The following is a 60,948-nucleotide window of genomic DNA, read 5'->3' on the forward strand; positions in this document are numbered from 1 at the left end:
AATTGACAGTAAATGGAACCAAAATGTCCCAACATACTAAAATGTGTCTTTTTGGGTAATGCTTGTTGCCATGGAATTATTAACCCAGATATCAGTTATGAGGTGCAGTCAAGGGTCACATAATTAATAAATGACTTATAAAAAAAAAAAAGAGATTGACTATCTCAGAGTCTTAACAAAAAAGTACCATAATATTACCATGCATGATACCATGGTAATTATACCATAGTTTTTTTCTCTCAACATCCCAGTTCCTTGGATTGCAAGGTAAATTCCTAAGGGGTTTTCAAACTTTCATGAGCCGCCTCTAATATGAGCTTGTGCCACCCTCATCTCACTCAACTCAAATGCGTGCTAACACCACTGACAAACTACTTGACATAATATCTCTATAATATAACTAAACTTCTGCACGCTTTACGCCAGAGGTGGGAGCCAGTCACACATGTTCAAGTCACAAGCAAGTCTCAAGTCTTAACCATCAAGTCTCGAGTCAAGTCTCAAGTGCAGTGCAGACAAATCAAGCAAGTCAAGTCAGTGACTCACCTCAAGCAAGTGAAGTCGAGTCCTGATGAGTTTTAAGTCAAGTCGAGTCAAGCCACAGTACTAAAATAAATAGAGGTTAATTTTTGAAATAAATATTTATTTTTGTACTAACAACCCTCTAACATTTGAACCGTAATTTTACATATTAATCTTTCTGGATAATGAAATGATTTACTTACCTTTCCTTGTGGTTTTTGAAATGTCTGATGAAATTCGATTTTGTGGTGGTTGTATCGGATATTTTTGCATTTCATATTGTGCATCTGGCAAATATTTTTTTATTCATACGGTCCAATTCGAAATCTTTTTATCCAAAGGAGATTATTTTGGGAACTCGACAATCATCTGTCATTTTGGCACGTTGTGAGTGCAGAGTTAACTGCGCAGATGCAGATCAGTGGTGCTGGCCTGCTTACAATTTTGCATATGAATTAACTGATGTCGCAATATTATTTTAAACACATTTCATTACTGTTTATAATAAGTTATTGAAAATAATAATAATAAAAAACATTCAAGTCATTGTCGAGTCATGCAGTTCAAGTCAAGTCAAGTCTCGAGTCGCTGGTTCTCAAGTCAAAGTCAAATCAAGTCATTTTCTTCATTTAGTCAAGCAAGTCACAAGTCCTTAAATTTGCGACTCCAGTCAGACTCGAGTCAAGTCATGTAACTCGAGCCCCCCACCTCTGCTTTACGCATACAATACATAAAATATATAGATCTCTTACCGTATTCAGTGTGACGGTTGAGTCTGTTTCTGAGAGCACATCATATCAATCCATGGATCAATAACCATAACAGCTAGTCTTAAATCATCCTCTACTGTCAATTATCGTTAGCGGTACTTGTTTTTGAATCGAGTATGAAAAACGTGGCTTAGCACTGTGGTTTGGATAGTTATTGTTAGTTTGTGTTTTGGCAATGTCAGCCTTGTGTCTTTACAGCAGAAAAAGTCTAAATGGTTTATTTTTTAACTCAGGTGTTTGGTTTGTAAGTATCTCATTAGTTTTACAGGTATTAAACTGTCATTTACATCATTCTCATTCACATCCATTGTTGAATCAGAGTTGAATCACTGATTCAAAGACTCACTCCCAAACCACCAAAAAGATGTTCATTTGTGCAACCAAGGAGTTCTGTACTGGATGAATCAGTGAATGACTCTTTGGTGAACGGATCCAAAGACTTGAGTGTTTTGCATTTGAAAAAAAATGTATTTAATTTGTTTTTTGTTTTTTTGTCATTACATTTTTGTGAACTTTGAGTAACTATTGTGTAAAATAAGTATTTATTTTATTTCAACAATTTTGTACATCTTGTTTCCTTTGATTAAATTGTATTATCTATCTATCTATCTCTCATCTATCGATCGATCAAGAGAGAGAGAGAGAGAGAGAGAGAGAGAGAGAGAGAGAGAGAAATACGTGGGTTATATATTTCTATAACCAGTATCCCAACATGAAAACATTAATGTATGATTTCTGATCTCCACACAGGGATATAACTTTATATTTTGACACTGCAGAGGAGGAAGAGGAGGAGGAGAGAGAAATAGAAAGGTGGAATGTTAGAGTAGCATGAGCATCATATTCTAATCTACAAGTCAAGTGCCTTCAAGAGCATATAGCCTTATGCACCTGCTCTTACACTGTCTCTTAGCAACCGGAGAGAAAGAACAAGCGAGAGGGCAAGACAAAGATTGATTCTTGGGCCAGTTTATGAGTATTGGGTGTCTGATCATGGCAGCTAAATGGCGGGTAATTGAATTGTGTGTTTTTTGCTGAGCACTTTAAAGGCAATAGCACTCACAAAACATCCTCACAAGCACTTTTGCAAAGATATTTTAATTCAGTTTAGTTACAATCTGAGAGGCCTTATTGAGATGACAAATAATCATGTGTTTCTGAAACATTTGAGGTTATAATTCAATTTAGAATGACATACTGTACCTTCATGTAGTGAATTTATGCACAATGTGTATTGTATAAATAATTCCAGAAAACAAAATCCTGTGCTTATACATGACATGAAATAAAACAATTACCATAATTACTTCCTTAATAAATGCATGATAGATGAATAATTGTTCATAACTTTAATAACTTTAAAGTAATAACTTTCTCCTCCTCTGAAAATAATTAGATTAAAATAAAGTGTAAATGAAAGTCCCACCCTACAATAGTTCGCCAAATTTTCTGTTTCAAATGGAACACGTCACATTACAGAAGTTAAATGCATTGCGAATGCAACTTCATGTTGACTTAACTCTATAAAGCCTAACAGATGACATAATAGTCTATTCTATTTGTTCTAATTCTAATTGTTTGAAATGGAGCGGTTGACAAAAAAAAAAAAAAAAAAATGGGTGCAGGGACCCAATCACGAATTTTAATGTGGAAATACATACAGTATATATATATATATATATATATATATATATATATATATATATATATATATATATATTATACAGTTGAAGTCAGAAGTTTACATACACCTTAGCCAAATACATTTAAACTCAGTTTTAAGTCCTGACATTTAATCGTAGAAAACATTTCCTGTCTTAGGTCAGTTAGGATCACTACTTTATTTAATGTGAAATATCAGAATAATAGTAGAGAGAATGACTTATTTCATCTTTTATTTCTTTCATCACATTCCCAGTGGGTCAGAAGTTTACATACACTTTGTTAGTATTTGGTAGCATTGTCTTTAAATTGTTTAACTTGGGTCAAACATTTTGGGTAGCCTTCCACAAGCTTCTCACAAATAGTTGCTGGAATTTTGGCCCATTCCTCCAGACAGAACTGGTGTAACTGAATCAGGTTTGTAGGCCTCCTTGCTCACACAAGCTTTTTCAGTTCTGCCCACAAATTTTCTATCGGATTGAGGTCAGGGCTTTGTGATGGACACTCCAATACCTTGACTTTGTTGTCCTTAAGCCATTTTTGCCACAGCTTTGGAGGTATGCTTGGGGTCATTGTCCATTTGGAAGACCCATTTGTGACCGAGCTTTAACTTCCTGGCTGATGTCTTGAGATTTTGCTTCAATATATCCACATCATTTTCCTTCCTCATGATGCCATCTATTTTGTGAAGTGCACCAGTCCCTCCTGCAGCAAAGCACCCTCACAACATGATGCTGCCATCCCCATGCTTCAGGTTGGGATGGTGTTCTTCGGCTTGCAAGCCTCACCCTTTTTCCTCCAAATGATGGGAATTATGGCCAAACAGTTACATTTTTGTTTCATCAGACCAGAGGACATTTCTCAAAAAGATCTTTGTCCTTTTGTTATCTTTGCAAACTGTAATCTAGCTTTTTATTGGTGGTTTTGGAGCAGTGGCTTCTTCCTTGCTGAGCAGCCTTTCAGGTTAAGTTGATATAGGACTGATTTTACTGTGGATATAGATACTTGTCTACCTGTTTCCTCCAGTATCTTCACAAGGTCCTTTGCTGTTGTTCTGGGATTGATTTTCACTTTTTGCACCAAACTACGTTAATCTCTAGGAGACAGAATGCGTCTCCTTCCTGAGCGATATGACGGCTGCATGGTCCTATGATGTTTTACTTGTGTACTATTTTTTGTCCAATGAACATGGTACCTTCAAGCATTTGGAAATTGCACCCAAGGATGAACCAGACTTATGGAAGTCCACAATTCTTTTTCTTGGCTGATTTATTTTGATATTCACATGATGTTCAGCAAAGAGGCACTGAGTTTTAAGGTAGGCCTTAAAATATATCCACAGGTACACCTCCAATTCAGTACACCTCCTATCAGAAGCTAATTGGCTAATTGTCTAAAGATTTGACATAATTTTCTGGAATTTTCCAAGCTGCTTAAAGGCACAGTTAACTTAGTGTATGTAAACTTCTGACCCATTAGAATTGTGATATAGTCAATTAAAAGTGAATCAATCTGTCTGTAAACAATTGTTGGAAAAATTACTCATGTCATGCACAAAGTAGATGTCCTAAATGACTTGCCAAAACTATAGTTTGCTAATATTAAATCTGTGGAGAAATCTGCCTAATAAACCTTAAATCCAGGGGGGTCCGGGGGCATGCTCCCCCAGGAGATTTTTTGTTGTTGCAAAAAACAACACCAAAGCGTTCAGTTCTGGTGACTTTGAGATAAGCATTTGTTTTATTTTCTCGAGTATGAGTAGCATGCATGTAACTATTGGCTAAAGCATTTCTCCCAGTAACCGTTCAGACAGACGCATTTTCATGCTAAAAAACAAAACGCACCACAACGAATAGAGCAGAACGCAGGTGTCTCGAGAGGTGTTTTTATCAGTTGAAGAAGTTCTTTTTAACTTGACAGCATCTAAAAATGCTGCGCTCCTGTGAGAGATGCTAAAAACACAGTGAAACGTGATGCAGTTGTCAAAAGACATCCATCTAGCAAATGTTTATATGGAAAACGATTGAAAAAACAGTGCGAGCGGATGCAAAAACACGTTAGTTTTGAACAGCCCCTTGTTCACTAGACACTAGCTCAAGTTTCTCAAAGTTACCTCTCAAAAAGACAGACTTTTGTTTCAGATGATTGTTGGTACATTTCCACTGTATCCAGCGTAAATATCCCGATACTGTTTCACTATGCGAGAAACCGCTCCAAATGACTCAGTGAGAGAGCGGTCTGAACGAATTGTACTGAATCACGAATCGATTCATACCATTTTGCAAGCCTGTTTGGACAATTCACTGAAAAGAACCGACTCAAAATAATTATCCATTCGCAAATTGGGTTTTGCTAGTTCTTTTAAACAGCCAACAGAAATATGGGACACATTTCATGATTGGTGAAATATTCTGAAAGTACATTTTTCTATACGGCCGTACAGCTGCAGGTGCCACTGGACAAATCCCAGCCTTTACACGTGAGTGCTTAATAACTGCTTTATTGCTTTAAGACACTCACTAGCCTGTTTCCTTTCCTGCTTTTTTTCAACTGCTTAAATTTTCTTTCCTTGGGAGGAAAATAAGACCACAAAATCCATAAATACATTCCCTGTAATATGGAAGTTTTATATGGAATTATTAATTTAATTTGAAATATGATCACATCAAAAGTTAAACAAAAGAGGCTTGTTCTATCTTGTAGCAGAAATATGATTTTAAGAAGTGTAAATTAATCTCTATCCAGCAGCACACAGGACAAAGACAGGAAAACAGTGCCCCCTTTTGGCCAATAAGCACACTACCTAACAAAGTCAACAGAACAAGGAGGAGTAGAATGAAAGTATGCAATTCTGAACATAGCCAATGAGCACAATAGGGTACAACAGTTTAGTTCCTGAAGTGAAAGTCCCATTCATTTTCTCCACAGCTAACTCATTTGTTTTTCTTTAAAAAAAAAAGAAATTTTTTTTTTTTTACATCTGTCTATTTTATTGTCTTTTGCAATGTTTCATGGGATTGAAGCTTATTCCCTCATTAAAACGTTAAGTAAACAGTCTTGTACTGTTGTCTTTTTGTCCGATTTCCAATTATCCGATTCACCTCGGAGCTGAAACTCTTTTATGAAGGATTTTATGAAATCCCAATGGAAGAAATGAATGGAGAAAATACTTTCAAAACCAAGACCACTAAAAAAAATGACTGGCATTGTTGTAACCCTTAAACGCATAACTCGGTCTTTAGTGACCCGGGACCTCATTCCACCCTCAGTACCTCATCCATTTTTTGGAGTTTTGCCCACACCTCTTTTCTAATATTCTTCAATCTCTCTCTTATAAATAGTGTAACACAAAAAAATGCCAAAATTGCAACAACAAAAAACCTTTTTTATAATGGCTTGAGTACCAAAGTGTATAAGGTCATTAGAGAGTACAAAAATACTATATGACATTGATTTTCTGTGCAACAATGGTGATTTATCAGTATTCCATAAGTGTACACATAGTACATAATATACAGTACATGCTATTTCTAACTCAAAGTGGCGCTATTGCTTCAGTGATTGATTTGATTTACATTTGACATTGCTATTTGATGAAGAAACAACATTGAAGTAAACTATAGCAAGTTTAACACATGAACAGTATGATTTGACTATTGTCATTTGGGTGTACTATTGAAATTATTTTGTGCATCTATTTAGACTCAATAAGTGCCTGAAAAAAATATTTATGTGTTGATTCTGTGTTTCTTGTGTAGCTCAATATGCTTTTGACAGCCGGCTGCATCTCATGAAATTTCAGTGTGAAAGTAATGAATCCTGTTCTAGATTTGTCCTGATTTCTTGCATTATCTCTTTAATATATGAAAAATAAAACATCAAGATATATCAAAATACATTTTATCCAATTATTTTCTAATTGTCTTGAAATATTTTGACAGGTTTTCAATATCTGGGCATTTTATATATCCATTTGTGATAGATATCTCTAAAGACCCGAATACTGTAGGAGTGTTTGGTGAAATTCCCATGTATTTAAGGGTTAAATGAAGACTCAGAATTGTGAATTGTTCTTTTGTCCCATGTCCTTGAAACAGACCATCTGAAAAAGTTGATGTGTTAAAATGAGTCTGACTTCCCAACGCTATACTACCAGGAGTTCTTTACTGATGTGTAGTAGACAGTTCACCTGAATCTTATCTACAAGTTGTGAAGAATGGGCAATATATCTCAAATCCCTCTTGTCCAAAATCTCAGTCTAATGACCTGAGGTCTGTCACATTGTCATGGTCACTAACCTTCTTTCTGCTGTGGCTCAGCAATACTGTTATGCTTACACTGACCATCCGTGTCAAAAAATAGTTTCTCCTAGAATTCCCTGCTGTGTCTCCAAGCTAGAGGTGAGGCTGATGTTGTATTCTGTGATTTGAAGAATAAAAATAATTTTTCAGAAGATACAGATGCTTAATGTTTATGATATGAATCACCTTCAATTACACTGCCTGGCCAAAAAAAAAGGTTGCATTCTCTAATATTTCATTAGACCGCCTTTAGCTTTGATTATGGCTCACATTCGTCGTGGCATTGTTTCGACAACCTTATGCAATGTCACAACATTTATTTCCGTCTAGAGCTGTATTCGTTTTTGGCTGAGATCTTGTATTGATGACGGAAGAGTTGATCCACTCCGTAAAGTCTTCTCCAGCACATCCCAAAGACTTTCAATGGGGTTAAGGTCAGGACTCTGTGGTGGCCATTTATGTGTGAAAATGATTCCTCATGCTCCCTGAACCACTCTTTCACAATTTGAGCCAGATGAATCTTGGCATTGTCGTCCTGGAATATGCCTGTGCCGTCAGGGAAGAAAAAATCCATTGATGGGATAACCTGGTCAATCAGTACATTCAGTTACTCAGCTGACTTCATTTTATTGCCACATAATGTTGCTGAGTCTAGACCTGACCAATTGAAGCAACCCCAGATCATAACACTGCCTCCAGAGGCTTGTACAGTGGGCACTATGCATAACGGGTGCATCGCTTCATGCGCTTCCCTTCTTGCCCTGACACGCCCATTGCTTTGGAAAATGGTAAATCTGGACTCATCATACCACATGACCTTTTTCCATTGCTCCGCAGTCCAATCTTTATGCTCCCTAGCAAACTGAAGTAATTTTTTTTCTGATTAGTCTCACTAACAAGTGGCTTTCAACTGTTTAGTCCCAATCCTGTAAGTTCTCATGAGATTGTGAGTGTGGAAATGCTCTTACTTTCACTATTAAACATAGCCATGAGTTCTACTGTCGATTTTTTACGATGTGACTTCAAGCGTTTTAGTGATCTCCGATCACGATCATTCAAGATTTTTTACGACCACATTTCTTCTGCGAAGCTGACGGTTCACCACCATCCTTCCAGGTTTTAATAATGTAATAATTAAGACAGTTCTTAACCCGATTCCAGTGATTTCCGCAATCTCCTTAGATGTTTTATTTGCTTGATGCAGGCCAATAATTTGCCCCTTCTGAAACACAATAACATCTTTTCCACAACCACGAGATACATCTTCCGACATGGTTGTATAAGAAATGAGAAGCTACACACTGCATCAGATAGGGTTAAAAGAATTGTTGCAAGCTGAAACATGTTAATCACTGTAATAATGATCCAATCATAGGCTATTCAGTATCTGCTTATTTAAATCCAAACAGCAATTTTATTTTATTTTATTTTATTTGTATTTTTTTTCTTTTTTTTTTTCTTTTGGCCAGGCAGTGTGTCAATTCATTTTTTATTATAAAAGATGTGTCACACCTGGCTCAAAGATGCAACATTAAGGGGAGACGACACGGCAAAATGAACCCTAAAATAATTTTTTACAGCAAGGATAAATGAAACCACATAATCAAATATCAGTAAACAGTAATGTTAGTCAGTAATGACTGCAAATAAATAAATGAATAACTATGAGTATTGTCAGAACAAATGCATGGATGCGAAACAAAACAAATATTCTCAAAACTGAAGCGCGGGTCTGGCAAACTGCCTAAGCAGCAGCTTAGAAGTGGCCGCAATTCACAACTGCACGTTGTTTAAATAAGGTGCTATGAAGAGATTCAGGTGTGCTCAAGTCACGCCCCAGTCACCAATCAGACCTACAAAAGAAGAAACAACCAGAACCACAACAACTGGGTCATAACACATGGGTTATATACAAAAGTTATTCTATTTTATGTATATACTGTATATATACAGTACTGTGCAAAAGTCTTAGGCACATAAGATGTTTCACAAAAAACATTGTCTGAAGATGGTTATTTATATCTTCAGCTTTAGTGTGTCAATAGGAAATATAAATGTTAGACTCCCAAACATTACTTTTGCAAATAGAAAAGATTAGAATAGAAGAACAGGGAGCCCTGCAACAGATGTCATGGCCCCCACAAAGCCCCCCACTGAACATCGTGTCTGTCTGAGATTACATGAAGAGACAGAATCAATTGAGACAGCCTAAATAGATAGAAGAACTGTGGCAAATTCTCCAAGAAGCTTGGGACATCCTATCTGCCAACAACCAAGAAAAACTGTGTCCAGGTGTACCTAGTAGAATTGGTGCTCACAGGTGGTCACACCGAATGTTGATTCAGCTTTTTTATGTTTACTGGACTTTGTATGACATTAAGAGATAAATTAAAACTATTTATGTCATTATTTTTTAAGACATCCTTACTATGCAACATTTTTCACAAGTGCCTAAAACTTTTGCACAGTACTGTATATATATATACAATATATATACACACACACACACTGTGTTGGTTAATAAAGGACTATATGTAATTTGTATTATGTAATCAGTTTACAAAAATCAAGTACTTGCAATTATATTACAGTACATTTTTAACTATTTTTTTTTATCAGATAAAAGTTACTTTTTTATGTATTCCATGATTACTTATCAATTACTTTACCTATCAGTATTGACTTTCAAAGAATCAGAGAGCGGGACTCTAGCATTGACAAATAGAAAATTGTTCATTAATTTCATGTTTACTAATGTTTAATAAAGGAGTTTAAATTGGTAATTACGAAAATACACAATGCAATCAGCCATGTAGTGTATGAAATTTCAAAGTGTAGTACTGTCCCAAATGGAAAACTTAACGGTGTTCTCCTACACGGAAACATTTGCCGTTTAACAGCTGAAACGATTTAACAGCCGTTTCAAAAACACCTGATGTGTTGCGGCTAGCTTTAGCGTGTTAGCCAAACTCAGTTCAACACTTACAGTGGTGTGAAAAAGTGTTTGCCCCCTTCCTGATTTCTTATTTTTTTCATGTTTGTCACACTTAAATGTTTCGGATCATCAAACAAGTTTAAATATTAGTCAAAGATAACACAAGTAAACACAAAATGCAGTTTTTAAATGAAGGTTGTTATTATTAAGGGAAAACAAAATCCAAACCTACATGGCCCTGTGTGAAAAAGTGATTGCCCCCTAAACCTAATAACTGGTTGGGCCACCCTTAGCAGCAACAACTGCAATCAAGCATTTGCGATAACTTGCAATGAGTCTTTTACAGCGCTGTGGAGGAATTTTGGCCCACTCGTCTTTGCAGAATTGTTGTAATTCAGCCACATTGGAGGGTTTTCGAGCATGAACTGCCTTTTTAAGGTCATGCCACAGCATCTCAATAGGATTCAGGTCAGGACTTTGACTAGGCCACTCCAAAGTCTTCATTTTGTTTTTCTTCAGCCATTCAGAGGTGGACTTGCTGGTGTGTTTTGGATCATTGTCCTGCTGCAGAACCCAAGTTCGCTTCAGCTTGAGATCACGAACAGATGGCCGGACATTCTCCTTCAGGCTTTTTTGGTAGACAGCAGAATTCATGGTTCCATTTATCACAGCAAGTCTTCCAGGTCCTGAAGCAGCAAAACAGCCCCAGACCATCACACTACCACCACCATATTTTACTATTGGTATGATGTTCTTTTTCTGAAATGCGGTGTTACTTTTACGCCAGATGTAATGGGACACACACCTTCCAAAAAGTTCAACTTTTGTCTCGTCAGTCCACAGAGTATTTTCCCAAAAGTCTTGGGGATCATCAAGATGTTTTCTGGCAAAAATGAGACGAGCCTTAATGTTCTTTTTGCTCAGCAGTGGTTTTCATCTTGGAACTCTGCCATGCAGGCCATTTTTGCCCAGTCTCTTTCTTATGGTGGAGTCATGAACACTGACCTTAACTGAGGCAAGTGAGGCCTGCAGTTCTTTGGATGTTGTTGTGGGGTCTTTTGTGACCTGTTGGATGAGTCGTCGCTGCGCTCTTGGGGTAATTTTGGTCGGCCGGCCACTCCTGGGAAGGTTCACCACTGTTCCATGTTTTTGCCATTTGTGGATAATGGCTCTCACTGTTGTTCTCTGGAGTCCCAAAGCTTTAGAAATGGCTTTATAACCTTTTCCAGACTGATAGATCTCAATTACTTTCTTTCTCATTTGTTCCTGAATTTCTTTGGATCTCGGCATGATGTCTAGCTTTTGAAGATCTTTTGGTCTACTTCACTTTGTCAGGCAGGTCCTATTTAAGTGATTTCTTGATTGAGAACAGGTGTGGCAGTAATCAGGCCTGGGTGTGGCTAGAGAAATTGAACTCAGGTGTGATAAACCACAGTTAAGTTATGTTTTAACAGGTGGGGCAAACACTTTTTCACACAGGGCCATGTAGGTTTGGATTTTGTTTTCCCTTAATAATAACAACCTTCATTTAAAAACTGCATTTTGTGTTTACTTGTGTTATCTTTGACTAATATTTAAACTTGTTTGATGATCTGAAACATTTAAGTGTGACAAACATGCAAAAAAATAAGAAATCAGGAAGGGGGCAAACACTTTTTCACACCACTGTATATCTCAAGTCATGAACATATTCACACTGCATAAGGTGATGGTAAAGCATTAAACTCGCATTTGTAAGATGATGTCTTCACTGACGTTTTGCTAGTTGCCACATTCTCCATTATTTACAGTTGTTTTTTCAGACCAGCATCACAATTAGTAGGCCGGAAAAACCCACTCATATGTGTGTTATAATTTCACAGAGCAAATGCAAATTATCTGTCAATCAAAATTTGATTTCATTGTTCCACACAAAGTTTTGCTTAAAAGGCTATAGGATAGGCACTGAGCAGATTAACAAACTCTGTGCTGAGTTAAAGGTGCCCTTGTAAACGGGTTTACAGGGACATTCTGCCTGCTATAAATCACTCTAAAAATATCCATAATCTAACGACAATTATCAGCAAGATAAATCTGCTGCTGGGGAACACTTTGGGGCATATTTCATTAGTGTGAATTGGCAGTTTCTAAAACCACAGGGAAACAGTGTCTAAACAAGCTTGTTTATGTGTATATATCTGATTTCCTTCACTGAACATTGCTTATGTGCTCTCCATCCCCCCCTCTCTCTCTCTCCACTCTTTTCTTTTCATCAGTGAATCATTAGTAATGATGTAGTGTTCAGCTCTGGTGTAATTTCCTGAATTCCTCTTTCTCTTACACATCACTCTGAATACTAAGACGTTCATTTAAATACTCATCACTCCTTCATGCTGTTCATCTTTCAACTTAAATGACTCTCTTCCTCTCTCATTCTTTCCACTGATTGATATTCAGCTACAGCAGGGAAGACAGGGGTTGGTGGTTGGCATTTTTATTTTATTCTTTGAAATTTCTTTGAATTTCTCTTGTGGAACAAACATTAGGTTAACAAATATGTTCCATATATGTTCACGTATGTGACTTTTGTAATATCAGTGAAAACAATATTAGAACATATATTTCACATATTTGTTTTATATATATGGCCATATGCCAGATGTCTGTATGAACATGTTGCTAAATGTTGCCAGTTCATGACTTCAAGGAGTCGTTCACCCTAAAATTACAATTCTATCATCATTTACCAGTATGACTTCCTTTTTTCCTGTGCAACACAAGAGAAGAAATATTTAAAAATTACCTTTGTAATTTTCCATGGAGTTACAATAAATAAGGACTGAAGGTTTCAAAAAGCTTCAAAAAGGAGGCAAAAGCACCATAAAAGTATTGTAAAATTGGTCCATACAATTTGTGCACAATAGTCCAAGATTTCTGGAGCTTTACAATAGCTTTGGTTGAAAAACAGACTGAAATTTAAATTGTTATTAACTGAATATCTTGACATCCACCCCTAGCTATTTGTGGCATGTTAATGAAAGAAGTTTAAATGTCCAAATTGTGAACTAACTGTTCAGACTGATTTTGCAAGCTGGATCAAACAATTCATGAAAAATATCAGACTCAAAACAATGATTTGTTCACAAATCTTTATTAGTGAAAAGCTTAATACTTCACCCAAAATCTATATTTCATTCTCACCCTCATAGTGTTTTTTAAAAACCCATATGACTTTCTTTCTTCAGTGGAACACAAAAGTAAATGTTAAAGCGCGTTCACATTTACCTTTGCATGGCGAAAATCAAAGATGGCGTGCGCAGATTTTGAGCATGTGTGAAACCAGTAAAAAACTCATTGTCAAACAGCCTCTTTTTTAATGCTGCACTTTATGCTCTGGGAGAGTTACGTTCAAAAGAAACTCGCAGTTTAAATGATATCCTTGTCCAATGTGAATATTCAGTGTAGCTGTGTACTGCCAAACCAAGCAGCTTCTTATAGGTCAACATGGCGAATTCGCCTGTAAGAGTTCACCAAACTTGAACTCCACACGAAATCCGTGAGGGGAAATACTTCACCACTGGAAGTCCATTGCTCGAAATTAACAATCACACGGATTCTCATTGAGATGACTGTATTTTGCCTGTGGAATTTTGCAGTGTGAAAGTAAATGTTACTGAGCCTTTAGGCAGAATGTTAGTTTCAGTCACCATTAACTTTACCAACATCAAAAGTAAATGGTGACTGAAGCTGCCACTCTGCCAAATATCTCCTTTTGTGTTCCACGAAACACAGGAAATAATACGGGTTTGGAACAACAAGGGGGTGAGTAAATGGTGACAAAATGTTAATTTTTGGGTAAATTATACTTTAAGTGTATATTAGGCCAGGTGTGTGTGTGTGTGTGTGTGTGTGTGTGTGTGTGTGTGTGTGTGTGTGTGTGTGTGTGTGCTTGGTTGGTTAATAAATTCAATGCAATGTCACTGATCTGGCAGGATATCTTGAATTACAGGTGCTGCCAGAGTATACAGACACATACAGCCCAGAATAACCCGGTCAAAACGAAGTGACTGGAGAGAAATAAGAAAGGGGGAGACAGATTGTCTGAGATTGTGTGTGTGGGTGTTACAGACAGACAAGAAAGAGACAGCAGGTAAAAATCTAATGATAGTGAAACACATCTGAATCATTCGGATTCTGTACATCACACCACCTTACTCCCACACATGCATACAAAATCACTTTTTCCACAATGACACAGTCACATACAAAGTCCCAATGTCATAATGACACATATTTATTTTTCATAGTGGGGAATTTCCATTGACTTGTATTGCTTTTATACAGAGCAAATTATATTTACTATTCCTTAACCCTAAACCTTACTCTCACATAAACCTTTCTGAATTTTTACATTTTAATTAAGACATTATTTATTATGTTTACTAAGTTTATTATGTAAGTGATTTCAGGTTTTACTGTCCTTGTGGGACACTTGGTCCGTGTCAAATGTCAGTGAAAAATATCTACAGTATCCTCACAGGTATAAACAAACAAATATATGAGCTCTTAAGTCTTAGTTAAAATGTATGAATGTCATCGCATTAGATAACCAAGTGGTGTTTATAAGATAAATTAAAAAAGATAGCTAAGAAGAACATCTTTTGTAGGTCTCACACAACAGCCAATCTGCCTCAATTCTCACACTAGTGAACAGTGCCACCATGTGCCTATAGACTGCTACACCATTAATGCAATTAAACCATATTGCACTTCCAAACCGGACCCACTTTATATTAGGTGGCCTTAACTATTATGTAGTTAGACATTTGATACAATGTACTTAATATGTACAAACATGTTGTTGCATTGTAATTACATTTGTAGTTACACTGTTAACTTTACCCCTAACCCTAACCCAACCCTTACCCCAAAACCTAACTCTAACTCTTAATCCTAACCCACCCTTACTCCTAAACCTACCCGCACCTCAACCTCAGTAGCAGCAAATGTGAGGATTTTGCAGAACAACATGTAGTTACACAGTAAATACTTTTATGTATTTCATGTTAGTACATAGTAGTTAAGGCCACCTAATATAAAGTGTGACCTCCAAACCTTATGCATTACCATAGTAATGAGAAATATCAGTCTTACCGCTTTCATTTTTACACCCTTTCTGTATGGTTATATACAGTATATGGGCTATCTGTGAGTCATTATGGAAAGAAATCTTCTGCTGAGCAAACATACAGTATTTCAATAGGTTATCCATGTAAATTCCATAATAGAGGCTTTTTCCACTTAAACAGCCGGATCACTGATTGTGATTAAAATTGTTGTGGGTTTTTGACCAATCTTTTTTTAATGAACCCAGTAAACTATGTAAAATTAGGTTCCTTAGTTTCTGATAGAATGGTTATAAATTATGTAGAGCTTTTGTAAATAAACATAAGATTTTAAAAGCAACAAGGAACCCATGCTGAAATGCAATGTGCAATGTGACGTTAAAGGAATAGCTCACCATTCACTTTCATTGAATGGAAAAATGATGCAATGAAAGTGTAAAAAGTATGGTTATGGAGACTATCATTCTGTTTTACATATTGTATGTTCCACGGATGACAGAAAGTCATATAGGTTTGACACAACATGAGAGAGAGTAAATGATGACAGAATTTTCATTTTAGGTGTACTAACCCTTTAATTTTTAAAGGAATAGTTCACCAAAAAATGAAAATTCTGTCATCATTTAGGGTGCTTTCACACTTGATTCATTTCTTCCCCCTCCCTCTGCCTGCGCTGGTATGCGTTCACATCATATTATTTGGGTCCAAACCCAAGCGGCAGCTGTTTACCACTGTAACTAGGTAACAACTGTGTTAAGTACTGTTTTCACTGTGTTAAATGAAGTATTAAAGTTTGTCTCTTTGGATTTACCACGAAAACTTGACATACACACAACAACACTTGTGTCTGTCTCCCGCGGATGCATTGAATGTGCAATAATGTGATGAATATTAGCGTTTGTCTGCCACGAGCCTGCGAATGCGTTGCAAGAGATGTGAAGAACGTGAATGCCAAATCCCTGGTATTTAAGGCGATTTAGAAATTTCTTGACTTTTTTAAAGTCCCTTTCGGGGGTAAGGGCGTATTGTCACTCTTAAAAGCAGATATTACATCTTTTCCTACTTACACAACTTTTGGACAGTTTTGCCGCTTCCTTTGGTAATCGTTGTGCTGTACTGATCACGGGGGCAGGTGAATACTCTGACATCGCGATCCGCCTATATCTTTTCCCTCATAACCTCGAAAATTATCCATAGCAAGCTAATTAAACATTAAACATGATTGTATCTAGAGGGCGAAAAGCCGCAGGTAAGAGATGGTGAAACGGTGGTGTTTTCACCTGTCAGTAAATGATGCTCTATGAGAGTTTGGGCATTCCAAGATGGCCGCTAGAACACTTCCGGTGGCTTCACCTCCTGCTGGCAGTTTAACGTTGCAACAGCGATCCAGTTCAATTTATATATCAGTGATTATACCATAATAATTACGATCTCGAGCCTGCAAAGATGCAAATTATACGTCATCACAAGCGGTTCATTCCGTGATTTAGTACGGTTGCGTTTATATCAGCAGTGAACCGTACTCGAGTTCACATGAACCGTACCCCAGACCACCTTTTCAAGTGGACCCGGGTACAATTCACGGGTGCGCACCCGAATTCAGAAAACAGCGTTCACATTATCCAAACTAACTGAACTTTGACGTCATTCGACCCTGGGTGCACACCAAAAGTGCTAGTGTGAAAGCACCCTTACTCACCCTCATGCCATTCCAGCTGTGTATGACTTTCTTTCTTCAGCAGAACACAAACAAAGGTTTTAGAAGAATATTTCAGCTCTGTAGGCCCATTCAATGCAAGTGAATAGGGTCCAAAACTTTCAAGCTCCAAAATCACATAAAGGCAGCATAAACGTAACCCATATGACTTCAGTGGTTTAATCCATGTCTTCTGTAGTGATCCAATCAGTTTGGGGTGAAAACAGCCCAAAATGCAACTTTCTCCTAAATGCTCCTTTTTCAAAATAAATCTATCTCCTTGGCAATCATGATTATTCAAGATCGATTACACTTCCTAGTGCCATCTAGTGCTCTGCCCATGCGCCAAGCTTGAAATCATGATTGCGCCTAGAGACTTCAATGGCAAAAAGTACAGTTAAAAAGGAGTTATATTGTGGTCTGTTCTCACCAAATAACAATTAGATTGCTTCAGAATACATGAATCGTATGGATTACTTTTATGCTGCATTTATGTGCTTTTAGGAGCTTCAAAGTTTTGGTCACCATTCAGTTGCATTGTATGGACCTACCGAGCTGAGATATTGATCTAAAAATCTTCTAAAAGAAAAACAGTCATACACATCAGGGATGGCATGAGGGTGAGTAAATGATGAGAGAATTTTCATTTTAGTCTTTCAAGTCTTGTATGATGCATCTTGAGTAAAAGAAAAAGTTAAATGTAGGCAAAGGGTGTAGTAGAGTTCATTCTTCTCTGGAGTGAAGTTCAAAGTGAGGTGTGAAATATAGAGTAGAAAGAGGTTTTCAAGGCAGACTGACAGTGTGAGAAATGAAAATGCTGAAGATGTTCTGCAGATTTGAGATTACTTCCATATTGATTCACCAAATATGGACTACCCCCAACAATCAAAACAAGCAAGTACAACCCTGGGGGTTGCATGCTGCAAGCCTCAATGTTCAGGCCAAATCTACGCCCTTGATCAAATGTAAATGATTAGTTTGAGGAAAATAGAGGAAAACCTGCTCTATAACAACTGTACTAAAATCCACAGTCTTTGATGCAAAACCAAGCTGTTAGTGCAACATCTAGATGATATCTTAATGCAAATAATGTTACAATCATGATTTAACTGATCATCCAGTGATATCACACATAAACAGTCCTCTATAAACATTTAAACCTGTTTAACCCCTGTGGATAAGGATTTACTTATTTTAAGTCCAGAAGTCTAAGACCACATTGAAAATCTGGGATTCAAAATCTTTATTGAACCTGGAAATAAACAGGCATTTTTTTAATTTTGAAAAAGTGTGTCTTTAAAAGTGATATCTGAAGGTAAGTGGGGTATTATTGAATCAGAGGTCAAAAGAGACCAAGGGCGTAGCAGCCGCGAGGAACATGAGGGACACGTCCCCAGCACTCTTTAAAAAGGTGATTTTTGTCCCCCGCACTTTTCAAATCTAAACCCATACCGCGTCCAAATGGTGGATTTGTATACAGTATTCTTTGCGTTTTGTTACTTTGGGCTGATTGAGCGACCATCCAGCCAATCAAAAGTGAGTTTCATGAGCCGAAACAACCCTTTCGTAATAGGCCGTCAGTCAGACAGTCTAATCAATGCGGCTCCATTCATTTCTACAAAGTTACTTTCAACAATGCTCATTTATTTTTGTTTTGTTGTTTTTGTTTGTTTGTCCTGTGTTTAGTAATCTTTTTCCAGTCAGTTTTACCAGAGACGAACTGCTGAACATTCGACAGCATATACCAATCAATCATTTCCCGGATTTTGAGTATTCATACATTTTGTTTGACATTTTAGTCGGAGGCACGGCTGTGTTGTTTAAATGCGCTATGAGACGCAGGCGAGGGAGACGAGCAGGTGCGCTGGTCATGCTCCGACAACGTGGCTTTCGAACAGCACTGCCGAGCATTCATCTAGTGAATCTCCGCTCTCTCCCTAACAAAATGGACGAACTACATCTCCTCATCCGCACAAACAAGGACTTTTCAACATCTACTGCCTTGTGCTTCACAGAAACCTGGCTGAGTGAAGCCATTCCGGACAGCGCGTTACATCTGCTGGGCTTTCAGCTGTTCAGAGCGGATCGCATCATGGAGTTAACGGGGAAAACGAGAGGCGGTGGAACATGCTTTTACATCAGTGAAAGTTGGTGTACAGATGTAACAACATTAAAGAAGATGTGCTGTCCTAGTTTGGAAGTGTTCTTTATTAACTGTAAGCCTTTCTACTCGTCGCAGGAGTTTTCCTAGTTTGTTCTGGTGAGTGTGTATATCGCGCCAAACGAGTGTTTGAATGCCGCGCTGCAACAGCTGGCTGATCAAATCACAGACACAGAACAACAATACCCGGACTCAGTTATTATTATTCTTGGGGATTTTAACAAAGCAAACCTCACACGACCTGAATGTGTTCTACTGTAGATTTGAAAGGCCCAATCTCACACCCCACACCCACTCTCACCTTCACTTCATACAAACACCAACACCTCCTGCAACCGCCCTCCTCCCCCCTCCTGCTACTCAACCTGCACTTAAGATCTGTGAAGATGATGTGAGCCGAGGCTTTCGAAAACAAAGGATAAGGAAAGCACAGGGCCCAGATGGCGTTTCACCTGCATGTCTTAGATCCTGTGCTAACCAGCTGGCCCCCATCTTCACACAGATCTTCAATAGATCACTGGAGCAGTGTGAAGTCCCATGCTGCTTCAAACGTTCCACTATCATCCCCATCCCAAAGAAACCAAAAATCACAGGACTTAATGACTACAGACCTGTCGCCCTGTCGTCTGTGGTCATGAAGTCATTTGAGAGACTGGTGTTGGCCCACTTGAAGGACATCACTGGACCCTTTCTAGAGCCCCTTCAATTTGCTTATTGAGCAAACAAGTCTGTGGATGATGCAGTCAACATGGGATTACATCATATCCTGTAACATCTCGACAGACCAGGGACATATGCAAGGATCCTTTTTGTGGACTTCAGTTCAGCTTTCAACACCATCATCCCAGCTATACTCCGGACTAAATTACACCAACTCTCTGTTCCCATGTCTATCTGTCAGTGGATTACCAGCTTTCTGACAGACAGGCAGCAGCTTGTGAGACAGGGAAAATTCACTTCCAGCACCTGTACAATCAGCACTGGTGCCCCCCAGGGATATGTGCTCTCCCCATTACTCTTCTCCCTCTACACCAATGACTGCATCGCCAAGGACCCCTCTGTCATGCTCCTGAAGTTTGCAGACGACACCACTGTCATCGGCCTCATCCGAGATGACGATGAGTATGCATACAGATGGGAGATTAAACAGCTGGCTGTCTGGTGCAGTCAAATCAGCCTTGAGCTGAACACACTCAAAACGGTGGAAATTACTGTGGGCTTTAGGAGGAACCCCCCAACACTGTCCCCCCTCACCATTCTAAACAGCACTGTGGCAGCAGTGGAGTCATTCAGGTTCCTGGGCACTACCGTCTCACAGGACCTGAAGTGGGAGACCCACATTGACTCCATTGCGAAAAAGGTCCAGCAGAGGTTGTACTTCCTTCGCCAGTTGAGAAAGTTCAACCTGCCACAGGCGCTGCTGATACAGTTCTACTCAGCGGTCATTGAGTCATATATATGTGCGTGTGTGTGTGTATGTGTATATGTATGTATATGTGTATGTATGTGTGTGTATATATATATATATATATATATATATATATATATATATATATATATATATATATATATATATATTGTCTATTGTGTATTCTATATATACTTTTTTCTTTTCAATATTTATCTATTTTGTATTCAATTTTAATTATTTTTGAAAAGTCTTGTTGCTGTTTTTGTATTGTTGTGTACTGGAAGCTCCTGTCACCAAGACAAATTCCTTGTATGTGTAAGCATACTTGGCAATAAAGCTCATTCTGATTCTGATTCTGATTATCCATGTTTTTTTTATCAGCATTGATGTTGATCTAAATGAATAATCTAGAGATGAGTAACACACAAATGAGTGTTATTTATCATCATATCATTCTTGATTGGCAGCATTACGTGAAATGCACAACAGAAAAAAACAAAGGACAATCCTTCTTTTAAGCACATATTGTAAGTGGAGTTTATATCAGCGCATGAGTCTTCATTAAGTTGTACTTTTACATTATGTTTGTGAGGTAATAGTTTGATAGGTTGTTTTTGCCAATTTAAGCAGATTTTTTTAAAGGATTAAAATTTTCGTTTGATCAGTGACTAACTCATTTCACACAAGACACTCATTTGTCACCACCTTTTGGCATCACCAGAAATGGTCACTGAATCATTAAATTGATCTGAACGAATTTTGGTGAACGTAGTCAAAACACTGGAGCCACTTGGATACATATAATTCCCGCAATTCACAAGCACAGAGTAAAAATAAAATTGTGCACATGCACAATTGTCATTATTGTAATTCATTAAATAATTTATTCAGGACCAGCTTGTGCTCAGTCTGTTACTGTCATGTGTGAAACAGAAGCAAGTGCTCCACAAGATGCCCTTTATTTTTGCAGCTAATTTTGCAATTATTTTGCAATACTTGAATCTTTAAAATACTACAAATATTACAAGTAAATAATACATATATTAATATATACTTTAATATATTAATACTGCACTGTAAGTGTTGGGTCTGTGAGAGCCACCTACTGACAGCGGTGTCCCCCCTCCCCACTTTTTAAATGACTGCTACGCCCCTGCACGAGACTGCTGCGAGCGCGACCCCGTATGTGAACACTAACAACTGTGAAGAAATACAAAAGGATCTTTTACACACTTCAAAATCAAAGCACCGGCTGTTCATCGGTCATAAGGTGAGCTTTATCACTTTATCTTACATATTCACGGCTTTTAGTTCTGTGATGTTTTTCTTTAGAGAGACACAACACAAAGAGGGTTTCTGAAAGAAACGAACCGGCGAGAGAAGTGTAGAGGCCCCGGGAGCGTCTCACCGCATCCTCGGCGAACTTAACCTTGTCCTCCAGCCCATTCTTTATCACATTTTAAGTGTTTATTTTATTAAGGTTCCAAATGTAACACCAGTCCCTCAACTTTTCCATAACTGACCCTCTATTCATATTAAATGAGTGTAAACACGACCGGAGGAGCGTGGATAGCCAGCCGGCCGGTAGGCGGAAGAGGCTGGTTCCGCTGCGGAGTCTCTTAGCTCTGCTCCCCGGCCGCTGGTGCAGGCAGAGCCGCGAGCTGCGCACAGGGACAGCCCGGTGAGACGGCAGGTCCGCGCGGAGGTCTGACGGCTACACGGGCTGCAAAAGCACAAAAACACTACACGTTGTTTCTGCTAAGGTGCACATGAGATACAATGTATCGATTTGGCGAAAGTTTCATTGTGACAATATAGTGGAGGGAGTTATTTTGTAACATTTTAAGAGCGTTTATTGTCTTGAGGGGATAGAAGCGGTTGAGATGTCGGGTGTAGTTGTTGAAGGCGGCGGAGGGGGGCCGTGGCTACTTTATTGGTCGGGCATCGTAGCATGTACATGCACACTTAAAATATAATGCAACATATTTAAGAAATGCACCAAAATGTTACTGTTATCATAGTTGTGCAGAAAGTGTCATGTTATTTTCGTTTGTAGAAATTAATTATATGCACTTGCGATTAGCAAAGATTGACAACCTGCAAGGATTTTTGTAGCCAATGTTTATATATTCATAACAAAAAGGTATTGGCGGTTGTAAAGCATCGCACTGTACGTCACTGAAACGCTTGTTCCTACTGTGCACGCGGATGCACATGTTGCTAATTAGAGGACTTGCCATATAGTTTTTAAAATATGTGGACTTGTGCTAGACTAAATGTTAACATTTTCAAAAGATATGATATTAAATAACCTGTTGGTGCAGCGGCAAACATTTTATATATATATATCAGACCTTCCATGCCTTATATTAAGGTTTATTTATTTATTCATAATCCCCCTTTCTCCCCAGTTTTGGAATGCCCAATTCCCACTACTTACTAGGTCCTCTGTGGTGCCGTTACTCACCTCAGTCCGGGTGGTAGAGGACAAGTCTCAGTTGCCGCTTCTGAGACAGTCAGTCCGCGCATCTTATCACATGGCTCGTTGTTCATGACACCCTGGAGACTCATTGCATGTGGAGGCTCATGCTACTCTCCACGATCCATGCACAACTTACCACGCGCCCCATTGAGAGCGAGAACCACTTAATCATGACCACGAGGAGGTTACCCCATGTGACTCTACCCTCCCTAGCAACCGAGCCAATTTGGTTGCTTAGGAGACCTGGCTGGAGTCACTCGGCACACACTGGATTCGAACTCGCGACTCCAGAGGTGGTAGTCAGCGTCAATACTCGCTGAGCTACCCAGGCCCCCTACAATAAGGTTTTTTGAGTGATGTTGATTTTTACAAAAGAGTCTTTTGCAAAAGAAAAAATCTCTTTTAGATGTTTCTATGTGTTTATGTAATAGAAGTGTAATACCTGTTATCAATTCTGTTCGTGTCACGATAGTGATAGTAATATCATAGTGATTCTCTACTGGTTTTATTTCTGCACCCATATTTTACATTGGACATAAGTGGTGACCCAACACATTACTAAAACAATTTAGAGTGAAAAAGTAATAAAATGTCTTATTTCTATGTCCAAAAATGTGCAAAATTACTAACATGACATAGACTGAATTGGAAAATGTACAATTTCATACATGCATAAACAATAGCTGATGTTATATTTACCAGCCTAACACATGGAACATAACATAAGTTTGAATGTAATACAGGGCTCAGCAATAATTAAAGCCAGCATGAGGGAGTTTTGGACCAGATGATGGCTCACATGGATGAGGTTTTGTCAAAAAAATTGCCAGAATAACAAGAGAAGCATCAAGCACAACAGTAATAATTTTCATCATATTCAGTCGTTTTCCAACAAAAGAGTGCGTATTGATTCTTAGTTTTCATGGAGTTTCATTGTAGCTGTATCATTTTTTGCTATTATTGCAAATGAAAAATGTAGTGAATTATTTGTAGTATTTTGTTTGTTTGTTTTTGTTTTGTTTTTTTGTCAAGAATGAAAAATGTAAATATATTTTTGATGAATATAAAACATGTTGCTAGTAATAAATTGGCAAATGTTTTGTGGTAGGATGAGTATAAAAGTTTTGTGAGCAAGTATAAGTCCACTGTTATAGTTTTAGACATTGCATGTTTTTAGAAGTAAATGTAATTCACTTGGTTAAAATTAATAATTCTGTTATCTCTGTTTTAGAATGTGAACAAGATAACTGGTGGAGCTTCTCCATGCACCTACATCCCTTCCATTCAGACCTTCTAGAATGTTCCTGAAGACGGTTCCTCCGGTGTTGGCTATTCACGCAGAATGGAGATCCAGTAAAAGCTGCAGCCTGCCTTTGTTTTTCAATGACAGTGCCTCTGACAGCGACCTCGCCTCTGCTAGCGGCACCCCCTTCCCACAAAAGATCCAGATGATCATAGAGAGCCTCCACAGCACCCAGTCTTCGGACATGAGCGATAACGTGCAGACCGAAAAGGCTGCTCACTCCAGCCATGAGACTGGCTTCAAGAGTCAAATGCGAGTCATGGACATGTCAGTGATATCCCGGCGACAAGGTACAGAAACTAAACTATGGAATGCCGGGTCTGATACTGGAGAAGATTCAGATAGTGACGACTCTGTGGACAGGGGCATTGAGGAGGCGATCCAGGAGTACTTGAAGGAGAAAGTGGACCATAAGCGCAAAGGGGATCCTGTGACAAGTCCATCCCCAGCGCCCAAACTTCAGCGGAGGGAACCAAGTGTGCCAGACGCTGCCAAACAGCATACACATTCCAGTAGCGGCAAGGTGCTAACTGCTAGCAATCATATCCAGAAAGCTTCAACTGGTGTGCTACCCTTAAAGAAGAAAGTCAAAAAGAAAAAGCTAAGCAAAGAAAATCCCTTTAAGAAAACAGACACTAGTAAAGTGTTGCCCATGAAAATTCCTCCTCCATCCAGAGGTAAAAAAGGATCTTCCTCGTCTTCTGAAATGGACAGATCTCCATCTCGTCTTGTCATAAAGGAAGAGGAGGAATGGCTCGATTCAAGCAGCGACGATGGAATCGAAGAGGAGATTCAGAGATTCCAGCAGGAGAAGAAAGATAAACAGGCAGGTGGAAAAGATGCCTTGAGATCCTCGCAAAAAAATGACGACTCTGATTCCAGCAGCGAAGAAGGTATTGAGAAAGCCATCTGTTGCTTCCAGGAAGAAAAACACCAGCAGAAGAAAAAGAAAAGTCCTCTTAAACCTGCCCAACTTGTGCCTGCACAATGTAGCAAACCAGACATTGTTTCTCCTGAACACACAAGCATTCAACCACTCAAAACAATGTCCAAGAAGAACAAGAAAAAAGTGACAGCCAAGAAGTCTGATCACCCTACACCACTGGCCGTAAGCCACTTTTTAAACAAGTGTTCCTCCCAGAACTCCAAAGTTAGAGGGTTTACAGTGTCCCCTATGAACCTCAAGCAAACCCACACGGAACATCAGATCAGCACCAGTTTGAAGGTTAATACTGCTGAGCTGATGTGTGCAGAAGCCATTTTAGACATCTCAAAGACAGTCATGCCCGAGGAGTTTGATTCCAACTTAAGCATCACTAACAGAAATTTGCTTCAGACTCCAACTTTCCTGCCTATTGCACCATCTGATGATAAAAGTGAAGACAGCTCTGTTGACAGTGAGGACGGAATCGAACAGGAGATAAGGAAATTTTTGGAGCTGAAAGCAAAGATGAATAAAGAGCCACCAACGACAACCGCCGCACCTTCACCAGGTTTAGGAGATCCTATGGCAGGTAAAGAGCCAAAGAAAAAGATGAAGGAAACCCAGCCAAATAAAGTCGCAAGGCTCTCCTTGTCAAGGAAACGTAAATTCAAAGAGGAGCAAAGTAAACTTTTCAGAGATGGCGACATGGTTTGTAACGTTAAAGAGGAGCCATCTGGGAAACTTCTGGTCCATAGTGACGCCACCAGATCTCAAATTTCATCCGCTGAGCATTCTACCATGACATCACATTCAAGCTGTCTAACTGGCGGGAAAAATAACAAGCCAAAACAGACCTCTCCTTCTCGTAAGATTACAGATGTTTCCATACCCAAAGGCAAAGGTTCGAGGTACAGTTCGTCCAGCCCAACTAATTCTTCAAGGACTTTAATTGGCTCAGAGAGAAATGACAGCAGTGACAAAAGCAGCTCATTGGACAGCGACGAGGATCTGGATGCTGCAATTAAAGACCTGCTTAAGACAAAGAAAAAGGTGAAAAAGAAAGTGAGGGACATAAACGCAAGAAAAGGTGTCAGAACTTTAGAGACATCGTCTTTGGATACGAAACATAAACCTTCCAAAGAAAAGAAAAGCATCCCACCTGCTAAGGCTGTTAAATCATGCGTTTTAAAAGGTGGCAAAGAAACACTGAACGTTCAAGCTAAAGACAAGGGTTTCAAAAGCAAAACAGTTAAGAGCAAATCAGAAGTCCAAGAAAGCCTCACACGCACAGACAGAGTCACAGGAAATGGTGGAATTCTCAATGCAAGTACCCCAGATTGTGACTTACCCTCTTCCAATCCACGTGCAGATGACGTTCCAGATGAAGACAGTTCTGTGGACAGTGACGACAGCATTGAGCAAGAAATCCGAAGGTTTTTGGCTCAGAGAGCCAAAGTGGTCGCACCTACAGCTGCAAGCATCAAACAAGAAGAGGATGTAGGAGAATCCTTGACCTCAACTGCAGAGTTTGGTGTTAAATCAGAACATCAACAGATTCCAGTCGAAACACTTCTGTCTGCTTCAACAGAAGCTTCTGGTAGACTACGGAATGATGAAGAGTGTTGGGAACAGGAATCCATGGTTGCTCAAAGACAAATGGACTCACCTGCTGAATTCGATAAGGGACCAGTTCTCACACCAGGCAGCTCTTGCATAATGGGTTTCAGGAGGACTGTAAGTCAAAAATTTGAGATCTCAACCACAAGAGATCCCAAAAATAGCACCCCCTCCCAGGAAGGAAAAGATGTATTTTCCAATAAGGCCACTCCAGCAAGTGATACCATCATATCCACCTTCTTCCCAACGCCCTCTGTCGGCTCAGGAATGCCCCAACACCAGAACCTGTTCCTGATGAGGCCCGTCAACAGCAGTATGAGCGAAGTTAAGGAATGTTCCTCAACAGACTGTAAGGAACTTGCCTTCAGCCATCAGAGTAGATTAGCTCCTAGGACACCTTTGAAGGACGTCATCAGCTCTATTTGTCCCTCACCAGCCTCCAAAACGAAACCTCCCATGAACTTCCCAACAGAGAATCCTGGGGTTGCCACAGGTGACCTCTCGACCCCTAGGAGCAGGACAGAGGGGCTTAACCTACATAATCACATGAAGACGGAAAAAAGGGACAGATACCTATCTGATAAACCACACTTGTCCCCATCTGTCTCTCACTTGTGCCAGCCCTCACCTGTACTGCAGCCCATCCTGGGCAGTAGTGAAACCCAGGTAGAGCGGGACCAGACAGTGCAAAAGTCAAACCCCCTGCAGGTCAAACAAACTGAGACTAGTGAGTCCAAAACAAGTTTAGAAGAAAGACACAGGGAGGGAGGAAGTGATAGCAAAGAAGAGAAAGTCCAGGCAAGAGAGGAGCAAGAAGATGAGGAACAGAAATGTGTTGATGAGACAGATGTAGAATCAGATAAGGAAAGTAAAGGTCAGAAGGTAAAAGGCAGGAGGAAGCAGCTTCCCAATCAGTGAGTAAATACTCATTCTCTCCAAACACAGACACATACTGTATCAGTTGAGGGAACTGTAGTCGCCAAAAGCCCAGTATGTGTCCATGCTCTTGTTCCATCCATCTGAGATACAAAAGACTTCATTATCTGATTGAGACTTTCCTTATTGATTTAGCCTTTGGGTGGAGCAAAATTATGGATCCATATCTGCAGTCAGCAGGTATTTGCAATATTCCCATTCATGCTTCAAGCTCAGTATCCTCTGTAGTAAAAATGCTCCTTCGGCTTTAAAGCAAGGTTGCAGGTACAATATACAGCAATTGACAGCATTTGTGGCATAATGTTGATTACCACAAAAAAATTTGGCTCGTTCCTCATTTTTTTGAAAAAAGTAAAAATGGTTGTTACAATAAGGCACTTACAATGGAATTGATTGGAACCAGTCCATAAACATTGAAATACACATTGTTTCAAGAGTATAGCCACAAGACACAAACATTATACCTGTTAACATGATTTAAGTGTGATTAAATCTTTGTTCTACATTATTTTAGTGTCATAAAATCACGTACTGGGATTACACGGTTTATAGACGTTACGTTGTCATGACAACAAAGTTGTAATTTTGGAGATAACCGTACACAAATAAGGCTAGTAAGTGATTTTATCACACTACAATAATGTTTGCACGTACAATGTTTATATCTTGTGGCTATACTTTTGTTACGGTATGTATTTTTATGTCTATGGACTGACCACACTCACTTCCAACTGTCTTACTGTAACTATGATTTTTGCTTCTTCTTTTTTTTTTTTTAATAAACATGAGCTGAAATTAATTTTTGTGGTAATCAACATTATGCCATAAATGCTGTTGATTGTGCTTAACTTGTATTGAACTCAGAACATTTCTTTAAGTGTTAGTTGTGTTTTACTCTTTTAGCGTTAGCCTGATGGACTGCAATAGACCTGCGGCGTCACATCTCACATTTCAGAGGTTCTATCTTTCTGTATTGTGTTTAGGTTTCGAGAGATCGTTACATAGAACTCTTTGAGCGTGCCACATTCTTTTTTGTATGTTTGTACATTTTATAAATATATTTAAGAGCGGACATGATGTCACAAAGAAAGATTAAAACTTTGTTTTTATTATTGTATTTTCTCTGCAGCAGCTGCAACATTTCTGCTTTTCAAATTTATAAAGTTTGCTTTACAACTTTTTTAGATGCATATTGTTTTGATATTGTCTTATTCTGGACTGCAATGATTAACTAGCCTAAAGGTGAAAAGATGACAATATTGTCGGTGAGTTTACATTTGTAGTTTCCTGGGATCGCATATTCACCACATGCAGTAGGGACATTTTTGCAGAAACATGATGAAAAGCTAAATAAAAACACTCAAATTGTATCTTAAACAACTAAACTGTTTGAAGGACTGCAGAATGTAAAACCCAAGAGAATGAAATTGTTTTTGTGTGCACCAATGTATACTCGTCTGTTATCAGGAACTGAAAGTAGTTATTCTTGTATTCAACAGTTTTCATGTCATGAACCGAAACATTCTTGTCAGAATTGTTTGCAGTGTGTTCCAGCTGGGTGATTCAGCCTCCATCCAGAATAGCACATTATCTTGACCTCTGAGAGGGCGGTCTGAGTCACCTCTCGGTAACATAAAATCTGTCCTGAAGCATTTAATATGTGGAAAATATTAGTGCAGAAGTGGATGTCTAAGATATAAAGGGCCTCGTTCAATAAATGGAAGACGAACAAATTTCTGTGTAAATTGCTCTTAAAACCATTCTTAAACAATTTTTTGTGTTTAATTCAATGTTTCGCATTACCTAAGAAGGATTTTACTTCCGATTTATCCAGAAATTCATTTTGCTTGTGTTACATCAATAAGACCTGTCGAGTTTACTTATTTATATAGAATATGTAAGAAAAATAAAAGCCATTTATTTGGTATAAAATGAAATATTTTTACAGAAAAACACAGTCACGCAACAATTATCGGTATCCTTGCTGTTTGTAACCTTTCAATCACTAACTTACTCTCAGCAATCCAATATTTGCTCACCATGCAACATATTTCTCTGATGTTCCCTTTTCTTAATATTCTTATATAACCAGGTTTTTTTTTTTTACCACTGGACTTTGAGATAATGAGCCAGTTTACATGCACACCAATACGCTGATAGATCCTAAAAATCAGCTTATTTAAAAAAATCGGACAAAGCAAGAAACCTGCGTTTGCATGGCATTTGAAATAATCGAGTTATTCTCTGAAGTCAAACCGTGAAGAGGCATGCATACATTAAATAAGCCAGTAAGAATGCCGGTAAATGCAACAGGAAATCGGGGTAATTTTTACGCTGTTTATGACCTAACACCGATAAAGGAAAGCCATTTAATGCGTTTACATGACCACACATGTTATCGGCTTATTAAGCATAATCGGTGTGAGAACGTGCATGTGAACTTGCTTATTTTGAGAGATTTATATCAGACTGCGAGATTAAAAGGACAGAACTCTCTTGTTGTCTCAAAGGTCAGCAGATATTTACATACTTTACAGTACCCATTATTCATAGGTCACACCCTCTCTCTCTCTCTCTCTCTCTCTCTCTCTCTCTCTGCACCTGTTTTTTTAGTCTGTGTTTCTGTTGTTTATCATATGTAGTTTTTTTCTGATGTGAAAAGAATGTTATTTATTTTTGTTTATAGAAGAGAAGAACGTAAAGACTCATGCTGACTATGCTGGGCATTGCCAGTTTTCATAAATATTTTGCAAAAAAGAAACAAAGGATTTTTTGTCCCCTGCTCTGCACAGAGAAAAGAAACTCAAACTGTATGTCTTAAGATGAATAATAAAAATGGACTTTGAGACACCAGGCTGAATGAGTCTTCCATATGTGTGTGTGTGTGTGTGTGTGTGTGTGTGTGTGAATGCATAAAGTGCATTGAAGTGTGAATGTTTGTAATCTGTATCTTAAAATGAGCTTCTTTTAGCATAGATGTCTCAAAAACGGAAGGGTGTGGTGGTTGTATCATTATCTATAAATCTAGCTCCCTTTCATTTTAAAAAGAAAAATACTCTAAAACTGTGTAATGTTTAACTGACTGTATCAACAAAGACTAAATACGATTTTGTTAATAGGTCTGTCTTGCTAAATATTCACATTTTTTACTTTTTTAGAGTCATTAAAACACTCAACACATGCTTCAGTATAAAAAATATTGCTATAAAATATTCATTATAGAGTACTTATATTGTCTTATGTCAGATTATGTTGCGTTTTTGCATCCATGTGAAGTATTGTACTGGTTATACCCATCTACAGTGTTTGTTTTGGGGCATTATTGATTCTCTTATTGCAGCTCATGGATTTGTGTTCTTATTGTGGCATGCTTAACTTATAAGACATGCTATACTTTCTAAATCTAATATAATTATTATACATCGTTTATGATCTCTTATTAATTAAGGGTTTACATACTTATTTGCTCTCTGGTGCATGGACTTAGATTGTGTGTGTGCACATAATGTTTTTTGTATTTTTTGATCCAGGAATTTGTCCACATCTGTAGATCCAGGGTTTTTACTAAGTCCATATATCGCCCTGGATACAGAGGAAAGGTGTCTGAAATTTCAAGCAAGATGCCTCCAAATTCAACAACAGCTACAGGTACATTCAAAGACTATATTCCAAATGAATAGGCTTACTTGCACAGTACATATAAGGGAATACATTCCTTCTTGTAGTAGTTTTTGGTTCTGTGCCAATAAGCTAAGAAGCTTGAGAAAGTATTTCAGAGTCTCTTTGTGTGTGTGTGTGTGTGTGTGTGTGTGTGTGTGTGTGTGCGCGCGCTGTAGGGCAGCATAACTGTCAAAAGAAAGCTACAGTTTGTGGTCAGTTTACCTAGGTAAATTAACCTGTCTCCATGCTCACAGGTAATTCACAAATTGACCAGCCTTATGCTCATTTTTATTAATGCATGCTTGCTGGGGGAAAAAAGTCAGTTCACGTGGTTCATATAAACAGACTGAAGCTGTGAAGAACTGATTAGTTTCTAGGTGTTCTATGCTGGGTAAATCAGCATGACATGGGGGAAAAATTCAATGTATGGAGGTACAGTAGCTACAAAACATATTTGGACATTTAAGCCACACTTACAAATCTTAATATCACTGCATTAGAAATCAAAATATGAATCAAGTTGCATACATTTTAAAGACGATAGGTTTTAAAAGATTAACCAATAGATATACTGTTCAAAATTAAGACAAATCTTATTTCTGGTATTCAAATGTTAGTGTAACATGTCCATAGTTAATGTTATGAACCTGTGTGAAGTGTGAACTTAAAGGGATTGTTCACCTAAAAATGAAAATTCTCTCATCATTTACTCACCCTCATGCCATCCCAGATGTGTATGACATTCTTCCTTCTGCTAAATGCAAACAAAGATTTTTAGAAAAATATCTCAGCTCTGTAGTTCCATACAAGGCAAGTGAATGGTGGCCAGAACTTTGAAGCTCTAACATTAAGGTTGCATAAAAGTAATCCATAAGACTCCAGTGGTTAAATTAATATCTTCTGAAGCACCTTTTTTTTACTATAAATCTCCACTTTCACTTTTACATTCTTCTTTTGTTTTTGGCATTCACATTCTTTGTGCATATTGCCACCTACTAGGCAAGGAGGAGAATGTATTGTTTAAAGAGAACTTCAATATTGATCTGTTTCTCACCCACATCTATCATATTGCTTCTGAAGACATGGATTAATCCACTGGAGTCTTATGGATTACTTTTATGCTCCCTTTATGTGCTTTTTGGACCTTCGAAGCTCTGGCCATCATTCACTTGCATTGTATGGACCTACAGAGCTGAGATATTCTTCTAAAAATCTTCATTTGTGTTCTGCAGAAGAAATAAAGTCATACACATCTGGGATGACTTGAGGATGAGTTAATGACGAGAGAATTTTTATTTTTGAGTCCATTAATCCCATTAATGGGAACTGACTTTATACGTCCACTAAAAATCACCCTGGGAACAGTTGGTAATAAGTAATTGCATGGGTTTGGCACTGGGTTTAATATTTATCTAATACTATGATATTCAGACATTTTAAGTGTCCAAATATTTTTGAGGCTACTTTTCAAACTGTTGTAACAGGAAATGTTTTGTTTCATTACAGATGAACTGAAGCCACTGGAAGCTTTTCTGAAAAGGAAGTTCTTATGTTCAAAAGAATATTGTAATATGATTTAATTAATTTAAAAATAAGAAAAGCTGCAAAACATTATGAGTTATTTAGTTATTGTTTTATAATGGTTTTAGACAAATTGAAATTTCTTATTTTATGACAGTCATAATTTGAATTGTTTAGTGTGGAAACTGTTCATTCAATAAAGTTTTCATGAATTTGAACTCGTCTTGTTGTGGTCTATGTAGTTCATTTAGTTGTGTATTTGAGTGGTTTTGACTGGCAACAACATTGCATTGAACTACATTACCCAAAGTTCTGCGCTGTTCCTGCAGCTCAGTGGGAGGAGCTTAAGGGGAAAGCATGGCAGCTGGCATCCTGACTAGAGGTGAAATAAAACATGTAGTTTTTTTTTAAATGTTGAGGTATTTTTAGTGCATTTGATTAAATGATAAATATGATTTTTATATTAAGCTTGTAATCTTGACTCTCATGTTAATGGAAACAAAAGGCACATATATTTAATTGCATTAAAATTGGTTTTAGTAACACAGGCTCTCCGGGGTCCTCGGTTGGTCGGCTCTGCGTTCTCGTGTCATGGACAGACATTCAGCACCGCCGCGACTGAAGTCAAACCGCCGCCAGCACCAAGGGATGACTCCGGTGAGATTGTGTGACATGACTGCATATATGTGTGCTAATAAGTGTGACGGATGCGTACAGAACCATTAAATCCAGAGAGAAGAGTTAAACCATTTTGAAGAGTGAAGTCTGTAAGGCAATTATTAAATTGCCCCTTTTTTCACATAAAATAACAGGCAATTGACATTATATTTCAAGCAGTTATACCTAGTTATACGTACACAAAACTATACCTAACTATTGTATAATAATTCTGCATGTACTTCGTATAAAATGAAATAAATTGAAAGACTACAAGGAATATTTGTTCGTGCAAAAGTGCATTTGTCACACCATAGGAACAGAAAGGGTTAGTTCACCAAAATATTTTAATTCTCATCATTTTCTCACCATCATGCCATGCCATGTGTTTGACTTTATTTTTTTTCTGCAGAACACAAATAATTTTTTAAGATAAATATCTGAGCTCTGTAGGTCCATACAGTGCAAGTGAATGGTGACCAAATCTTTGAAGCTCCAAAAAGCACATAAAGGGAGCATAAAAGTAATTCACCCGACTCCAGTGGTTTAATCCATGTCTTCAGAAGCGATCCAATTGGTTTTGGATGAGAACAGACCAAAATGTAACTCCTTTTTCACTATAAATTTTGACATTAACCATCTCCTTGGATTTCATGATAATACTTCCTAGCGTTATCTAGCACTCTGTGCATGCGTCAAGCTATAGGAAGTGTAATCGAGCTTGAATTAATGATCTTCATGTTAGGGACTGCAATGGCAAGATTTATAGAGAAAAGGAAGTTATATTTTGGTCTGTTCTCACCTAAAACTGACTGGATCATTTTAGAATACATTGATCAAACCATTGGAGTCTTAAGGATAACTTTATGCTGCCTTTATGTGCTTTTTGGGGCTTCTTAGTTTTGGTCACCATTCACTTGCATTGTATGTACCTACAGAGCTCAGATATTGGTCTAAAAATCTTCATTTGTGTTCTGCTGAAGAAAGACAGTCATACACATCTGGGATGGCATGAGGTTGAGTAAATGATGAGAGAATATTCATTTTTGGGCAAACTATCCCTTTAACAGTGATTAGAAATTATGAAGCAACTTAAAACAAATGGAGATATACACTTTCCCTTATACATTCGTAGACCTTTCAAATTAAAATCTTGATATTGGATTTTAAAAACATTCATAGCCATGATATTTGTCAACTACCCTAATAAACATGCATCATAAAGTAGTTTGTATATAGAGTTTTGCTTATTCTGTAGCTAGTTAATATTTGGCATATGGAGATTTATTGAAATTTCCTCCCTAGTTTTCATCCTCATCCGACCAAAATATAATTAGTGAGTTTTTCCTTGCCCAAGTTGTCTTTGGCTTGTAAAGCTGCTTTGGAAAAATATGCATTTTGAAGAGCGTTATACAAATAACTGTAACTGTTTTGCCCCTTGATTGTTTCTGTGTGTTTGCTTTACATTTGCAGCTGCGACCGAAAAGATCCTAAACTTCCCCCTCACTCAGCCAGACTATTTCCGCTTGTCCGAGCTCTTCACCTTAAAGGACCTGTTTGAGGCCCGTGTACATCTTGGACACAAGAAGGGCTGCAGACATAGGTGTGTAATTAACATGAAATGTACTTGTACAAATGTAGTTGTCTAAAACTCTTGTGTTGTTATTATTTTCATTACACTTTTGGTTTGTTTGACTTAATTAGTTGAGGGAATATTTGAGGGAATAAAATTGCACTTAAAAATACATTTGTCGTCACACTTCAGGACTATTTAAGTGAACTGCAAAAATATGTTTAAAAATGTTTAATGTGACCATGCACCTAAAATATTTTAAATTTACCTCTTATTCATAAGCATTTTTAATCAAAAGGCTTGATGTAAAAAGTTTATGGACATTGTTTGTTAAATAACCAGGTATTTAAAAAAAAACAAAAAAATTACTCTTTTTTTTTTTTTTTTTTTTTTAACATTATATTTATTAGGTTTCAGTCCTTTTACGTACTTTTCACGAAGTACTTTTTTCAACTCCATGAAAAATACACATTTGAAATTATCCACTATTTTAACAAACTATAAAAAAAGAATAATAAAAACCATATTCAAAATGATAAAACTAAATAAAAATACTAAAATCTCTCTGCTCTTCTTTCTCTAGGTTGATGGAACCGTATCTGTTTGGTTCTCGTCTTGATATGGACATAATTGATCTCGATCAAACAGCTGAGCACCTCCAGAGGGCGCTAAACTTCACGGCGCATGTGGCGTACCGTGGCGGCATCATCTTGTTCGTCAGCCGAAGGCGACAGTTTAGTCATTTGGTGGAGACGATGGCACAAGAGTGCGGAGAGTATGCTCATACACGCTACTGGCAGGGCGGACTGCTCACCAACGCCCCTGTCCAGTACAGTCCCGGCATCCGACTGCCAGATCTCATCGTATTCCTCTCCACGCTCAATAATGTTTTTCAGCCACACGTCGGAATCAGGGATGCGGCCAAGATGAATATTCCCACAGTCGGGATTGTGGACTCGAATTGTAATCCCAGCCTCCTCACGTACCCGGTGCCAGGCAATGATGACACTGCTGTTGCCATGGAGATGTATTGTCGGCTGTTTAAAATGACGATCAACAGGGCAAAGGACAAGAGGAGGCAGATGGAGTTGCTAAAGGGGATTTCATTCTCCATCTGAAGGAGGGATGCAGCGAATGTTGTTGAAAGTCCAACACCTCTTGAGAATCTGAAATGCAAATGTAATCAATAAACAAGTGACTCTCAGTTACTAGGTAGTGCTCTTGTTTCAGATATTGTGTTATATTTGTTTGTTTAACATTTTGACCACCCTCATAAAAAGAATACATTGACCAACCCAGAACTAAAGGCATCCACCAATTTATTTTATCAAATGCAGTAGCGGATCTAGCTTGTATGGCGCCCTGGGTGAAACCCGCTTCAGCACGCCAAAAACAACTTATGTATAAGATGAGCTCTGAATAATCACAAAATGACAAATAACAGCAAGTTACAACAAATACAATAACAGCAGCAAAAATTAGATCAGAAAACAGTAATACTATGAGCAGTACATAGTCATTTGCATAATTTATTCATACTGTAATGCATTACTGGGAGCTGAAGTGCAGTTTGCTGAATAATGCTCACGCCTGATAAAAATGCAGAAAATAAGTCATGAAAAATATTACTTTGTGGCTATTTGAGTCTTCAAGGCTTACTTTGTTTAAAGGATAGCAGAACAGCGTTTGTAAAAGCATTGGGCTTTTCACTTTTTGTCAAGAATAATCTGGGGAAGGAATTAAAACACTGCAGATATAAAGATGCAACAAACTCAGAGTGAAAATATAAGCAGTTAATCTGCAAAATATCTGCAAAGTTCTACACTTTAAGAGGTACTGTATGTTTATTTTATTATTTTACATATATTTATATATATATATATATATATATATATACATATATACATATTCTGGCCAACTTTGTTTTCATTCAATTTTTTTAAAATAAACTAACAGTTATGTGGGTGATTGACATTAATTTTAAGCATTGTCATTAGTGTTCTGCTATGTGACACTTTCTTCATCTTACTATTTTAAACATTTTATGATCTTGTATAGCTATATATAATATATTATTATTATACTTGTTTCCACAACCTCATATTAACTAAGGTGATAGTTTATTTGCACTTCTAGAAAAAAAGTTGATCTTTTAAAAACTTTGAAAAAATGCTGACTTGTCACAGCACCTAAAATACACACTTTCCCTTTTACTTTCATGCACATATAACCTAACATCTGTATGTTGGGGGGAACATTTTTTATATAACTATAAAGTGCTTATTTTAGTGCTTTCTCAACAAAAAATCCATTCATCACATTTACATGTTTTTATTTTCTCCCCAATTTGGAATGCCCAATTCCCAATGTGCTCGAAGTCCTCGTGGTGGCGTAGTGACTCGCCTCAATCCAGTGGCAGAGGATGAATCTCAGTTGCCTCCGTGTCTGAGACCGTCAATCAGCACATCTTATCACATGGCATGTTGAGCGTGTTACAGCGGAGACATAGTGCACGTGGAGGCTTCACGCTATTCTCCACGGCATCCACGCACAACTCACCACCCGCCCCACCAAGAGCGAGAACAACACATTATAGTGACCATGAGGAGGTTACCCCATGTGTCCTGGATTCGAACTTGCGACTCCAGGGGTGGTAGTCAGGGTCTTTACTTGCTGAGCTACCCAGGCCCCCAGTTTTATATGTTTGACTGTTTTTGCACTGGTGGGGCCTGTTGTCATGACTAGAAATGTATTTTCGTTATATTTTTTTTTTTTTTTTTTCGAAACAAAAATCTGAAATTGAGCTGGAAAATGAAATCAATGAGTTATGCAATCAGTGTGTTATGGTGTGGTGTGTTGCGGGCTGGGTTTGTTGGGCCGTTGCATGGACCTACAGAGCTGAGATATTCTTTTAAAAATCATCGTTTGTGTTCTGAAGAAGAAAGAAAGTCATACAAATCTGGGATGGTATGAGGGTGTGTAAATGATGATAGGATTTTCATTTTGGTTGAACTATTCCTTTAACTCAAAAGTGATTGGAGTAGTTGGAAGTTATGTGATTGTAGATGCATATAAAACACCAAACACAATATGATATGATTCCCTTAAAGCATGTGTTGCTCCTGAACAGAATCTTAAGGGAATATTCCGGGTTCAATACAAGTTAAGCTCAATCAACAGTATTTGTGGCATAATGTTGATTACCACAAAAACATATTTAGATTTGCCCCTCCTTTTCTTTAAAAAAAGCAAAATCGTGGTTACAGTAAGGCACTTACAATGGAAGTGAATGGGGACAATCCGTAAACGTTAAAATACTCACAGTTTCAAAAGTATAGCCAAAAGACGTAAACAATATGTGTGTTAACATGATTTTAGTGTGATAAAATCACTTTTCTGTGTAAAGTTATGTACAATTTTACAACTTCATTGACATGACGGTATAACGCCATAAACCCTAAAACGACTGTAAAATTGTGATTTAAACAGCTTTACAGCTAAAATAATACTTCGGTTTATAAGTTTTAACCGAAGAATTAATGTAAGTGCTTTTTTAAATTAAAAAACTTAACATTTCTGCCTTTAAATCCTCCAACAACTGGCCCCATTCACTTCTATTTTAAGTGTTGTGCTGTTAATGTTCATTCCTGCACATAAAGATAAACCAGCAATTTTGGATTGTTTAATTTTCGGCTCGATTAAATGGCATCATAAAGGGTCATCTTTAATTTAGGGATGTGCAAGAGTAATCGATTAATCGAGTACTCGTTCGGCTTTAATTATTTGAGTAGTAAAAACAGTACTGCGTCCGCAAAATCCCCTGTTCTTGAGTGTTTATTAAATATTTTGTGTACATTTTTAACACATTTTAGCATGTTTAAATCCATTCCACAGAGTATCGCCCAAAATCTGCAGAAAAAAAAAAAAAAAAAACTAATGAAACAGCACACTTTGTATGAGGTTTACTTATTTTTACTTTATAAAAAATGGTGCATCACTAATATTTATTCTTTAATAATTTTAGAGACATGGGGAAAAAAAACGCAAACCATGCAGACTGAAATATTAACATCGACACCTAATCAGTATGACCGACAGCAACAATAACTGCATTAGTATGATATAATTCAATGACTAATTCTGAAATTAACTTTGTTTTACTCTTAATACAATAATAAAGTATATTGAAATAAAGTAAATCACAGCTTCATTTCCAGTCTATATCTGTTTGAGTCCAGCATGTAAAGTGTACAGGTTAGTAACTTGTCCTCCAAACCTGGTGAGGTGGTTTTGGGCGTATACTTGTACTACAATATGCAGATTCCTTGTTTCTCTCTAAAGGTCGGTTAAAGGATACAGGCAGATCTATTTGTCCTTTACAAATACTTTCCCACCAGGTGCTGATAAAGTATTCTTGGATAAAATAAAGGTACCCCTTCAATTTGGCCACACCTGGGCCAAATTACACCACCTCCCCAATCAGTCGCTGTACATTCCAGCTCATAAGTGAAGTTTGCATTTGTCTCACAAAGAGTCCCTCAGAAAGTCATATTTAGCATTGTAGTCAAGCCATCGGAGAATTGTCTCACATATAGAATCTTATGTACAGGCAATGCAACACCAGAAATCCCGCCTGCAGCCAGTCAGGCACTTTCAGCCTGAAGTGGGTGCTATGTGTCACGTGTTCAGTAACATAAAGGTCAGGAAACCAGTAAGGGAAGCCTGCAGCGCAAACATTAAAACATAATCATGTATTAGATTACAAGGTGCTGTATGTTTCCTGAATGAACCACCTCTCTCAATATATACACAGTTGCACTGTTCTAAAACTTAGTGAGCAGCCTGTGTAGGTTGCAGTTACCTTAATTATGCTGCCTCCTAAAATACTTAATTTTCTGCTAATTCTAAGGCTATGTAAAGCATTTAAAATCAGTCACTTCTGGTTCCATTTCAGTCAGGATACTGTCATAGAAGAACCAATGCAGCTCACTAGATTTTGGAATGAGCTTATACACACACTGCTGTTCAAAACCTTTGAAACACTTGACTGAAATGTTTCTCCTGATCTTAAAAACCTTTTGATCTGAAGGCGTATGCTAAAATGTTTGAAATTAGTTTTGTGGACAAAATATAATTGTGCCAACACATTAATTCATAATATATAAAAAATAATAAAGAAAAGCAGCCAATAAGTGGCCAGCATTAATGGGAACTCCTTCAATACTGTTTAAAAAGCATCTCAGGGTGATACCTCAAGAAGTTGGCTGAGAAAATGTCAAGAGTACGTTTCTGCAAACTCTAGGCAAAGGGTGGCTGCTTTGAAGATGCTAAAGTACTGTATAACATAGTTATTTTTTTTAGTCACAACATAATTCCCATTGCTCAATTTCTGTTACTCCACAGTTTTGATGACTAATATTATTTTAAAATGTGAAGAAAGAGAAAAATAATAATAAAGAATGAGTAAGTGACCCTAAACTTTTGACCAGTAGTGTGCATACACATACTGAATCACATAATTAAAACACTGCATGTGTGTACAAGTGTAACATTTCATAAATTGGTGTAATTGTGCATTTTGGTGCTTATTTATGGGGATTCATGCATACATATTAAGCAGGACATCGGTCCTCATGCTATAAGCAGACTTTTTTTTTTTTTTTTTTTTTTTTTGCATTTGTCTGTTAAGTGAGACAAAAAAATGTCATTACATGCTTAAAGCTTGTACTCATTTTCCTGAGGGTTTCCCACATTTACTCTGATCCTGTTGGAATAACAGAGAAGTGGAAAAAGTGTAGTTGCTCTCTCTTTTCTATGCAATGTGTCATAACAGAAAAAGCACAAATATATATTTGTTTAATGGGCACATTCAAAGAAATCTTGACCTGTCTCTATTGAAGCACAGTGCTAAGGCACAGTTATTCATTCACTTGTTTACAAAGTACTAAAAATCTGACAGCTGTACAGAAAATACTCTAATAATATTATATATAATACTAATCCTATATAATACTCTAGACTAATATTACACAACTGATTCCACTTTGTGTTTTAATTGCATGACATTCCTGACATTTAATCAGTAAGCTTTAAACCAGGTAAGTGGCATATCTCAAACATATCAGCAGATGCTGACGCAAAAGCCAGAATCAAAGTAGCTATTATTTTCAGTTTAACCTTTAGCATTGAATACTTGTTGAGAAGTTCTTCATTTCAACACTATTGTTTAAGACACACTTCAAAAAACATTTTTACCTTCTTGCAGAGGGACTTTTAACATTATCTTCACTGTATATGTATTGGCGCCACTTTCTGCGAACTACAGTAATATGGATGAAAGATTAAGGAACTTTCTTTTTATTCTTTGTACTTAAAGTTGAATTCGCTGGGTAGGCACAGTTTTCCGTATTTCTTGTTAAAACAGGACGTTTGTGTGGGACAAAGCCATGAGCCATGATTTGTTACTTTTTAGTAAATTGCAGGTGGTACTAGTGGAAGAGACATTTCTATTCTAGACAGAATTTGGCTGGACAAAATTTGGTGTTGTGCAGGATGTCATCAGTATTTTGGCCATTTTTCCTGGAAGTACTACAATTAATACTACAATTTTTTAAATAATTTGAAATATATTTATCTGTTAAAAGTGAATTTTGTTAACATTTAGGAGTATACTAGCATAGCTTATATATGACCTCAAAGCTAATATGACTTAAAGCCACAAACCCTTGATTTCATGGGGTCTTTAAAGGTGCACTCGGACATTTTTCCTCATAAAAAAATAAAAATAAAAAAAAAGACATGAATTGTAATTTTGCAATATATGTAGGAAATCATGAGCACTCACATTAAAATGAAGACTCCAATCATACCAGTAACCTTATAAAAGCTGTTTTATTCTACATGGAGAGGGTCCGCACATGGGGGCTGCCATATTAGAATCACATGACCAGCCGAATACTACTCGCTTAATCTCAGTAATCGTCCTGTTATTTGACACTTTCACTCACTGATTAATGTAATCATGTCTGACTGTGAATACTAAATTTCTGCAATGGCATCTGAAACTGAAAACTGTTGATTTTAAATGATGCTGCATCCAAGCCAATAGGTGTCAGTGTAAGTCCAAGATGACACAAAGACAAAAATTACTGAGAGCACTTTGAAAGGGTGAATCTAAACATAATCACCACAGTCCTTTAGAGGCACTGGAAAGAAAATGTAAGCCATATTATGGTAGTGTATAGAAGACAATTAGAATAAACGGTTTCTGCAGGTTTTTTGAAGCTAAATGTAAGACTTTTTAAAGAACTTTTTAAGATCAACTAAAGGAAATTTAAGGAATAAATTATGGGAACACAATGTCATCGCATCACTCTCTAATTGTAAATGCCTAGGGAGCACAGTGTATACAGTAGTAACACTTCAAAGTTTAAAAATGCAACTTAACAGATCTCCATAACTTTTTAATTCATTTGACAAAAAGTAACACTATATGGCTTAAATACCTCTTAAATGCCCCTAACTACCAGAATGTGGAAATAACTTTTACCTTCTGATCATCAAACCCATTGCATCAGCTATATTCATCTACACCACTGCTGTTTTACTTTAGAAACATGTTTAAACATACCTAAAAATATACTTCAAAGCTATGGAATAAAATATGTTATCATGTAAAAATACATTTGGTCATTAAATCTAGAAGCTCAACAAAAGGAGCATTTATGATTTTTCTTTCTGTTGTTATAAGACATGCCAAGGTTGGAGTCAGCAATCAAGTGTGCATTATCTTTTGAACTATAGGTGGCGCTATCTCCAAACTGATCAGGTATGTTCAGGACATGATGTCAATGAAGCATACCAAATTTCTTATAAATGTGACAATGCATTCAAAAAGATATTTAACTTTTTGAAAAAACCAATGTGCCAGAGAGGCTGTATGGATGATATGGGGAAATGTATATATGGCTGATATGAGTATCCTCATGACCCAAGGAATCTATAGACATCAAACTCATTTTAGGACATTCGGTTCAAAAGTTACAGGCAAAAATAGCCATTTTTCTTGCCCCACAGGTGGCACTGTCACCAAACTTTGCATGTACCCTCAGATCATGTTTCTGATTAAGCATACCAAGTTTTGTTTCAATACAATACAATAAACGGTAAAGTTTTTATGTTAACTGAAGTTTGTCCTCAGAAGTTACTTGTACATTATTCTTATATTAATCAGTAACTGCTCTAAAATATGCTATAATTCAGTGTCTAATTCTTCTGAAATCAACAATGTTTATATATATATACCAATATAAATACAATTTTAGCTTCTTTTAGTTTTATTCCCAGTCTATAAATGTTTTAGCTAAACATCTAAGTTTACAGGTTTTGGTCCTGTAAGTAGTCCTTCTAAATGGCACTAATATATGCTGATTCCCTGTTCCTTTTTAAAGGTCAGTAAATGGATACAGGCAGATCTGTCTGTCCTTTAGAAATAAATACTCTTAAACAAAGTGCTGTGTTTTTGTGTGTCTGTGCGTTCACCAAATTACCCACCATATCTCTCTATAATTAACCATCTCTAGCATACACGCATAATAATAAAACACACGTACACACAATCTGAGTCTTAAACAAATACTAATGATGGAGTGATAGTTGGATAAAATGAAGATACCCCTTTGATGAAGGTAAAATAAATTAGTGTGTACGGGCCTGAAAAAGTGTTAAACTGTACTAAAGCCAAGTACATACTAAAAGACAGAAGCTTGTCACCCTTTTGTACTGTCACCCTTACCGTAAACGTATTCCTCACATCCACACTAGAACACCATTTTACTTCAGCGAAAGCTGAGCATTTCGAAAATCGCATACTTTGGAAAACAATGACATTAGGAAACCAAAAACAGAGTTTGTGTGGATGTGGCCTTTTAGTCTGTGATTAGGTGTATACAGTTTTATGCACTAGGCTTAAACAGCTTTCCTGATCTACTGGTCACATGATTCTTAACTTAAATATTTCGAGAGATACACTTCCTGTTGGTTATCTAGTACTGATGGAAACCGATTGTGTTAGGGCAGGTAATTAGGGCTATTTGAAGTTAAACTAGTAAGAGGGATGTTTGTAATAGTGCTTACTATAGGTGACATCAGTCAAGGAGAGATGTGTTAACAGTAATGCACACACTTTCATGTTGATGTGCAAACGTGTTTATACGCTTGCATACACACAGTTACTGGGCAGTAATTCCTCAAACTACATACCGCCTGTTGAACACAATGTCATAATTCTGTTTCAGCTATGTTTAATGTTAACAGTAGCACATTACAAGCACATTCAGACATCCACAAACCCTGAGAAACTAATTAAAACCAAAAATAACCTCACAGTTCAAGCATAACAAACATCAGCGCGAACGCAGATGCAAGAATCACCTCATTAATTAGCAAAACCACTTTCCTTCTAATGACACTACAAATTGAGAAAAAACATCATCATAAAACAAGAACAATCACAAAAACACAACATACACTCTGTAAAACTAAAAATATATAATATATAACATTTCCTCTGTTTACTCATTCATATTCGTGCATTCAGTGTTTAAAGGGGTAGTTCAACCAAAAATAAATTCTCTCACCCTCATGTTGATGCAAACACATATGACTTTCTTTCTTCTGTGGAACACAAAAGGATCATCATTTTTGTGTTCCACTGAAGAAAGGAAGTCATATACATTAGGAATAAAAAGAGGATTAATAAATAATGACAGAATTATTATTATTTTTTGTTTGTTGTTGTTGTTAGGTGAACTATCCTTTTAAGACTTAGTTGTATCGCAGGTTTTTCCAGAGAGTCCTGACATTTCCTCACTTAAAATTAAGGGTGCTTCCAAACATTGCTAAGATGCCAGATCCTTCCGTACTATAAATCAAAACAGGTGTGAATGTACTCTGTCCTTTAAGAAGAAACTCACAGTAGTGTTCTCTGTCTCGTTGTTTCTTAAGGGTATAGGACGCAACAGTTTGTTTCCAGATGTAAAAATCCAATAATTGTTTTTTCCATAGGCAAATTCATTTTTAACAATAACTTTTAAACCTTTAAAAACAGATCTACCATGAGGTCCAAAGTTGTTAATCAATGGTATTTTCTTTTGTTGAAGTCATCAGTCCTTTTTTTCTTTTCATTATCTTTAAAGGTACAGTATGTAAGTTTCAGAAACCCTTGTTATTAATGACACCTGTGGCCATAAAGTGAACTGCAGCCAGCTACCTGTTGCTCGTGCTCGTGCTCGTGCACACACTCCATAGGGATGCGAGCATTGGCCAAAACAATGATGTAACGTACAAAGAGGCTGAACGTGATTCACCGGCATCATGCTGACAGATGAGGTTATGATTGTTTAACTACAAACTTTGAGACTAAACTAAAACTACTTATCAGCGAACATAGCATACTGAAACACACGTAAAGCTACATACTACCGAACCACACCAGACAGTTTACTGTTGCACTGCACTGTTATGTTGCACTATTGTTTTGTATGTCATATGTTGTACTACGATCAAGAAACCAGCGTATTTGCTTACATTTATCCTGTATACCTGACTTTTAGTATAAAGAGAAGATTGTTTATATTATTTGAAAGTTATGAAGCAATGTAGCTTGCAATTCGTCAGCGTTAGCAGGCAAGATCAAGTTAGCTAAAATTACACAGATCAATCCTTACGGCACTATATTTCACATGCTTTGCAGTTATGTAAGCTTACCTATCCAAAAAGAAGAATGCCAATTCAGGGTTGGTTTTGATCCCCAAAACCGAACGAAGGTCCCTCCGGGAATCAAATGCCCTGCCGATGTTCACTCTAGTTTTCGCTCGACCACGATCATGTTCCCGCTTAGCCAGATGGGCTTTTTTGGCTTACTCTGAGTTTGTGTAGGAGTCGGTGTTGTGCTGGGAGCCGACCGTTTGCTGGATTCCATCTCTAAGATAACGTTACCTAGTGTTGCAGTTTGTTGTCGCTGTTGAATTGCGGAAGCACCGAGGCAAGACTCTCAGGACCGCGCATAAACTTCACATCCTTCGGATTTTCCCGGCAAAACCAACCTGAAAAAATTAGTCTACAGGCTTTAATAGGCAACCTAGGAAGTCCGAGAAGGGCTAATTCCTGGTGAAGAACTACACTACCCATGAATCCTGAAGAGAAATGCTCCACAAATCAGAGAATCGTGGCAAACTAAGTGCACCAAAAGAGCTCTGCAGTGACCACACACTTGCATGACGCACTGTGAATGATGAAACCAAGTCATTCTTTGCACTCTCAAACAACTTATATATTAATAAATATCTGAAAGTTTGGCATAAAAAATACAATAAATTGTTTCTATACTTAAAATCAACATCTTTAAACCAATAGTTTGAATTTTTCCATTGTTTTTCATTCAAGTACGTCATTCGCAATACTTCATGGGATCATAGTTACAGTAATTCCCTCATTACAGACATTATTGTAACTATTTTTTTGTCCAATTTTCAAATAAGTTTTTTGCTTCAAAACACAGTTTATAATGTTGTGATTCACATCAGAGCTGGTTAGTTTGGTTCATGGCTCAGAACTTTTTTATGAAGGATTTGATGAAATCCCAATGGAAGAAATGAATGGGAAAAATACTTCCGGAACCAAGACGGCTGAAAAAGTGGATGGGCACTGTTGCGCTCTAAAGTGAGATCCTTAACTACTAGGCTACTCCTAGTTCACTTATGAGGACTCATGGTATCATTTGCGAAAGGGCCACATTGTCAGATTAATGTAAATACAAGCTTCTTTTTTTTCCCCCTTAAGTGGACAATCCTTATTTCACCTTGAACCTTTCAGAAATACTCCTATAAAAAGGTATTTTCATAGGTTAAATGGTCTTCAGTTAAGTCACTCAAGTAAAATTAAGCAGGAATGGATGTAGCGTCTGTCCACTCTGGGCTTCGATTCTGTAACTTCTTATCAACACTCTCAAAAGTAATTGATGTTAAAAAAATGTCAAGTCCATAATGGCTGGCAGTTCAGCTATTCAGAAGCTTCTGTGCTGACCCTATGTCTATTACTTTCTCTTGTTCCTGCTTTCATTCTTTTAGTTTCAATTTCTCTTTTTTTCCACTTTAGTTGCCTTTCTCTTGGTCATCATTCTCTTTGAGTACTTGGTATCTCTCAAGAGTACTTGGTATTCGAGATCTTTTTCCACAGTAGAGTTTTCAGGTTGTTGAGAACTAGGGAATGATGTACCTCCATTTGCGAGGCAAGTCCGCTGAGCGTCACACAGGTGCGTAGCTGTTTCTCCAGGTCTTCTCTCAGATCCCAAGGCGCTCCAAACAGCAGGAAATCCTGCAGTAACGCACACACCTTAGCCAAGTTAGGCTGCACCACTTCCACATTGCACTGCCTCGCTAATCGGTCGCACGTCGCTGTACAATCCTGTCCGTATGTGCAGTCTGCATTTGCTTCGCAAGTTCTTCCTCGTAAAAACCCCTTGATGGTTGCCTCAGATGCTAGGCTTTGGAGGTCTGCCATTTTAAAGTCATATTTAGCATTGTAGCCGACCCGTCGCGGGCTAGCGTCACAAATGTAGAAGCTTCCGTACACGCCATGGAAAACTTCTTCTGTGAACTCTAGCAGGCCAATAGTGATTCGGGCCCGCCGTGGCCATGCGGGGGCAAGCCATCGGTTAAGTGCCGCGCCCAGCGCCTCGGGAAACACCAACTGCAGCCAGTCAGGTACCTCCAGCCTGAAAAGGGCACTATGCGCTATGCGTTCGGTCACGTAAAGGTCACCGCAGAAACCCAGCAAGCGAGGAGCGTGTTCTTTATCGTGTAGTGCCACCATTAGAACAAATTCGTTGATCTGAAGCAAAGCCCAGACAGATTTCGCTTCCGCTAACGAAACTTTGCCATCACCGTTAACATCTGCCAGAGAAATCACACGAGTGACAAGGGTGCCAAGAGAAGACTGCTCCCCAACACTGTCCTGTGAGTGAATGAGAGAGAAAAAGAGACTGTAAAACCTCAAATGGGTTATAAAGTAGCTGTGAGATAAAGCAGCTTGATTGAAGTGCATCTAAATTGTCAAATGGGTTGTATTTTGCATTAAAGCATGGGAATGCTGTTTCGTTCAGTCATGCAAACGTTTGTCAGAGACGGAGGAAAATTTGTAGGAAATTGTTTGTGAATTTTGTCTGCAATTTGTGTTGTTTTAACGTATCACTCTTTGTGTGAACAGGCGTTGAAGGGATGGTGTACCCAAAAAGGAACATTCTGTCATCATTCACTCAACATTTACTCTTGCGTTGTTCAAAACAAAACCCTTATGATTTTCTTTTTTTCTGCGGAGAAAACTCAAGAAAAAAGAAAAAAGAATATATACTGTGTGTATATATATATAATATTAATATTACTTTATAATATTAATAAAAATATTACATTTTGAATATAATAACTTAAATTACAAATTTAAGTTATCATTTGTGGAACATTTTCCCCTCTGCCGAAAAAATCTAATTCCTGTCTTGCACATTCAAAAATTGTAACATTCCAGTAAAATGTGCGATCGTTTAAATGAGGTTTGAAAGTTAAGGCTTTGGTCTGTCCCTCACAAAAATTTATTGTATGGTTTTAATAGACTTTGAATATAGTGCATGATTCATATACAGTAGACAACATTTATGGTGATATTTTTGTCTCTGGAGTTGACAGCCATTGGACACTGCTTACTTTGTTTGGAAAATAGCAGTTTGGATTGCATTCTGCAAACCATCTCCTTTTGTGTTTCACCGAAGAAAGAAAGTCAGATGGCTTTGGATCAACATGAGGGTGAGTTAATTTCCATTTTGGGCTGAACAGTCCCTTTAACATTGAGAACAAGTGTTTGCGTCAGTGGATGTTTACTGCATTTTGTGTATGTGTGTGTGTGTGTGTGTGTTTGTGTGCCGTTCTTCACTGTGACACTGAAAGTGTGTGTATTGTTCTGGCTGTGACCTTTTCAAGCTCCTTCAGTTATTTTTGGCTTCTGTTTTCCCCCATCCCCCACATCCTCCCCTGCTCTCTCTCTCCTTTTGTCCCCCTCCTACAGGGGACCTTGAGGAATAAGCATTAGGTTAAGGCCGTCTTTAGCTCTCCTGTACAGGACATCTCCAATATCAGTCACAACACCTGTGTCTCGACGCCAGCATTCTGTTCCATTCCATTGCTCACCATTTAACTGTTCTTAAACTCAAGAATAAGTGTCTTCTGCAAACGGTCTTTAAGAAGTGTGTCCGATCAGGGTCAGTTGAACCCCAAACCAACCTATCAACTTTTAGATTTTAAAACATATGTAGTTTTGTGCATTCCTAATTTAAAAACAGGCAATTCTAGAACTCTGTATGAGCATGAAATCCTTTGTGAGGCCTGATAAATGAACACAAAAGGAGGACTAGTAGATGAAGAGACCTTGAGGAAGGAATGCAGCATGGCTCTGAATTCATCTATGGATGTTCCACGGGTGGGTTTGTCGAAGAGGTTGCTGTCATGCTGCAGTGGCGAGTCAGGGCTGTTCTCCCCTCTCATACTCTCTTCAATCCCACACTTCACCAGTATGGCTTTCTCCTTCCATACAGCACTGTATATCTGCATCACATACAGATATGAAAAGGTATTTGCCAGATGTAGGTCACTGTCAAATAAGGTAGTCCGAAGTGATAAAAATAAAAAAAATCTAGTGTGTCAAATTTAAAAATGTTATATTTGTCCGTGTTGGTTTTATAATACAAATAATAATAATAATAATAATAATAATAATAATAAACACATTTATGGCATTTTCTACTAAATAATGACTTTAAAAATGTCAAGCTGTGTAACCATCAATAAAAAGGTATTAGAATACTTTCCTTTCACCATGAATAATTCCTTAATAAAACAGCTAAATCATTTCAAAATCATTCATTTACAAATATTATGAATTTTTCAGTCACAAATATCTTAGGTCTCTTCTTAGGGTTATTCCATTTGACCTGAACAAAATGTGCATTTTCAAGAAAAAACTTCTAAACTTCACACACAGTCATGAGTTACACCACCTGACTTTGATTTGGCAGAAAAAAAGTTTTTCAAAACTGAATAACATTTTAAAACAAAAATGTTTCACTGCTTATTTTTTTAAAGAAATAATAATGGAGTAATCAAATTATTTATGCCAAATTTTCAGCTTTTAAAGTTACTTTTAGTATTTATTTTTTTTTTTTTACTTTTTCTTTAGTCTCTGAATGGTTACACCACTTAGACATTTTTTACTTTAAGTCCCAGAAGAAATATCAAAATGACTTTGAACTCAGAAATTAAAAACATATTTATCATAATTGTATTATGTAAATTGCATTTTTTTTATGTACTTTTGAATAACTTAATAGATCCAGATGAAAAGGGTCATGTCATTGTAGATATGTGTTTGGGTGAATCTCATGAAACCTGTCAAGAACATATCCAGGTCACATTTGAACCCAAAATCAAAAGAAAAAAATAATAAATTATATTTTGCACAAACAAACAAACAAAAAAATGAAGCCTATTTTAAGACCATGAAGATTTATTACATTGTGACAGTATTTTCATAACAACTATGCACGTTTTGCTCCCCATTGTTATTACAGTAATCCCCAAAAATCTCATTCTCATTACTATAACGCAACAAAAAAGTAATGATTTATTATTTTATTAGTAACTAATTTCTTGTACTCTCTTTAATTTATACTGATTTAAAAAAAAAAATTGTATGAGAGTATTTTTAGCTATAATAAATATAATTTAGCTATAAAATGTTCCTAATTGTCATTAAAATAATATCAATATGCTAAAAAGCCAAAAAAAAAAATTCTTCTTTATGCAAAATATATTATTTTATTTATCTTTAAATGATATTTCCATAACTCAAAAAATCATTAAAAAAAATCATTTAAATAAAAAATAATTCAAAAAATGTTATTTATAATTTTTTTTATAATTTATAATATTTATTTTGGAGTGAAATGTGACCTGGCCAAGGGTGTGTATTTTTTGAGTGATTACCTGGTGTGTAGGTGACGTTGAAAGACAATGTTGAAGCGATAGAGTTTTTTCTTCACAGAGAGACTTACACACTGACCCCGAGATGATGCCCCTGCGGTAATGATCACACTAACACACACACACCAGCAAGACCTTAATCACAAATATCATATAAACTTGTCATCTATTAGTGATTTAGCAGCCATTATCAAGTGTGTCAAACTGGACAGCAGGGATTATGATGTCATATGAAAGCAATTGTATCCATTACTTTTCTTATTATTAGGGGCCAAGCCCCTATTGTATACTACAAAGTATACTTTGGTTTTAACATGAACACTTTGTGTCTGCGTAAAGTCAAAGGCAAGCCTTTTAAAGTATACTTCATTTGACTGTGCGCAAATACATAGGTGGTTGGCGCATGCACGCTACGACTGCTTTGAGAGACTGGGTTATTTCCCTTCAGGAGTTTAGACTCATAAAAATGTCTTTATATTTCTTCAGGCTCAAATAATACAATTGCAGGTATCTTCTGACCTCCAAACACACATTCATCTTTATCTCCTGTTATTTAGCAGCAATGACATCTTCTAGCGCTTCTTCATGACAGCAATGGCTCAACTATGAGTGCTGTGAGTACCTGTGATACCTTGTGGACGCACTAATTAGTGCAAATAATTCCAGGCGCATGCACATATTGCGCGTTCAGAGTATGTGCAGTTAGAAAAAATTGGCCGCTGTTCAGTGCTCAAGAACTCTGCTTATGACGAAATCTGCGTCATGCATCAAGTACGCAGATGCCTAGACGTTCGCATCTAAACAAAGTACTTTGGGCTTTATTATTATTATTATTTCGCAATTGGAGTCTATGGCAGCCCATAGAACCGTATAGCGCTGAAATCTGGCACACTGATAGGAGTGGGTATGAATAGCCCCCTGACAAAATTTAGGGTCTCTAGAACAAACTCTATAGTTCCACCACAAGTTAAAATAATCACTTTTCTTTTGCAAATTTGCTCCATTTGGTCTACAAACAAAATATTTTTTTCCTCTGATAACTCTCCTCATTGAGATTGTAATGGACCCCTTACATTAAAACTCTGCACATAACAGTGGCCGTCATCTTGGATTGTGTGGATTGTCATATCGAAGCGAAAATTAATATGCTTCATTAGGACCATGATCTGAGGGCACATGCTAGGTTTGGTGACAGCGCCACTTATTGATAAAAAAATCTACAGTAAAATTGCTATTTTTGCCCGTAACATTTGAACAGTTTTTCCTAAAACCATAAGATTGAATAAATGGATTCCTTTGGTCATGAGGATTTTGACGATACCAGTTTTTATGATATCAGCCATATCAGCTCTCCAGCCTTTTGAATTTGAATATAAAGTCATGTATCTTTTGAACGCTTTATCAGGTTTGAAAGAAAATTGGTATGTGTCTTTGATATCATGTCCTGAGTGTTCCTGAGCAGTTTGGAGATGGCACCACATATCTGTCAAAATTATTAGTCAATTTAAACAAATCTTGATATGTATCATTGCTTCCTTATTCTTCAGAAAATGACGGAAGTACCTTTATTTATTTCAAAACCTGCATGACCAACAGCTTTATCTCAGCAGCAATTTTGTGTGCTGACTCTAAGCTCTGTATATCTTTTTAGCACCTGTCAAGCTTGTAGCAGTGTGTTGCAGAGGTAGGTGCCCCATATTCCTGTGTGCAGTGGAGATTAAAAGGATGCCGGTTTGAGTTCAGCTTGGGGCAACTTGTTAACCACTGAGACTTTGCAATGTTCATCATATCCACTATGTGCTTTCTTTCAGTTGTGTTTAGTTATATTTACATTTAGTTTCAATACTGTCATAATTATGAACTCACTTCATCTATTTAATCGTTTCCTCTGTCTCTCTATCAGTTTTTTGCAGTGAATTCCAGTTATTGATGAATACTGTTTGAACTATATAGGGAAAAGCATCATTAACAATATATATCCAGGGAAGAGCGGCTTCCCCTAAAATTTCGAAAGAAATGTGGCACTGACGAGTTTAATATATGTACAAAAATAGCGAATAAAAGTGTAAATTATCACACATCACTATCCATATAAATCCATAGAAGTCTGTAGATGCACGGCTCATACAGACAAACAACAAGCTTAAACACATTTTGTTGTTCGCTTGGTTTCTGTTTCTGTTGGGTCATGCTGCATAGCCCCGCTCACAGTGAAATCTAATTGGTCAGAACTCTAGTTCCACATAGCTGTGTATTAGACATTAAATTTGTTTTGATTGGCTGCGTTAGGGTTAGGATTAGGGCCTAGTTACAACATGGTGTTAAGTGTTTAGCCAAAACTTCATTCTACAGCACATTGCTTAAATTATTGAACAATTGCTTGCATCAGGTCAGCTTTCTATCAAACCCTAAGGAGTAACTAGTGGTAGTGTAGCCTAGTGGCGACTTACAATGAGCATGGTACAAACATGTCCTCTGCACAGCTCTGAATAAGAGGAATACTGCATGTAGATTGCCCAGCTGGCCACAAGAATCCCAAACCATGCCACCAACAGGTACTTGAACTTAACTGCAGGCAAATGGGCCTGAAAGAGAGAAAGAAACCAATTCAAACTCAACAATACGACAAATGACCATTATAAGCTGTTGGTTATGTAATATGATATTGAACAGTATCAGAGAACAATAATAACTAGAAATGTAATTTGTCGAGACAAAATTTGAGGTTGGCTTGACAAAGCCTTGAGTGTTTAAAAAAAAAGGTTGTGTAGTGTCCCTATGCACTTTGAATACTTCAAAATCTATGCGATGGATGGATGGATGATTGCGTCCACACTAATAAGTCTTCATTTGAAATCTTCGTTTGAAATCTATGCGATGGATGGATGGATGGTTGCGTCCACACTAATAAGTCTTCATTTGAAACTTAGTTTGGAGGACAATCCTTTAGGAGTTAATACAGCTAGAAATTTGGAATGGAAATTAAAAGTCAAGTGCACTGCACACCACACAACTGATCGCAGACCGAGTGTATCAACTGCACCAGCATTCGGTCCCTACAGAGGCCCAATGTACATCTGGTATTAAGATGCGTTTTGGGTGATCCGATCACAAGTGTACAAGCGAGACACATCAGTGTTACACCAGGCTGTCTCTTTTGACCACTTGTGTTTGGACTTCGAAGGGAGAGTCTATGATTTCATGAGGACATACATCAATCATTAAGTTTGTGTATTACTGCATGATAAATTGCTCTCCTCTTGTGCTCTCTATATATTTCATTGGCTGTTGCTCATTGTCGGTCTCTCACTATGCGGGACAGTGCACACACCTGACAACAAGAGGTCTAGATATCAAGCTGGTTTGAAATCTGTCGTAGCGTCTGCAACTTGTCGGTGCGTGTCGCAGGAGTGCGCACACTACACAACCGTTGGTCGTAAGATCTGAGACTACTCTACGCAGACCAGTCTCCGACACAAAACATCAAAGGAGATGAGCTTGAGTCGTGTAGTGTCTGCTAGGCTTAAGGGATTTGGAGCATATTTCATTGTCTGCTTCAAGAAAACCGTTAATCCGATCAGTTGGTAAAGACATAGTAACCCGAGTCAGAACAGTCTGAAGGTCTGTGCTAGTTTTGGTGGACATTGCTTGAAAACCCATAGGCTTTGTCAAGCCAACATAATTGTCTGTATATACTCAAATGAGCCAAATAATTATCCATATTAACCTATATATGGTCATATAAGCCAATGAAAACAACTAACAAGCCTCTTCGTTACATTGAGAGAAAGAGAGATGTTAGAGTACTAACATGTGTTGTCTCTTTGACAGTTTCAGGTGTAAAAGGGCACTGAATGCCGAAAGCAGCAAGAGTGTGTGCAACTGCGTATTTGTGTTGTGTTTTGTGAGATATTTGATTACTGTCTGTTGATACAGACAACTGTTATTAGACTCCTTAATCACTCAGTGTCTGTGATCTCTGAAAACAGGTCCTAAACACTAACACCTTATGCTATATTGACTGTGCAGCATTTTAAAATACATTCATTTGTACATAGCTTTATGTACAAATCACTGATTAAATCCTTTAATAAAGGTATTTTACCTTATGTTAGCCTTAGTTACTTAGTTAGAAAGATTTATTTTCATTGCATCCTTTTCCAAACAATGAAAGTGAAATAGCCATTCTGCCTTTTTGTGTTCAATAGAAGAAAGTCATATTGGTTTGGAACAACATGAGGGTGAGTAATTGATGTCAGAATTTTAATTTTTGGCTGAACTATACCTTTAAACTTTGTTACCATATAGAAAAAACAAAACAAAAAAACAGTTCACCTCTAAACGTAATTGCTACTGTTTGCTGGATAAAAGATGTGTCTATCATCTGTGACATCTTCAGGGAAGGTTCAGCAACGAATGTGACAGGTTTGTATATAAAGGATAATAAATGTTATTCACTTCACTTGTCAGTGGTTTTAATGTTGTGGCTGATCATATACACTGATCATCATATACACTGATATGTTATTAGGACAAACAAGGGTATTTACATAAATGCCAGGTTGTCACATTTCTAATGGGGCAAGTTGTCACCTGTGTTTTATATCTGGTACTTTTATACAATTTATGAATGACAATTTCTGATATTTTTGTATGTATTAGCTGTTTCATGAATTGTTTTACTGGTTAAATGTAGCTGTAAAGCCTGAAAATAGGCTATTTAATAATAGGTTCCAATTAAGACAACTTACCTTATATAGGGTGACAACATGCCCCACTATTGACCTCACTAAGGGTCAGTTTGTGTTAAATTAACCTTTAAAGCCAAAACATGTAAAGACATTCACTTAAAACAAATTACCAACCCTAAGAAATATTCACTGAACTACAAAGTGACAACTTGCCCCAGTGTCCCCTACAATGGAACTGAATAATTACCATATTCATGAACCATAGTATTTACATAGTACTCCAAGGAATACCATGGTATTACCATGGTGCATGTCTAAAACATGGCAATACCATGCTATTATCTATTAGTGTTATATTTTTATATACAATTTTCACTTATTTCACCAAAGAAAGTTACCTGTAAGCCCTTCGATAAAGGGCAGAACAGCACTAGATGCATCAGCCTGCGCAAACTCCGAGGCATCTTCACCGTAACTGATAATGCACAGCACAAATGAAGAATTCCTCTAAAAAATAAAAAATAAAAAACACACAGTAACTATCTCATCTCGTCTCCTCCATTAGAGGCGCGACTCCAGCAGTGTATTCCAGCAATGCAAACCGCATCTGGATGCAAACGTAAACATTAACTCTAATTGTATCTCCTTGAGCTTTTGTTTCAGGATGCAATCGACCATGCATCGGTGAAACATGCCATCCTGTAGGTGCTCAACTCAAGGACACATACACGCACGCATCCATTTGCACGCACTGCATCCAGAGACGCGCGAGCTCCAGCGATCATCCTCGCACGACGAGATATGACAATGCCAGAGATGCTTTTAAAACCTGATCCAACATTTGCATGCTACTTGGATGGATATCGGAGGCTCCAGGACTTCTTATCCAAAAGCTTAGCCCGAGCGATGTGGATGTGACGGTGTAAGAATGAGAAGCACATTGTGTGCGAGCGATCAGCTGGAGATTCGGCCTCTCTGCGACTCCACAAAGCACTTTAAAGGGGAGGACGAGACCCTCATTTACACTAAAGACAGAAAACAACATACAGTGCGATTTCTTTAAATCCGACTGAATAGAATAGAACATCCCTTTAAATGAGTCTGTATAGAATAGAATAAAAATCACTTCAGAATCTGAATCAGAATCAGATTGATCTTTATTGCCAAGTATGCTTACACATACAAGGAATTTGTCTTGGTGACAGAAGCTTCCAGTGTACAACAATACAAAAACAATACAAAAACAGCAGCAAGACATAGATAATAATAAAAAATAAAACCTAATTATACACATACGTACAGACACACACGTACATACATACACACATACACATGGGTAGTGCAAATCTAATACAATCTGTTATGTTCACTGTAAATACAAATCTGTTATGTACAGTGCAAATGTATTTATTTATTTATTTTATTTTATTTTTTTTAGAGGAATCTAATGGCAGAAGAGGTTGGATGTGTTGGATAAATATAAAAAAGACTAAACTGTGTATTGCACATAGTTATTGCTCAATGGGGCAGTATAACTGTTCATGAGTTGGATAGCCTGAGGGAAAAAACTGTTCCTGTGCCTGACGGTTCTGGTGCTCAGAGCTCTGAAGCGTCGGCCAGAAGGCAACAGTTCAAAAAGGTAATGGGCAGGGTGAGTGGGGTCCAGAGTGATTTTTCCAGCCCTTTTCCTCACTCTGGAAGTGTATACATTTGCATTTGACAGTACATTTGTCATTAGAATAGAATCAATAGGGTAAAATAATTGTAAATGTGATTAATTGGAATAGAATATAAATAAGATAAAGATTCTTTCCCAATCAGTTTCACCAGGGTTGAACTGCTGAAAATTCAGCAGAGCATACCTGATAATTATTTGCCAGTGTTTGATTATTCAGACGTTTTATTAAACAACTTAGTTGGAGGCGCAGCGGTGCTCTACAAGCGATCCAAGAGAGGAAAGAGAGCCGGCGCTCTTGTGAAGCTTCGTCAACGCGGCTTTAGGACTCCACTGCTGTATATTCATCTGGAGAATGTCCGCTCCCTTGCAAACAAAATGGACGAACTGCTTCTGCTCACTCAAACAAATAAGGACTTTTCTGACTCCGCTGCTCTGTTTCACGGAAACCTGGCTGAATGGAGCCATCCCGGACAGCGCATTACATCTGCCGGGCTTCCAGCTGTTCAGAGTGGATCGCATTGCGGAGTTATCGGGGAAAACGAGAAGCGGTGGAACATGCTTTTACATCAACGAAAGTTGGTTTACAGATGTTACAGTGTTGAAGAAGATGTGCTGTCCTAATTTAGAAGCGCTCTTCATCAACTGTAAGCCTTTCTGCTCGCTGCGGGAGTTTTCCTCGTTTATTCTGGTGAGTGTTTATATCCCGCCACAAGCATGTGTGAACACAGCGTTGCAACAGCTGGCTGATCACTTTACAGACACTGAGCAAGAACACCGGACTCTCTTAACATTATTCTGGGAGATTTTAATAAAGCTAACCTCACCCATCAACTGCCAAAATACAAACAACACATCACATGCCCCACCAGAGAAAGAAATATATTGGACCACTGCTACACCACTGTAAAGGATGCATATCACTCTGTCCCACGTGCAGCTTTAGGACTCTCTGATCACTCTCTGGTTCATCTCCTCCTGACCTACAAGCAGAAACTAAAATCAGCTAAGCCTGTAGTAAGGGCTGTAAAGAGATGGACCAATGGACCAGCCTCCTTTGACTGCACTGATTGGAGTGTTTTTGAAGCTGCAGCCACAGACCTGGATGAGCTCACAGATACTCTGACATCATATATCAGTTTCTGTGAGGATATGTGCATCCCTATTAGGACATTTTTATCATTCAATAACGATAAACCATGGTTTACAGGAAAACTCAGACAGCTTTGTCATGCCAAAGAGGATGCTTACTGAAGTGGGGATAAAACATTGAACAACTAGGCCAGGAACACACTTACTAAAGAAATCAGAGTGGCTAAAAGAAGCTACTCTGAAAAGCTGAAAAAACAGTTTTCAGCCAACGATCCTGCATCTGTGTGGAAAGGCCTAAAAAGCATCACAAAGTACAAGGCACCACCCCTTTGCTCTGTAGAGAGTCAACTAATGGCTGATGAACTGAATATGTTTTACTGCAGGTTTGAAAAGCCCATTCTCACACCCCTCACTCACTCTGATCTTCACTTCACTTCACACACACACCAACACCTTCTGGAACCCTCCTCCTCCCCCCTTATGCTACTCAATCTGCACTTATGATCTGTGAGGAGAATGTGTGCCGGGTCTTTCAGAAAACAAAAGACTAGGAAAGCTTCAGGCCAAGATGGTGTTTCACATGCATGTCTGAAAGTCTGTGCTGACCAACTAGACCCCATCTTCACACAGATCTTCAATAGATCACTGGAGCAGTGTGAAGTTCTCTGCTGCTTCAAATGCTCCACCATCATTCCGGTCCCCAAAAAAACCAAACTCACAGGACTTAATGACTACAGACCTGACGCTTTCACGTCTGTGGTCACGAAGTCCTTTGAGAGACTGGTTTTGGCCTACCTGAAGGACATCACTGGACCCCTGCTGGACCTCCTTCAGTTTGCTTACCGAGCAAACAGGTCTGTGGATGATGCTGTCATTATGGGACTGCATTATATACTGCAACACCTCGACAGACCTGGGACTTATGCAAGGATCCTATTTATGGACTTCAGTTCAGCCTTCAATACCATCATGCCTGTTCTTCTCTCAGCAAAACTGACCCAGCTTTCCATGCCCACCCCAATCTGTCGATGGATCACCAGCTTTCTGACAGATAGGCAGCAGCTAGTGAGACTGGGGAAACTCACATCTGGGACCCTCACTATTAGCACTGGTGGTCCTTAGGGATGCGTTCTCTCTCCACTGCTCTTCTCCCTGTACACAAATGACTGCACTGCAAAAGACTCCACTGTCAAGCTTCTGAAGTTTGCAGACAACCAATCTTGATTACTGCTACACACTCTCACAACAAAATCATAAGAATTCATATGATTTTTCAACATTTTTCTCATTTGTATCATATCCTACGACTGCTCTCGTCTGAATTCGTACGACTTTCACTACAGCCAATGACGTCACTGGACATCGTTTCCATCTAATACACGACAACTACTTGCTTCTGTCACACACAACAGCTTCCTATCATGTTTACACACTCTACTGATCGGTTAAGTTTAGATAAGTGGTTTGGGTAAGGGCATAATATTAATAAGCATGTCCTTAACGCCTCATGCGCCAACTCGCGCACCTTTAAGAATAATTTCAGGGGCGTGTATATAATACACGTAGTAATGCATTTAATTACAATACTGTGTGCAGTAGATTCTTGTAATTCATGTTAAAAACAGCAGAGGGCGATAAAGATTTATGAAGAATTATGACCTTTAACATAAAAAATATAGAGAAAATGAGCAATGTGTACTATAAAATGCAAAACATCAAGATATTTTTTAAATTGTTCATGTGTTAAACGTACAGTGGCTCTGAACCGCACGGTGAAAAAAAAAAAAAAAAAACGGTGAAAAAATAAAATCAAAATAGTGTCTCAGTTCCAAAGTCTTAAAAAAAAAAAAAAAAAAAAAAAATGTCTCTTCAAAAAAACAAAATTTTTCTCTCTTCAAAAACATTTTTTTTTCTCTCAGTTCCTTCCTGAGCCTAAATCTTACATTTTTTTCTCTCTTCAAAAAAAAATTTTTTTTTCTAACTTCAATTTTTTTTTCTCTCTCTCTTCAAGAAAATGTTTTTTTTTTCTCTCTCTCTTCAAAATTTTTTTTTTTCAGCTATATAGCAACAGAGAAAGCATTAAAAGCATAAGATGACATGTTTACTGATAGTGGCACCTGGTGGCCAAGGTTGGTACCGCATGCATTTTTTTGAAGAGAGAAAAAAAA

General features: G+C 37.7%; 3 protein-coding genes across 4 annotated transcripts; 2 read left to right on the forward strand and 1 right to left on the reverse strand.

Annotated features, from left to right (window-relative positions):
- Positions 1–21,720: 21,720 nt before the first annotated feature.
- Positions 21,721–33,180, forward strand: LOC127428741 (protein phosphatase 1 regulatory subunit 26-like). Its single transcript, XM_051677323.1, has 4 exons — positions 21,721–21,833; positions 24,277–27,804; positions 31,357–31,474; positions 32,993–33,180. The coding sequence occupies exons 2-4, from the start codon at positions 24,344–24,346 to the stop codon at positions 32,999–33,001; spliced, it is 3,588 nt and encodes a 1,195-aa protein (XP_051533283.1). The 5' UTR covers positions 21,721–21,833; positions 24,277–24,343; the 3' UTR covers positions 33,002–33,180.
- A 129-nt stretch (positions 33,181–33,309) lies between these two features.
- Positions 33,310–36,944, forward strand: LOC127428743 (28S ribosomal protein S2, mitochondrial-like). The gene is made up of 4 exons (XM_051677326.1): positions 33,310–33,389; positions 33,548–33,664; positions 35,138–35,267; positions 35,821–36,944. Exons 1-4 carry the CDS (start codon positions 33,365–33,367, stop codon positions 36,353–36,355), a joined length of 807 nt encoding a protein of 268 aa, XP_051533286.1. The 5' UTR covers positions 33,310–33,364; the 3' UTR covers positions 36,356–36,944.
- On the reverse strand, positions 36,270–56,997 carry LOC127428742 (divergent protein kinase domain 1B-like). 2 transcript variants are annotated; one of them, XM_051677325.1, is made up of 6 exons: positions 56,412–56,997; positions 53,773–53,907; positions 51,326–51,433; positions 49,712–49,888; positions 46,005–48,251; positions 36,270–36,403 (listed from the first exon to the last, which is right to left on the reverse strand). In XM_051677325.1, exons 1-5 carry the CDS (start codon positions 56,475–56,477, stop codon positions 47,439–47,441), a joined length of 1,299 nt encoding a protein of 432 aa, XP_051533285.1. In that variant the 5' UTR covers positions 56,478–56,997; the 3' UTR covers positions 36,270–36,403; positions 46,005–47,438. The 2 variants fall into 2 exon arrangements, with proteins under 2 accessions (XP_051533285.1, XP_051533284.1); XM_051677324.1 differs by lacking the exon at positions 36,270–36,403 and adding an exon at positions 37,081–39,959.
- Positions 56,998–60,948: the final 3,951 nt, after the last annotated feature.

The sequence above is a fragment of the Myxocyprinus asiaticus genome, chromosome 38 (genome assembly GCF_019703515.2).
Source record: "Myxocyprinus asiaticus isolate MX2 ecotype Aquarium Trade chromosome 38, UBuf_Myxa_2, whole genome shotgun sequence".
Classification (NCBI taxonomy): Eukaryota; Metazoa; Chordata; class Actinopteri; order Cypriniformes; family Catostomidae; genus Myxocyprinus; species Myxocyprinus asiaticus.

Excerpts from the sequence above, each read along its gene's own strand:
- LOC127428741 (XM_051677323.1), top strand. The coding sequence starts at position 24,344 with ATGTTCCTGAAGACGGTTCCTCCGGTGTTGGCTATTCACGCAGAATGG. Across the intron at positions 27,805-31,356 it reads AGGAAGCAGCTTCCCAATCA|GAATTTGTCCACATCTGTAG; the intron begins GTGAGTAAATAC and ends TTTTTGATCCAG.
- LOC127428743 (XM_051677326.1), top strand. The coding sequence starts at position 33,365 with ATGGCAGCTGGCATCCTGACTAGAG. Across the intron at positions 33,390-33,547 it reads AGCTGGCATCCTGACTAGAG|TAACACAGGCTCTCCGGGGT; the intron begins GTGAAATAAAAC and ends AATTGGTTTTAG. Across the intron at positions 33,665-35,137 it reads AGCACCAAGGGATGACTCCG|CTGCGACCGAAAAGATCCTA; the intron begins GTGAGATTGTGT and ends TTACATTTGCAG.
- LOC127428742 (XM_051677325.1), bottom strand. The coding sequence starts at position 56,477 with ATGCCTCGGAGTTTGCGCAGGCTGATGCATCTAGTGCTGTTCTGCCCT. Across the intron at positions 53,908-56,411 it reads CTTTATCGAAGGGCTTACAG|GCCCATTTGCCTGCAGTTAA; the intron begins GTAACTTTCTTT and ends TCTCTCTTTCAG. Across the intron at positions 49,889-51,325 it reads CAACGTCACCTACACACCAG|ATATACAGTGCTGTATGGAA; the intron begins GTAATCACTCAA and ends TATGTGATGCAG.